Source organism: Zeus faber (assembly GCF_960531495.2).
Source record: "Zeus faber genome assembly, chromosome: 4".
NCBI lineage: Eukaryota > Metazoa > Chordata > Actinopteri > Zeiformes > Zeidae > Zeus > Zeus faber.
The window spans coordinates 19,706,819-19,778,078 of record NC_137191.1 but is presented as its reverse complement, the minus strand read 5'-3'; the positions used below and the strand labels follow the sequence as shown (position 1 = coordinate 19,778,078).

Below are 71,260 nucleotides of genomic sequence, written 5' to 3'. Positions count from 1 at the left end.
GCAACACAGTGATCGTTTTCTTGCCTTGGTCCGTGTCCTCAAATGACCTGGTCATAAAGGTATCACGCAGGTGTTAAAAGTTGAGATAATAATGTGGGAGGTTTTGGCACAAAGTCCCATGTGTTGAGTCTTGTGCGAGTGCGGTTAATCGTAATAGCAGTATAAAAAAAAAAAAAGAATCAAGAGGTCGCAGCTTTCCTGCTTTAACCACTTTATTAAGTGTTGGACCAGATATCTTCCGTCCCCTTTAATCTGCAGCGGTCCCAGTATCAGCTCCAAACACACAACCTCCCTCACGCTCTTGCACGCCACACTAGGCAGGCGCTGCTTTTTTTAGCCCTGAGTCACTCTCTTTGTTTGGTCTTTGCTGTTTTGGTTGGTCCACGCCAAGTACAGCACAGTACGCTTTCCATGGCCAAACTCCTTTAAAAGATAGCCAAGTTTGCTGTGAAGTGTCTTCCTCGATTCAGACCTGACTCGAAAGACGACGTGCTCGCAAAACAATGTCAAATTAAAAACCAAAGAAAACTCAAGGAAACTTCTCAGAGTTTGATCTTGAAAGAGGTTTGTTCACTTGGAGTTGTCTGGACTGGTTGTTTGGGGACAGTGGTAGCGCAGTGCTATGAGGTCGACTGTCCTGACATTACATGGTTATCTACTGGAACGCTGCTTTCCGGAGTGACTCTAACCCGTGTTACAGCATTCGCCAGAATGTCCCGTGTCGCTGGCGCTGAGAACCGGCTCGGTGTTTCTGTGAAACCACATGCTGCTGTGTGGTTGCTCTCCCTTGGCATTGCTGTCCTCCCGTTTACGACTCAAACCGGGACGGCCTCTCCATAGCACGGCATTCTTTTTGACTTGATGCCTTCAAATTACGCAAACCAACTGATGCTTCCCTGCATAACATACCTGCTTACAGAAAAAGGGTTTGTGATATTGCTGGGCAATCTGAAGCTAGCCACACAGGGAGGAGTATCGGGTGCGTTTGCTTGCCTCAATTGAGAACGGATTTACAGCTCTATTTTTATCCTCCAGAGATCGTACGTCACCCATACCAGCCAGGTGCTCTTGGTTTCGTTTCTGAGATCATGTTGAGTGGCGCTTGTCAAAGGTTGGTGTGGCCGGTGTTTCCGAGAAATAGTCACTCTTTCATAAACCTGAGAGCTTGGCGCAGGTATGAGGAGTTGCGTTAACAAATGTAGTTCTTGCAATATAATTACATAATGCTCCAGAGCACCGTGACTCAATTATTGCACTCAGCACTCAAAAAAAACCTCCAGGCTGCCAGAAATGAAAGTTCTGCTTTGACGTAACTGAAAGCCAACACTGCAAATATCGCACAGTCATGAGATGTAAATACAATTTCAATTCCGAGTGCACAGTGATGACAGGAAGTTATTTCCAGTTAGGGCAAGTGGAAAAAAAAAACAAGCTTTATATACTGTATATTGTAGATGTCACCGCGGACAGTACAGACCAACTAGGCCTCATTAAGATTCAGCAGCACTTGATGGACTTTCGGAGGCAGGCACTCGGTGTGCAGTGGACAAATGTTCTGCTTTCCAATGTAATTTATGATCCCAGCACCCTGTACTTCGCACCGTGATGAATGGCTTATTTGACTTTGACAAACTCTTTCCATTTGAGTGCGCCCAGAGACGAGCGTGAGTTACGGTAGAATTATGGCAGAACGATGGTGGGGAGGAAGAGCTGTCCATAGCCCTGTTACTTCACCTCCAGTCTTCAAATGTTTCTCTCCCTCTCTCTCTCTCTCTCTCTCTCTCTCCAGAGGCCACATCTGTTCTTTTTGTTATCCTTTTTTTTCACTTTTGATTTTGGCTCTCCCTCTGGCCCCCTAAAAGTATCTGAGTCAGCAGAAACCTGAGGAATCAAGGAGAAGGAAGAGAGCAGAGCAGTCCCCCTTCACAGAGGGAACCTTTTCACTCCACACTTGCTGTTATGCCAAAACTTTTCTTTTTTTTTCACCCACCCCTTCTTTCCCTCTTTGCTCTTGTTTAGATATGGGGCTTCTTCTGTTGATAATATTGTTCAGAGGTCCCGGCCCAGCCCAGAATGGACTCTCCAAGAGGGATTCATAGTTTATTGAAATTAGAAATGCTTTCCATTTGGACTGTCAACTGCAAAACCATCGTAGATGGAGTAACAGCTAAGGTCACTTTTATGAAACGAAACACTCTAAATAATTAATAGCAGCATAAAAATGTAATCAACGCATTTTTAATGTTGCATGTGGCTCTTAACCCAAGTCCGAGATTTATTGTAAAAGTGTATTGTCCTAACCTCATTTGCACCGTCTAGCACAAGTTATTCTCCAGTTCTTTTTGGCTTCTTAATAACCTGTAATTACCGGTCTAATACTGTATGTGGCATATCCAACTCATTTGGACAGCTTCAGGCAACGCTGGTTTTTCTAAATATACGGCTGCACGCAAGACACAGGCCCATGCTAAATTTAAATTAGGCTTGAGGGATTTCCAACTTTAGCAGCCAGAAAGTCTAAAGACAAACTGATGTTCGCTCGCTCTGTTGAAAACCAGAGGGTCTGTGTGGACAAACAGTAAAAAGGGTGCAGCTGGACCCCAAAAAACCAGGTCAGCAGCAGAGGTTAATTGTGGAATTTCTCTGCTCTTAGATCATGTTTACGTTAAGTGCTCTTCAGGTCAAAAAGGTCGAGGCTCGCTAAAAAGTCTTGCATGTGCCACGTATATACAGTGTCTAATGATGATTGCGTGCTCGTTTTTATCACAAGGATTGTGCACACTATGCACTATACACGTAGGCAAGTGCCTTTATGAGTGTTTATGCTCATGTATGTGGACATGCTAGAGTATGTAGTGTACACAGTAGTAAATAAGTACAATGCACTACACAGCAGACATACACAACAGTCTTTTCTCCAGGTGCTCCGGTTTCCTCCCACCATCAAAAGACACGTATGTTAGGGGGTTAATGCTCCTGTCGGTGCCCCTGACCAAGGCGCTGGCGAAAGACCTGGAGTCGGTCCCCGGGCACTGCACTGTGGCTGCCCACTGCTGCTGCCCACTGCTCCTACGGTGTGTAGGATGGGTCAAATTCAGAGGACAAATTTCGTTCTCGATGTACGCTGAGATATGACAACAAAGAATCAAATCTAATAACAATGACATTACAGGCACCATTTTAACCAGCAGAGAGCTTTTGGAAGCTTGCACAAGTCAAAATAGTCAATCAATGATAATGATGTAATGATAAATGATAAAAGTAGTTTGAACTCAAGTTGTCAAGCGAGAGAAAATTCCATAGAAACTCACGGTAAGGCGCTGTGTTGCATAGAGCTGTAAGGAGAACAAATAATTTTGCGTTGTCAGAAGAAGGGCCGAAACGCCGTGCAGGACGTGGCTAGTTGAGCAGCCGGAAATTCAGGTCAGCAGAGCACACACACATACACTGGAATGTCAAGTTAAGTAACAGGCTGTTCAGAGTTTGTGGGCGGACGGAGTCAGAAAGCTTAACAGACTTTGTTGCTGCGATGTAGCCACATCAACAGTCTCTGGTGTTTGTATCTTTGGAATTTAACCTTAAATAAATGAGCATAATAAAGCGCTTTTTAAAATAGGGTCGTATATCAAAATAAAAGCAATAACTTTAAGATATTGTATTTTAGAGCTGCAGGGCTTTACAGCAAACACAAATAGTAAGAACCCATAAAAACCCACAGGATGAAAGTGCAAGTGAAAAATAGAAATAGATAGAAGTGAACGAAGTTAATGAATGCTGCAGCCAGTGTTCTGAATAATTCATTTCTGCCTCTTCAGTCCTGTTTTAGTTACTGTTCACTATTTAAAAACATTTCAGCTACTGCCCTAGTGGCATGTCTGGAATATTGCATGTTAATCATTGACAAGGAGTCAGTATGAGACCAGTTGGCCTATTTCACCCTGTGCCCACTTCAGGGGGAATGTGTTTATTGAGTTTCTGAACTTGTCTCTACTAGTCTGGGCAACTTCTGCTGTTGCGTTTTCTCCTATTTATAAGATTTAACTAAATAACAATTTAAACGTGCATGTGGCGCACAGCATTTTAAGGATTACCATTTGGCACCGTTAAACTGAGATGCACACGGGAGTTTAAGGTCCACCAGGGAAACCTCTCTGTATTCCCTCCCCGTTTGCTCATACACTCTCTGCTTTTTTTTTTGCTTTTTTTGCATTCAACATCTGTTTTTCACTTTTCACAGATGCAGGCTGGCAGCGGAGAAGGAAAGGCTGTTGTAATGATCCATGCATATTTTTTACTCGGGAGATTGTTGTAGTTGTGTAAAAAAAAAAATTAATGATCTGATTACAGAGCATTCCCAAGCACACCCCATGGAAATTGTGGAAATACAAGTGAACAACAAACCACTTGAAATGGCAGTTTCCTGTTTCCTGCACAAAAGAACGCGAAGAGTAGTTTTGTTGTTGTTGTTGTTTTGCTGAAGCTAGCAAATTGCACAGTGGTGGGATGACTGTGTCCCTCCCTCTGTCTTCTCTGCTGTGTTATAATATCGAGCTTAGTTTCTCAGAGCAGCTCGCGTGTGAGCGCAGGAGTCATGTGAGAGTAGCTCCTTGTTACAGCCGTCGCCGCTACATATTTACAGGGGGACTTGTATCCGTCTGCCTCCTCTTACAGTTGTCACTCCACACAGGACCCTGCCCGTGGGTGTGGCATCCTCATCGACAAAAAAAACAAGATTTGTGCCGCAGTGTCAAGTGACAATTCATATTTAATTTTATTCTTTAAATTTTGTTTAACCATTGTTTTGAACAGGGTAGCCACATAGCCAAGAAAAGCATATAATCATATGGACATAAAAACAGGAAACACACCCACAACGTACTGAAAAACAATTCTAAACATGAGCATTCATATTGAAACAGGTCACGAGTTCTCTGTTTAAAATATGAGCTTGATATGAAACACTTCATTCCAGAGTCACACAGAGTCAGCCAAATTTGTTTCCACAGCCAGCACAAGATGAAAGCATAACAACAGCAAAGCAAACATCGCTTTGGCATATGCAGCACAACACAGAAGACATATTTGCATCGAAAACATAAAACCGGCGTTATTCGTAATTTGTTGGGGGGCATTGATGGACGAGGGCACAAAACCTTTGCAGAGCGTGGCTTTTTGTATTTCAAATTTTGTGTTTCAAAACCTAAAATACTCCAGTTTTAGTTTTCCCTGTAATTCATTCCAAGATGAGGGGCCATTATAACTGAAGGCTGCCCCTGATTTTAACTGTGGAACCTGGTAATGAATGAAGTGAATCATCTAATCATCTAATCATCGATCTATGCTCCGTCTCTTTTGCCCTAGGTGCATGGGCAGCTTTGCAATCCTAGTTTTGTGTGCTTTTCAGTGTGGAACGTCACATCTCCTTCTTCTTAAATGTAAACATGTGCGGGGCAGGGCTGGAGGCTGACTGATGAAGGAGATGCTGAAAGGCCTGGGTTGTGTGTTGCGTGTTGTGCGTGTCTTGCCGTTCTCTCCATCTGCCCGGGAACCTGCCGGCCAGATGTGGAGCCGTTCACTGACAAGCCCTGAATTCCACCAACTCTCCGTGGTGATGGCAGCTCGCATTTTCACCGCATGCGGACAAGTAGGATGGTGAACATGGGACCTGGCCACATGAAAGTGCTTAACACGCTTTAATGTGAAATACACTGTTGGGCTCTTTTTGCAAGTTTAGGATAAAATTGATATACTCAACAGACTGGCCAAACTATTAATGTTATCAACCATAAACCATGAAAGTTAGGAAATACTGTATTTTGTACTTTTTCCCAAATTTTATTACATTTTTGAATCAGAAGCTCATATACTCTTGATGATTTATTATTTTAGCCTTACAAAATACATAAGCTTTAGCAGGGCAGACTTATTTTTCAGAGACATACTTACAATAGAGAGACAATACTTGCCTTTAGCTATTTGTCAAGACTAATTAACAGTTTTACTGTTGCTGCTAAGCCTCGACCACCTAAGGCCTCGTGTGGTTGCTTTATTTCTTATCCAACCCAACCAGGATGGTTAGCTCCGTCAGTGGGAAGAGGCGTCACCGTCGCTGTTCTAATGACTTCTGACCGTAACTTAGCAGACTTGGCTCGGCGCCAGCCAAGCCGCTATGCATACGGAGGCCGAAGAATGCGCTCTACTCCAGCGAGCTCATTAACCCGTCCGGCGAGGGAGAGGTGAGGGCCCACTGTTTTCTCTGCTTGTCTTCTTGAGCCCCGGCACCCTTTGTGTACTCATGCGGCCCTGGCCCTAATGGGCTGGAAGGTGCCGCGTTCTGGGCAACGCTGTGGAGGCCTGTGATCATATGAGGGATCTGAAGAACCGCTCATGCTCCGTCTACCTCTTTACTTCTGTTGCAGCCTGCACGCACAAATGCTTTCCATCACGCATCACTCGCACATTAAACAAATGTTGTGTAGCCTACCCTGTGTCACAGAAGAGATATTTCAGGTGTGTATGCCTTACAAAGCATGTGAGAGAGCTAGCTCAACCTAATTTGTTTTGGTGCTGAGCCTCCGAACAGACGTGGTGCAGAAGGGGGGAAGGGAGAGGCGGGGATCAGAAACAAACCATCCCATGGTACTTGGCATGTGAGGGCGGTCAGGTGGTCATTTCCTTTTTTTTGACTTGACTGCACAATCTAAAGAGCGTTTTTTACTGCCTGGTTTTACACCAGCGTGAACCGGGCCTAACGGGTTGTTTCATGACATAGTCTAACAGCGTAGGCAGCTCAAAGGTGAATGCCGTAGTCTTAACTTTTAACACAACGGAGTAAGCAGATCTCAGGATGTATTCATGTATTTTCATGCAAAATTGTTTTTTTTTTTTTAAATACAATACAATCATATCAGTAAGATATGATATATTAACTTTTAATTTTTTCTAGAATCCCATCATAACACACTTTGCAAAACATCCCTTTTACTTGCATATGCATCTTGAGTAGACGAGACAAACGCAAGCCGAGTAGCAATTGGAGTACGATTATTAGATTGTTGGTCACGGGATCATTAAAGTTGGTCTTATTTATGAACCGACTGGAAACAGATGGTTTGATGTGGTTCTGAACCATATGAATCAATGCAATGTGACATGTCTAATTTTTTATAAGCGCATTTTCATGATGCTCGGTGCACTTTGCATGGCTGTGTCAGGCAATCTGATAAACATTGCGTGACCAGGGGCTGGTTCAGGAATAACAAACGTGAGGGAGGGAGAGAGCACTATACTCTTAAAGAGAAACACTGTGTGTGTGTGTGCTTGTGTGCCTGTGTGCCCGTGTGTGTGTGCGTGCGTGCGTGTGTGTGCGTGTGTGACGGAGAAGCACGTGCCTGTATTAGGTAGCTGTCACGGACACACTGCCAGGTTGCCAGAGCAAATCAATGAAGTATAAAAACAACCGGCAGCAGTGTATTGCATGATTTACACAAGTTTACAGAGTAAAACCTCCAGTATCCATTAAAATAAATAGGACAGTATCTCCTCATCCAACCTTCTACCCATAAGCATGCCCACTACTGTAAACAGAGCTCCGGCCATGACAACAACTATCTCCTTGATGTGGACGGAACTGAAATCAAAATCTAAATTAAAATCGAAATGCTAGGGCAGGGATTGGCAACCTTTACTATTGGAAGAGCCTTCATTTTTATTTTTTGGGATATTTGAGCACTTTCAAGGCAACATAGCCTATTCATATTCACCACCATTGATACATATAATTCCGGGAAAACATTACATTCCATTCTTAATTTCATTTCCCCAAATAATGCACAATGTCATGTTGCAAGGGTAATGTTGCTTTCTTCTTTGAGTTTCTGTTTCCACCAACAGAGTAATCTTTTATAAACTATTTTTTTTATATTTGGCATATAGACACATTATGTATGAAGAATGCTCAATTATTTTATGACAATTATTATTTTTTTATTGACGCCTAGGGTTGGGACAATGTGACACAGTGTTACATTTATTGAGTTGGATTTAGGATGCAAAATGATTCATTATTTTCACTTTACTGTACATGCATGTTATGGTTGGTCATGCAGGGGAGAGAGAGAGCGAGAGAGCGAGAGAGAGAGAGAGAGAGAGAGAGAGAGAGAGAGAGAGAGAGAGAGAGAGAGAGAGAGAGACGCCTATTGGCTCAAGTTACCCTCGGATGATGTGTGTAGAGTGCTGCCTCGTGCAGCTGAGCACACTACGCTCAAAGACTCTTTTTAAAACCGAAGTCCTCCACAACATCGGACCCCGCTCCCCACCAAAAAAAAACAGCTTTCCCCCCCTGCAGACCCCCAGCTCCTTCCTGTCCACTTCCCCTGGCCTGCGTCCAGCTGCTTCATGTGGCTGGGATCAACCCAGGTTGGAGGTGGGCCCCCACCCCTGTCCTCTGAAGACACTTGTTCTCCAGTGGAGTGAGGGTGTGTTGGTGTTGGCAGGGTGGAGTAGCATGGTGGGATGTGTGTGCGTGCGTGCATGCATGTGCGTGTGAGTGTGTGTGTGGGAGGGGGGTCCTGTGGAAGAAGGACTGCCCCCTGGGAGAAGTGGGAATGAAAGAAGCAGAGCACTTTCACACGCCCCTCTCTGGGAACGCCCGTGCACACCTGCAAGAGGTAGAAAACCTCAGAAGTTTTTTCGTTTGTTTTTGCACTGCTTTTTATAGACACTTGCATTTTTTTTAACCGAGCACCATGGATAAGTTGGTCTCTGAGAGAGAAGCAGGCTCCTCCGCTCTGGCCGCCTACAGGCTACGTCTGGACCAGCCAGACCTCGAAACGAAACACAGCAGCCTGGAAAAGGGTCTTTTCATTCTCTGAAAAAGAACTGACTACGCCCTTCCAAAAGAAAAAAAAAAAAAGGAGGCGGGTTGTGTTCTGTATGTGCGTGTGTGTAACCTAATTTGCCGTAACTCCTTAGTCGCCCCTTTAAGGCTTAATTTCTGTGTCTAGACCCATTCTACCATCAGAGATGAATAGTGGAGGCCCCGTATTGTTGAAATTTCTTCACTTGATCAGCTGGAGCTATCCAAAGTAATGGGAGTAAGAGGGGGGAGGTGAAGTTTGAGGGGGGGGGGGGGTAAAGTTCATGCGCCAGCTTGCCAAATGGAGTGTTGTCAACAAGTCTGACTAAAGCTAAGAGGGAAAGGAAAAGTCATGATCTAAATAAAGTCAAAATTGGTCAGAAATAAAAAGGAAGGCTGTGTAGCTCCGAATGCTTCAGGGTGTAAATAATAGCTCAATATTTACTTGTAAAACAGGTGTTGTTTGGGCTTTGGCATACCTGCCGAGCTCCACAGGGTGGTGGTTCACCTCTAAATTCAGACAAGCCTGAAAGAGTGTATTATGCATTTTAATGGCCGTCATTTATTACGACTCTCACTCGGTTTGAGGGCAGCGTGGAGTGTTGATGTCAGGCTAAAATTATACACAAGGCCTAAAACTAAACCAAACAGTGGAGTATTGAGTCAAGAATGCTGAGGTCAGTGTGCCAAAAGAGCACCATGTGTATGCTTTAGTGAAGGGGTGGACGGGTAGATCATTCAGGTCATGATATTAGAATATAGCATCATATTTTAATGCCTCCACGGTGGCGGCAGCTGTGGCCGGAGGCGTAATGTTTTTGGGCTGTCCGTCCGTCCGTCCCTCTGTCCCGTCCCTCCGTCTGTCCCATTCTGGCGATATCTCAGGAACGCCTAGGGGGAATTTCATCACGTCTGGCACAAACATCGAGTTGGACTCGAGGATAAACTGATTAGAATTTTGTGGCCAAAGGTCAAAGGTCAAGGCCACTGTGACCTCACGTCCATCCCTGTCCCCTGCTCGTGAGCGCTATATCCCGGGAACACTGGGAGGCAATTCCAAAAGGTGAAGGTTACTGTGAGCTCGCAAAATACGTAATTTTGGCTGGGATTGTCGTTGCACCATGTGATGAAGCTATGTATCAGTTCTCTGTACTAGTCTCTAAGTGGAGACGGCATGCTCCTCACTGGAGTCATGCATGTCAATATAGTGATAACTTCCATTTAGCCAAGAAAATACACTTAATACCTTTATTTAAATTCCTTCAAAGCCTTCACTACATTACTACCCAGTCTATGAGTCTGGACAGACATGGATGTAAACTGCAACTTGACTGGTTGACTGGTGTGCTTGCATGTGTAGTCTCCACATCTTAACAAGGCCCGAATGGTCCTCTGCAGCGACTCCATGCTTTGTTGGTGTCTGAGCTGCCATTTCCAAAGACTTTACACACGGAGCTTGTGAAGGAAAAGCGCTTGTTTGTGGACTTGTGTCTGATGTGGCTGCCTGGGCCCTTGTCTCCCCGTAATGAAACATGCCTCTCTCTGCATTATTATGTAATGGCTCTGCCATCGCCACCTCTCTGACCTCTCATAGCCGGAGCGGGTAGGGAGAGGGCTGCGCATGTCCAGCGAGAATGGGATGGCGCATTTCAATTAAGCGGCATGTAAATATTGGGTGTCCTTACATAACCCGCTTGTCTTCTGCCTTTTGTCATGCATGAGATATTTTGCATTGCAGATGGCCAAAGACGCGATCCCTCTCTTAGCGTTTTGAAAGTCGTTTCCAGGAGACGCTGCAGCCAGTGCATGTTAAATTAGGCAGCAAAGCACAAATGAAGGAAGAACTTTAGCAGGAAGAGCCCGCAGAAAACTGTTGTCAGTATACTCGATACAAAGTATTCTCAGAAATTGAAACAAAGTGTATTCTCAATGATATGGTGAGGGAATTAAGTGGAAAACGGAAGCTGAACATGGCACTCCGGCAAATCAGCTGCGACGCAAACCACCTTGCTGGCAGGTTGAGTTACACCACACACACCAACTTTTCACCACTGAGCTGGTGAATAGTTTGTTCTGGGGGTATTGCATTCACTGCCATGACTTTTTATCCGTTTGTTTCCTGTCCAAAATGCATATCTTTGCCCAACTGCTTCATCCTAAGCACGCAAAAACCAAAACCACTGCATCAGAACAGCACATAGATTCTATTTGATCCTTCCCACAGTGAACTCCCTCGCTACCCAAACCGCCGCAGCCTCTTCTTCCTTCTGTCTGTCAGTCTAGCGCGAGGCTGGCTAGATTTAGTGGTTGTGCAGTCTGCGAGCGTAGGTGCCTTCCCACCTCCCTGCTGGTGGAGGTTTGCTGACTCACCCCAGGCTTCTGTATGTTTGCAGACGTGCCAAACTGCGGCTCTACTTGGAGCAGCTGAAGAAGCTGGTGCCTTTGGGTCCGGACAGCACAAGACACACCACGCTGAGCCTGCTGAAGAGGGCCAAGATGCACATCAAGGTACCTCCAAGCCCACCACCATGCGCCCTGTCGGGTCCATCCTCTCCGCCCATCGTGAATTTTCACAACTGCCACCCCTCCGCCATCACCGTGGCGCACTCTCACACCAGCCCCATACATATGATATCACAGAACACTTACTTTCCCACAGTCCTCTTCCTCTCTGTGGTGTGTCACTATTTTTTCTTTCTTTCATTCTCTGAGATGGTAGAAGTGCAGCGTGAGGAGTTCTCCAGTTTGAAAAGATAATATAATAATACTCATAAATTCTCAAACAGATCACAAGTCAACAAAATAAAATGCGTATCACAGTGGATGGGAGTGGTGGGGTGCAGTACATTTGGCTGATTTTCAGATATGTGGTCGGAGATAATTGGATTTGGGATTTCCTTTAGGCAGCCTCCTTGTGTACGCTTCATTAACTGTTGCAGCTCATGTATGCTAAGTGACACGCAAGATATTATAGAGGGAGGCCATCTGCAGTGGGACGGTTCTCAAGGGCTTAGTAACTTAAAGCCGGAAAGAAAGGGCTTTGGAACCACAGCACTGGTACAACATTGTGCACCTTTACATGATTTAATGCACAATAGACGTTAAAGACGCCCGGAAAAAAACCAATTGTTTATCCAGTACAGTTTAGGACACGCTGCACTGCTGCTGCTGTGTGCAGACAGCGGAGACTGTGGTTGGTGAAAAATTCAGACTTAGCAAGATTTAACCCTTCATTTCCTGTTTACTGTGCATATACCTACTGCTCGGACGGTCTACACAATGACTCTTGTTATTTCCTCCTTCAACATGTCTCCAAGTCCATAGAAAAAAAAGAAGAAGAAAACAGAAAAATGCTTACCATGCATGCACCGCTCGTGCTTCTGTTTCTTTATTGATATCACAAACATTGCTAGCTGATAAAATTGAGGTCACCGCTCACTTTCCCAACTTGACGCACCACTATTATTAGATTTGTGTTTCGTTCTCCAATGGGATCAAAACACTGATAATTTTTTTGGGTTAAGAATGAATCTAACATGAATTATGTATAAATATAAGTATTGTATCCTCGACCTTTACAGCCTCTACATTAAATAAAGCTATAGTGTTGAATTTTATTAAACATTTTTATTGCTTTGTATTAATTAAAAACCTCATTCTCTGTTCTCGCATCAAACAACCGCTGTGCGGCAACAGAACAGCATTCTGGGATATATGTACCACCACATACTGCATTCCGAGAGCTGCTTAAAATTTTAATTGGGGTCCACCCACCTTCCCAAATGCCTATAAAGTATAACCCCCCGGGTCTTTGACGGATGCTTTGCTTTGTCACCGATTCTGAGTGTTGAAGTTGCGTCTGCGTGCATTTTCTCCAGAAACTGGAGGAACAGGACAGGAGGGCTCTGAATGTGAAGGAGCAGCTGCAGCGAGAGCACCGCTACCTCAAACGCCGCCTGGAGCAGCTCTCCGTGTCGGGCAGCGTGGAGCGCATCCGCACCGACAGCATGGGCTCCACCATCTCCACCGACTCCGAGCCATGTGAGGATAAACACAGCGTGCACCGCAGGGGTCACCGGAGCAGCACAACCCCGGTGGCCCTCCGGGTCCTCAAGCCTGTACTGTTATTCTAGTCAAAAATAGGACTCTCCTGTGCATATGTGCTTGGCAATCGTCCCAGTGAAACACATTTACGGCAGTGGCCGTCATATAACCGAAGTGATGACCTAAATGTGCTGTAGATCAATCTAGTGTATCGTCCACGGTTAAGCCGGGCCCTTGTGTTACTATTTTACCGTAGTAGAACTCTCGTTCCGATCTAATCACTACTGTCTGCAGCAGGCCTGTGCTGGCCTGGACGGGCCGTGATGCATACAGTATACTGGCCCAAACTGTGGTTCGAGTCCACTTAGATGTGTCTCCCGCCGCCATACCCACAAATCTGCGATTGACACCTTTAATGGCAGCTGGCGGTGGAATCTGCCGCCGCCGGCCGCCGACACGCTGTACGACACGCTGGCTGTGAGTAGAATCCGCACACTCCCGCTAAGCCCAGCTTTGTTTACAGGTCAGGCCCCGGTCCAGAGGTCAAGTGTTGAGAGATTCCGACTGAAATCACTAAACCCATTCACCGATAGCCCCACCGCGGCTACCGACTATATTAACCTGACTGTGGCATAGTCTTCTCTCTGTGTGTCGTAAAGAACAAAAGATCTAGCGAGGGCTAAACTAAGCTCATTACGACGACTCTAATTGCTGTGAATGAAGTGTCTAAGTGGTTTCATCGCACAAAGCCTCGGCCGTCTTATTGTTGGTTCAAACCTTATTACGCTGTCATTCCTTTACTCTCTGGTATTATCTACTTCATCAAGAAGAACATTAATATTATGAATGAATAAATGAGATACATTGAATTGTGAGATCCACCCCTGGTCTCTGGTCACAGTGTTCCGAGGCTGTGACCGCCCAACGCGTTGAGGTTTTAAGGCGTGTCTGTGAAATACCCAATGCACACAATTATGTTCACTATCCCTGCGCATGGTAAACACACACACACACACACACACACACACACACACACACACAGACAAACAATCGTTTATCACAGAACCCGGATCAGCCGAGGAAACACAAAGCGTACCCCTGTTTGTACAGAGGTAATCGCAGCCCAAATTCTTTTTAAATCCGCAGGCACGGCGAGCGCCGCAGGCTTTAAACGCTCGTTCCGCCCCCCACATCCACCCACTGACGGTAAATTTGTGTTGTGTCCCGTGTGCAGACGTTGACATCGAGGGCATGGAGTTCACCCCCATCGAGGCCGACAGCGTGGACAGCATCAGCGATGGCGAGGAGGAAGAGGAGGATCACTACAGCCTCCAGGGCAGCTCCAGCGACGCCAGCTACACAGTGACACATTCCCACAGACTGCAGCCGCACCACTGCTAGGGCGCTGGTGGGCCGCACCTCCCCCCTTCCGACCCTGCGTCCCCTCCAGCCCACCCCCCACCCCCCTCCCCGAACAACAATTTTCAACCATTCTTTCACCGACATTGGCTGCTGTTGGGGCCGCCAAAAAGAGCAGAGCGCTCTCTTGGCCTCCGCTAACAGGAAGCAGAAAGGTCAGAATTCCACTCGAGCCCTCCTGAAACCCCTCCAACTCCGCCCCTCTCCCTTCTAGACCACTGACCCTACCTCACCCCCTCAGTATCCTGCCCAAGCCCCAAACCTGCCCCCCCCCCCCCCACCTCGTCATCCCCGCTGTCCGTAAACCACCACCCCCACCCCACCCCACCCCTCAACTTAGTGTTTTTCCACAGGCTCACGGAGAGATGAGTAGACGTTGTGGTTGAAACGGGGAATTCTGTGCTTCGGTTCACAGCTTTGACTTGTTAATTGCGACCGTTTTTGTACGTGAGAAAGAAGCAAGAGAAAGGGAGGGCGCGAGAGAGAGAGAGAGAGAGAGAGAGAGAGAGAGAGAGAGAGAGAGCGCGAGAGGGAGAGAGAGAGACCCAGCTGTAGCAAACACAAGCCTCCTCTTGTCACCCTGTGGTGATTTACGCACGATTGGTTTTCCATCGTCAGTGTTTGAGAGCCAGGCACCTCTTGCATAGTACAAATAGAAAAAGTATTAAAAAAAAATTAAAAATACATTAAAAAAAAATGATAAAAAAAAGATAAAAATAGGAATAAGACAGAAAATACAAATTAAAATCTATAAAGCATTTCAAGAAATATATCAAATATACATATATAAACAACGGTTCAGATCAGTTACCCCCAGGATTGACCCTTTGTTTTACATTTCAGTAGCACATTGATGTAGCAGCGAACTTGGAGAGCCAACTTTCTCGCGTCAATCCTGCGGGACTCACGTTTGACAGCGTTCCCTCAAGTTCTCATCTCGCCACTTTGCTGGATAAACATGGAATTCCTTCTTCGCCGTCACGCCGCGTCCACGTCTCATCCATCTGAGTCTGTTGTCGCCGTTAACAAGTCAAAGTTGTCGAAGTCGGACACAGAAGAAAGGCCAGCTCTAATGATTCGCTGCGTGTGGAGGGGATTCTTTTTTTTGTTTGTGGGGTTTTTTTTTTTTTTTTTTAGTTGAACGAGTCCAGGCCTAATAACCGTGCTTTCTTCCTCTTATCTGTTACTCCTGGAGCTTCTAGGCTTTGCTGAAATCCAAATCATATAGATTCATATTGATGGAAACTGCAAAATAATCCGTACGCCACGCAACGCGCAGTAGTCACTGTGGACGGAGGAGGCGTCCCGACCGCTCTCTGACATCCTTTAATAATCCTTGGGCCTCCATCTCCGGCGGTCTTCAGAGCTTGGCGACCCGACACTCTACAGTATCTAAACGGACCCCGTGGACCCATCGCGCCCCCAAAAAATAAAAAATAAAATAAAAAAAGACTTTTGAAAAAAACGAAAACAAACGCGTACAAAAAAATAAAGCTACTCATCACTCGAAAGTGATCCTAGCCAGTGTAGTCTACGTTTCCTTTTGTATTAAAATTTTGTATTATATTTTCCTAAACGTTCTCTTGTAATGAAAAGACAAAAAAGAAGAGTATATCTATAAATATATATATATATATATATATGTGTGTGTGTGTGTGACAGACAGGAGGCCAGGCTGGTGGGAGGGAGAGTGGAGGAGGCGGGGGGGGGGGGGGGCAACACCCTGACTCACCCCTCTCTCTCCCTCTATTTTCCGTGGGCGACTCCCCTGCTGTCACTCTGTGCCTCGGTGCCTGTTCTCCATCCCTCCAACCCTCCACCCCCCCGTCCCTCCATCCCTCTCTCCTACTCAGGTCGTCACCCTGCTACACACACACACACACACTCGGCCCGCAGAAACCCCCAAACACCCGCGTTGATCCTCCCTCCCTTGGGTGCTTTGTTTTCAACGCCCCCCCCCCCTCCGCCCAAATGGGTGGAAATGGATTCCATGGGCAAAGGGGGGAGGGGGGGGGGTGCACGCGCAGAACTCTTGAAAAGCCCCCCCCCCCTACTGAGAAGCTGTTGGAGGATCCAACTCCAGACAGCACCACCCCCGCCCCCACCTGCCGACCCGCTCTGCCGTGCGCCTTCCTCGCCGTGCGCGTCACGGAAAAATAAAATAAAAAAAGACGGGAAAAAAATACAACACTGGTAACAACAACAACAACAACAACAACAACAACAACAACGGGGGAAAACAAAACAAAAAAAACTCCCACGGCAGCTTTCAGTCACCTTGAACAGCAAACAATGGGGTTAAAAAAAAAACACACGAAAAAACGCTCTCGAAGCTCGTTTTTTTATTTTTATTTTATTTTTTATTTCTTGCTGTAAACGGTGACTTCTGTTATCGTACGTCGAAAAATGGGCTTGTTTTTTTTTTTTTTTTTTTTTTTTTTAAACGACGACGACGACAACAACAGCAACATGAAAAACGACGGAGTCACTTGGAGAGGAGCGGCTATAAAAAGGATAATCCAACCGATGGCAGCTGAAGACGTTCTCCCTCCCGGCTCCTCGCGACCCTTCCTGCTTCTCCCCGGCGGATCAGGATAACGTCCCCAAACGCAGCAATACAACCATATTGTGCTTTTGTTTGTCTGTTTTTATTTTATTTTTTAATAACAGGATAGTAGGTAGAAGACAAACGTGTTTGTTTGTTTTTTTTGGGGTTTTTTTTGCTTCTGTGTCCGTGGCGCACTGAGGTGACCGCGTTTTTCTTTTCCGACGTTTCTTTCGTTTTTTTCTTTTTAATTTTATTTTTTTTTTCCATGCTCAGCGCTCTCTCCACACTCCAGGAGAGCAAACATACAAGAAAGTTCTTGACCTTTTCTTTTCATAAAGAGTTTACATTACGTCAATGAATTGTACGTGACTGTTAGTAGCGGAAAATGTCCCTTTTTCTTTCTTTCTTTCTTTCTTTTTTTTGTGACCTTGTCAGTCACGAGAGAAATCAGACTAAACAAATGTACAAGGAAGAAAAAATACAAATAAATCTCTTGCACAGAACCTCCCGCTAGAGAACGAAAGCAGCGAAGGCGAGATGGAAGCGGGTTGAGGAGTTGGCCACATCTTGAGATTTTCCACGTTTCAAACGACATTGTCTAAAAAAATGCACATAGCGCACGTTTGGGGTTGAGGGGGTGTGGAAGCAATTGGGTGGATGTGGGTGGATGTCGGTGGCTGGATGGTGGTTATGGAATTGATTTTAATGACGTGCCTTGTATTAAAAAGAAAAACACCTTTATTTCCTTAAAATTGAGATTGTACTATGCGATCTGGCTGGAGAAGGGATTGCCTGAATTTGGGGGGGGGTGACCGGCATCAGGAAAATCCATTCGTTGTTGGTGTGCAAAGTAACCCGTAGGAATCGAATCACGGTTTTATAAGGACAACGGGTCAGCGGACGATGAATTTAAACGTTCCGGTCGTGTCCCTCTCTCGACGTCTCCGTTGCGCAGAGATTTACTTCAGTGTTTTTTTTTTTGTTTTTTTCCCCCCGGAGCACAAAAGCACAGTGTGACGCTAAGGGAAGTCAGCAGGCGAGCGCGGCCCTAAGAGAGATTGGATTCGGGGTGAAACGAGGTCAAGGCTCAGACGGCGCAGGGAGGAGGTGCCAAGTAACTCGTCACTTTGTTTTTCCCGATCCCTTCCACACAGAATAGAGGAAGGACTCCTATGTAATTCCAGGTGAATATCTTATGAAAATGTAGAATTTAGGTCAGCCCCCCACCCCGCACCCAGGCCACCCTGTTTTTTTTTGTTTTTGTTCTTTTCCTCCATCCTCTTAGTTGTATGTACAATATGAGCAATTGTTGTTAAAGATTTAAAAACAAACAAAAAAAAAAAAAAAACGCAGCCATCCCCTTAACGTTGACATTTCTCCAGAACATCTGGTGCAGGATTGGCAGGAGCGGACTCGCACATTGCACACGCCAACAACGTTTTAGGAACGTAGGTTAAAGACAAAAAAAAGGTGCGGGTTGAGATTTGAGTGTGAGGTTGGTGATGGGTGGTGATCGGCAGCAGTAATAAAACCTATTGAACCCTGTAGTGCGGAGAGTTCTGTGCCAGAGACCTGTGAATAAGTTCCTTTCAGCAGATGTGTAATACGCATTCAGAAGATGTCATATTATACATGTTATTTTTTTTTTGTGGGTGTATGTGAACACATGTGTACCTGGTGCTGGCTATGTTTTAGCAAACACTTGAAGGTATTGTGTCTTTTCTCATTGTAATATAATTATAAACAGTTTTATATATAAAAAAAACAACTTGTGCAGATGCATTTTTTTCTCTTCTGTGAAATGTTTGTCGAAGGGGTTAATAAAGCACATCACTGAAAGTCTGTTTGGTGGGGACACAACAGTTAAAAAGAAAGAAAAAAAAAAAGTTGACAAAACTGGTACTTCTGGTTTATGATTTGGTCCCCGTACAATAAGGACACCTGCAGTCTGGGATATATACAATTATTTTAATGCGTACAATATCTTTATTCTAAATGTCACAGTTCAATAAATAGAATTATAACGCACTCTTAAAAAAAAAAAAAAGTATCGAAAAAGGGATTTCACATAAGAGTTTGAGGAATAAAATTAAATTAAAATTCATACAAAGTTATTTTCTCCAAAAGGAAATACAACCACAGAAATGCCTTCATTAGAAACCAATACACGAGGACCGCTTCTTGTTTTGGTAAAAAAAAAAAGACCAGATTCACAAAATAGTGAAATGATCTCCTAACATCACAATATACAGTTAGACACTTCATTCTTTCAAGTTTTTTTTCCTCTTGCAGTGACCTAAATTGATTTCTCCCCATCTGTTGATGTGATCTCTGCTTGGGCCCTGCTGTTATTGACTAACTTCAAATAATACGGTTTCATCAGGATAACCTAGCGAATTGACATGCATTCAGATCCAGGTTACTTACATCATTTACATGCACGACTTTTAGTCATGCATCTAAGGCTTCAAATATTTAATTTGAAACCCTATACAAAGCATTGTGTGTGTGATGTTGCTGGTAACTATCTTTTGATAGTTTAAACCAAGGCAGTCGGTGGACAGCGGTTTGGTTCCTGAGTCCGAAGATTAAATGCACATATCAACAAGACAAAAAGTGATAAGTTAAGACTCCAGTTCAACCCCGGAGAAGCTGACCTAACGGTTGTTAGTGGGCGAGAACAGAGTAGCACGGATGAAACAAGATTTGGGAATAAAAAAAAAAATCAAGTCAAATAACAGAGGTAGGTTAAAAAGCGGCACAGCTTCAGAACAGTCACATGGTGGCGATTGTGCGTGGCGGCCCCGTCAGACGAACTGCGGGGGCTTGGTTGGGGTCGCGGCGGCGGAGGCCAGCGTCTTGGACTTGGTCCCTGTGGCGGCAAATGCCACATCTTTCACAGAGTCCTTCGGCGCCCGCTGGGGCGGCTCTCCTGCGAGCGGGAGGAGGAAGGAAACGTGAGCGTCACATCGTCTCACAACGAGCTGCAGACATATGAAGGTAGACCTTCATGACGCATCAGAATTAGGGCTTTATGAAATATACAGTATGTTGAGTTATGTACATCGCAAATGACCTCATGGAATGTAAATGCAAGTTGAGGCATAAATGTCATCACAACAATGTGGGACATAAACTTTTGGGGTAGTCAATTTATAAACGTTACTTCCATTTTCTATTTTTTTTTTTTATCTCATTTGCTGAAATAAATAAGGATAAGTGACCTGCAATGCTCTGAATGACACTAATGTGAGTGAAACTGAGTGTCTGCTGTGGCATGAAAACAGCGTGACACTGGGACAGGTTTTTCAGGACGTCAAGTCCTGTGCGACGCTCCGGCCGGGAAACCTTCTTATGAACTCAAGATGAGGTCAAATTCCACTTTTATATCAGTCTTTATACATCTCCACGGTCGAGGGGGAAGTTCGATACAATGTCTTCTCTGATTCTCTGGCGCTCTGTGATAACTGGTACAACGAGTGTGACTTGGCCGTTCTACTTCTAGTCAGGGTATAAGCGGGAGCGAACAAAGTGCAAAGTAGCCTTGGCCACGCAGCAACCCTGTGCTGTGGAGATGCAGCCCCTGTTGTCAGCGTTCAGGTCTATTGTATTATGTATTATATATTTGTATTATATATTTATTGTTGTACTGCCTTAAAAGAAACAATGTATATTGTTGTGAATTTATGGAGATCAATATGGAAGAATTCATGTTTACAATTTCTTGAAAAAAATAAAAATAAAAAGGCAAGCCCTCTCGTGAGAAGGTGGAATTAAATTGAATCGATGCTTTTCCCTGTCTTGGTTTATCAAAGGTTCATTAAATGCATTTCCATCCGTGTCTGATCATAACACGTTCCACGCTCTGACTCTCCCACGTTGGACGCTACGCATCTAGACGACAACAGGTTTTCTACAAAGGTTCTAGTGACGCTACGGGCTACAGCACGGGGTTGGCATCCCTAATAGGGAGGATCCTGGGCGGCGCCCCGAAGTGGCAGATGGATGCGCTGCTGCTCAAATACTCACCACCACTGTTGGCCCTGACACCAACTCCTGCAATTCATGAAGAGACGGGTGCTTGGGACACAATGACAACAATGTCCTTTCAGAAAACAAGGCCAGAACTAACTGCGGCGTCACCACAACATCGTTCTGGTTTGTGGTGCCGCGAGTCCGGCGCCAGGAGCTTGAGTTATGGACCAGCTCTAAACGCTCCCTCCGTGTTACAAGGCAAAACAATCTTTACTTTTTAACATACGAGTCACAAGACAATTTTAAAAAACTTGGAAGGGACCTTTAGGTAAATCTCTAACAATGCGTTTTGCAAACTTGATGACATCTAGTGGATGGAAAAATATAAATCAATATGTTGTGAATAATGTGAACAAGAGGTTGAAGAGTAATATACACACACACACACACACACACACACACACACACACACACAGTGGGGCAAAAAAGTATTTAGTCAGCCACCAATTGTGCAAGTTCTCCCACTTGTTCTCCCTCTCTCATCCCAAAGATGAGAGAGGCCTGTAATTTTCATCATAGGTTCACTTCGACTATGAGAGACAGAATGGGGGGAAAGAATCCAGGAAAATTAAATTGTAGGATTTTTAATGAATGAATTGGGAAATTCCTCGGTAAAATAAGTATTTGGTCACCTACAAACAAGCAAGATTTCTGGCTTTCACAGACCTGTAACTTCTTCTTTAAGAGGCTCCTCTGTCCTCCACTCCTTACCTGTATTAATGGCACCTGTTTGAACTCGTTATCAGTATAAAAGACACCTGTCCACAACCTCAAACAGTCACACTCCAAACTCCACTATGGCCAAGACCAAAGAGCTGTCAAAGGACACCAGAAACAAAATTATAGACCTGCACCAGGCTGGGAAGACTGAATCTGCAATAGGTAAGCAGCTTGTTGTGAAGAAATCAACTGTGGGAGGAATTATTAGAAAATGGAAGACATACAAGACCACTGATAATCTCCCTCGATCTGGGGCCCCACGCAAGATCTCACCCCGTGGGGTCAAAACGATCACAAGAACGGTGAGCAAACATCCCAGAACCACACGGGGGGACCTAGTGAATGACCTGCAGAGAGCTGGGACCAAAGTGACAAAGGCTACCATCAGTAACACACTACGCCGCCAGGGACTCAAATCCTGCAGTGCCAGACGTGTCCCCCTGCTTAAGCCAGTACATGTCCAGGCCCGTCTGAAGTTTGCTAGAGAGCATTTGGATGATCCAGAAGAGGATTGGGAGAATGTCATATGGTCAGATGAAACCAAAATAGAACTTTTTGGTAAAAACTCAACTTGTCGTGTTTGGAGGAGAAAGAAAGCTGAGTTGCATCCAAAGAACACCATACCTACTGTGAAGCATGGGGGTGGAAACATCATGCTTTGGGGCTGTTTTTCTGCAAACGGGCCAGGACGACTGATCCGTGTAAAGGAAAGAATGAATGGGGCCATGTATCCTGAGATTTTGAGTGAAAACCTCCTTCCATCAGCAAGGGCCTTGAAGATGAAACGTGGCTGGGTGTTTCAGCATGACAATGATCGCAAACACACCGCCCAGGCAACAAAGGAGTGGCTTCGTAAGAAGCATTTCAAGGTCCTGGAGTGGCCTAGCCAGTCTCCAGATCTCAACCCCAGAGAAAATCTTTGGAGGGAGTTGAAAGTCTGTGTTGCCCAGCGACAGCCCCAAACAACACTGCTCTAGAGGAGATCTGCACGGAGGAATGGGCCAAAATACCAGCAACAGTGTGTGAAAACCTTGTGAAGACTTACAGAAAACGTTTGACCTCTGTCATTGCAAACAAAGGGTTTATAACAAAGTATTGAGATGAACTTTTGTTATTGACCAAATACTTATTTTCCACCATAATTTGCAAATAAATTCTTTAAAAATCAGACAATGTGATTTTCTGGATTTTTTTTTCTCATTTGGTCTCTCATAGTTGAGGTATACCTATGATGAAAATAACAGGCCTCTCTCATTTTTTAAGTGGGAGAACTTGCACAAATGGTGGCTGACTAAATACTTTTTTGCCCCACTGTATATATGCTCTTCAACCTCTTGTTCACTGTTGCGACAACTAAATTACAATCTATAATTACTAACTATATCTATTATCCCTCAGGGAATAATAATAGTACAATCTTATTTTCATTTGAGTCGTCAGTGAATGCCAATGAGCCCATTCTGTAGAACAACAGGGCGGTGATAAAGCTCACAACAGAGGGCGATACGCAGCTTTAGATACTTCAATATAAAGTATTTTATCCAACATCAAGGCAGAAGAGACACACTACAACATCTGACTTGCCAAGCTTGAGAAAACATTTGGAATACCACAGCAGTGTAACAGGGAGCCTCCGTGGTGTTTGGGTTACTGCAGCTAAACGACTCCATCGGTTATTCACACCGCATCGGTCTCGTTATGAGTGTAGGCAACGAACGACGTAACAAACTAAAGTATGCGAGCTACTACGGCTAACTATATATATACACAAATGTATCTCATTAGGATATATCCCTTGAAATGCATCATCTCGTAAAGTTACCAAACATGTTTACTGACTAGAGATGCACCAATTTTCTTGGCCGCTTCGATTGCTGATTATTTAAAAGTCTGACCTGCCGATTGTGATATGGGGTGATTCAGAATTTCATTTAAATTGTATGTTCATAATTAAACATTAACTATTCAATTTCTATATTTATCTGCTGTACGGCAATGACAAATAGATGATGTGATCTGATCACGCTCACGTGATAGGACAGCTGCACATACTGACTACTGCTGCAATTTTCACTTACACTTTCACCGTTTACTATTGTCCATTATTCACTATGGAACAATAATAGAACAGAGATAATTCACTGTGTCCCTGAGTTCCAATAAAATAAATTCTAACATGGAACTGTCACTGAGTTCCAATAAAATAGAATATGGGACTGTCACCGAGTTTCAGTATAATGAAACCTAAACTCTCACTGAGTTTTAGTAGGACACAAGATCTATTTATAACTAACATGGAGTTCAAACTTCAAATCAAAGTTTCTTTCACTTTCAAGTGCAAATGTACCTTTCTATTATATCTATATGGTACTTGTCATTCCAAATTACATCTATAATAAATGGCCGATTCTTCTCAGTCTTTCACTGGAAGTCCTCCTTCACTCACCGTGCATCAAACCAACCCAATCAAATGGAACGACTTGTTTTACTCAGTGACTCGTCAAGAACTGAGTCTCAAAAAAAGAGAGAAACTTTTCATCACGATCAGAGCTCGTGCACTAGAAACAACCAGGGCAGACGGTGTAGTAACAGTGATAGATACTCAGTCTGCACAATTTAGAATATTGTCAGGCGATGGATACAAAACTGATATCTTCTCCATTTACCTTGAAGTACCTCCAAACAGCCGACATTTTCTTTCCTTTCCCCCTCTTTTTTGAGCGTCAACTAGGATACATTATGTTGGTCTCGGGTTTGAGTATCGGAGCATTTTCACGTGTATGGGTACATGAGCACAGTACTGGGTTGTAAATTCTACCAGCACAGAATTGGATATTTGATACTGATCTGCCAGGTCACCGGTCATGGTAGAGCAAGCAGAAAACCGGCCGATTCCAGTCACCGGCCGATTGGTGCATCTCACGTTTTATATGCTAACATTACGGTCACAGTTTTTTGCTTGATTATTACTTCCACACTTCCCATTTTACCTCAGCAATGCAGAGTTATGCGTTATATAAGTACCGCTGCGCTGTGTATCGGTGGATGTTGAGGGAGTGAGAGGAGGAGGAGAGGGATTACAGAGCCACAAACACAATATATATATTTTATTTTTTTGGTGTAGTTTCAGCTGCCATTTTGTACCTGCGTATTTTGACCAAGAATTGCATGGTTGCAAAGCGTAGGCCAAGTTATACGACAATGGTGTACAATCGAATCGCACTCAGGAACTGTAGGGCCACCAACAGGTGCAGGGTACATACTGTGTAGGTTTGACAGCGCGTGCTCCAACCCTTTGATGGCCTTCAACTGGTTGCTCTTGAAGCGGGCCAATCCAAACTCCTGACAGGAACAGGCGTTAAATAGTTCATGATTTCACCATAATATCTAATTATTGTACGTTTGCATGATGGATGTCATACTTTGCGTAAGTACCTGAATGGGTCTTGAGAAGCCGTAGACACTGGAAGAGATCCACGCCTCTCGATTCAGCCGCGTGGACAGTGGTTGCTCTGTTGATTCTTTAAACTCGCAGCGCTCCTCAACAGACTGGAATCATGCGGAGGACGAAATACTAATTTAACTCTTTGGTAATGAAGTGGACAACTGTTTTATCAAATAATATGACCTTAACCAAAAACTCAAATTTTAAATAAAATATATATGCTAGTACTTCTTTCTTTATATTTTGGCTTTTGTAAGGCGAGAGTCAAGAGAAAACTCTTAAGGCCCGGCGTTCTTTGCGGTGTTAGGAGGCTCTTTGTATTTTTGTTGTGTTTTCAATAAGGGATGCAAAGCTACAGTGGGCTCACGGTATGTATCACGGTTTTGGGGCTTCGGTAACAAGAGTACAGTTGCAGTATCTTTATATATAAGATTTTTAAAGTTAAAAAGGTGTAAAAAATGTTTTTTTAGTAGTCTGCCACAAATAACTAGTGTAGCACTCTGTGTGTATGTCTCTGGGGGGTGGGGAGGGTTCAAGTTAATTGGTGGGTTGTAATAATTTGCATAAGTTCATCTAATTGGAGCGGAGGTGTCCAGGATAGTGGATAATTCAAATCATAATTTTTCATTCATTCACATCTATATCGATCTCTGTCTACATATACACGCTGCATACATATAAAACATTTATAAAAAATAAACAAGACCAGTTCTATAGTTAGTTATTTTTGTATAAAACAGATGGAAGAGTAGTTTTCCACACATAATTATAATAATAATAATAATAATAGTAAAATAATTTATTGAAATAAAACCTCAAACTCAGACCAGTGCGTGTGCGCCTTCGCTTTGAGAACTTAACATGACAGTGGGTGCGCTCCTTTTCAGCCAGGGCACCTCCCGGCAAGGGAGGAGCAGAGGATATATCTTACATAGAGGGGGAAACATTTGCCGGTGGCAGGAGACGGTAACTTAAACAAACACAACATAAAACTGTAAAACTTGACAAATAAAGGAAGGGCTCATCACCGAGCGAGGCTCCGTTCCCTTCATTCCTACAAAATAATCTTTCAAGAGAAGTCTGTCATAAAGAGGGACACGGGGGGGTTATTTTCCCGGGGGGTTATTTTCCAACTGGACACCTTGATTGATCGCACTCTTTACTAAAACATTTCTGTGCAGTTTTATCTCGTTTCTATTGAAAAGGCTTACGTAGCCGCACAAAGTTGAAAAAATAAAAAATAAACCTCGTGCAAAAATAGAGAAATGTTATGCAGCTGACGTGGCCGGTGGAGCTCCTAAATTGGATTTAATAGGAAGCAGCACTCGAAGCACACCGCGCTGCGGCCATCTTCTACCGTGATATCATAATACCACAGTTCACGTCTGTGTATTGAAGCGTAGGGGGCGTACCGAAGGGTCGGATAACATACCCTGTACCATTGCATCCCTATTTGCAAAACAACACCCAAACACATAAACAAACAAACAACTTAGCCAAACCTTGCGTCTCACCATGAGCATTGTGTGGTTGAGGTTACAAGTGTAGGTCATCAAGCTCTTGGCGACCGGGTCCACAATAGAGTCCTCAATGATATAGACACAACGGGACATGTTGGAAGGAAAGATCCTCTCGGCCCAGCGAGGAAGCCGATTGGTCTTGGTGAGGAGTCGTCTTGTGAAGAGTCGACGGTCTGCGGTCACCTCTCTGTGTACAACATCCTCTGTGAGCACATGAGTGCTTATGACAAAGCAAACACACGGAGACGTCAGCCAGGGAGTCAATGTCCTACAACTTTGTTTCAATTCTGTGTGACAATGATAACTTAATTTGATTATTACATGGCTCTGTGGAATACTCGATTCTGATTGGTCAATAGCGGCAATCGACAGTCAGTTATTTCTGAATAATGACTGCTGCCTGGATTCACACCCCTCGCATCACGCCATCTACATGCTAATGTTAACACTAGCTAGTGAAGACATCTTGTGGCATTACACAGAAACTACAATGGAAGACTTACAGAGAGGAATGCCAAGATGTCCAATTTCACATTTCCCCAACAGGCAATAGGTTGAAAGGGCAATGTTTTTTTTCAATGGGGCGAATAGTTTGCTACGTTGTTGTGGACTTACACTACTCACAAAAAGTTAGGGATATTCGGCTTTCGGGTGATATTTCATGATGAAGATAAAATGGACTGTAACCTTTACAGGTGAACCTTATTTGACCTTCTCTAAACTTTTGAATGCACATGTCACAGTACACACAGTACTTTCTGCACAACTTGCTGTTCTCTAACAAGGAGCTGAACGGCAAAATTCACAACAGGTATTTGATCCATGAATCGACCAATACATTTCCTGGTTTAATTAGAATTGGTATCAAACAGCCCTCTTCATCATGCTGTTCACATTTTGACATCATGAGACCAAGACGACACCTAACAACTGATCAACAGTACCTCGCCATTGCGAGGCTTCAAACAGGATGTTCTAAGAGGGAAGTGGCCACTGAGCTTAGAGTGTCACAGAGTGTCATCAGCAGGTTGCAACAGAGATAGAGAGAGACTGGAAGAGTCACAGAAAGGCATAGAAGTGGACGTCCTTTGGCCACATCCCACACTGATGAGCGCTTCATTGTGAACAGTGCTCTGCGGATCCGGATGATGGATGCCACTCAACTCCAGGCACATTTAAGGGAGGTGAGAGGCACCCATGTGTCACGTCAGACCATTCAAAAGCGTTTCCATCAGCGTGGTCTGCGTGCTAGACAACCTGCAAGGGTACCTGACCACACCACCAGGCACAGGCATCATCCTCTTGCATGGGCCAGGGAGCATTTACGCTGGACGAGGGACCAGTGGCCTCAGAAATGATGGCTGAGCAGAAATGATGGCCACCAACGATGTTGGAGACGTCAAGGATAGCGCAATGCATCAGCCACTGTTGTCACCAGACAAGCCTTTGGTGGTGGTGGTGTTACAGTGTGGGCAGGTGTGTCTAGTCAATACAGACCTGCCCTACACTTTGTGAATGGTACAGTGACAAGCCCATACTAGCTGAATAACATCATTAATCCAGTCATTGTGCCCCTGCATGAACAACACAGGCCTCATTTCATCTTCATGGACGACAATGCTCCAGCTCATCGAGGTCACATCATTAGGGAACGGCTCACCTCAAATGGAGTGGCCCGCACTTTCTCCAGACTTAAATCCCAGAGAAAACCTATGGGATCAGCTGAGACGCCGTGTAGAGGCTCGTAACGCTGTACCCCAGAACCTCAATGACCTGAGGGCTGCCCTTCAAGAAGAGTGGGGGGCCAGGCCTCAGCAGACAATAAGTCGACTTGTGAACAGCATGAGACGTGGTTGTCAAGCTGTACTTGATGCTCAAGGGCACATGACAAGTTATTGAGACATTGACATTTTTTGTTGTTGTATACCCACCACTGTTGTTGGCTTTTGTTTCAATAAATTGTTTGAGATAAGGAAATCACCATTGCATGCTTCTACTTAAATGCCCTACTTTCATGATATAATATCACTGTAGCGTGAACTTTTTACATTTTCCATAAATGTCACCCGAAAGCCAAATATCCCTAACTTTTTGTGAGTAGTGTATATTCTCAGCCAAACGTCTTAAACTTGGCATACCGGTTATAGAATAGTTTCAATTCGATATAGTTTCAAATCGATATTCCATCTCAATGTATTCTTGTATTTAGTAAAAAGCCATGTAATGTCGCAAAATAACCCCCTTCAGAGTGATAACAATACCTAATGAGCCTGTTGGGGGCTTGGTTGAAATAACTGGCTGGTTATACATTATCCCTTCCATAATGGTCACGCTTAGCGGTTCTCTTAAGAACTGTTGGAGAAGCTGTGTCAATGTGCGACGACATGAACTGACTGTACCTGAAAGGATTCGGGTACCTCTGCCAGAAGGCAGAGACAACATGCTCCCAAGTACTCCTGATGTCCGCACTGTTTGAAAAATACTTGACCATTCTTCACCGGCGTACGGAGTATTCTGAATCCTGGGACGTGACCTCCCTTTCTGCGCTCAAACAATAAAATGGGAAATTTGGAACTGGCTCCATCCAAATTCCTGACACGGTGCCGTAAACTGTAAAAGAGCAGACAGGCGGGAAAAAGGCAAGCATTAAGTGAAGAATCGATCAATAAATAAATCACAGTTAGGCATGAAGACAATGTGCAGACAAAGTGGTATTTGGGGAAGCAGGGGTTAAAATCAGGAAGTGGGGCGTGACACTGCTGCAAACCAATAACAATGGATAATACAAACACAACAATCAACAAAATGAATAGCTGACAACTAGCTGGCTGCATAATGGCTTTATAAACCCCATGTCACATCACACCCAGTGCAGCCTTTCCAACTGAGGGACAATGGTTGTGCTGGCACTCCCTGGGCCGTGTAGTAAGTATAAAAGCTTCCATTGCATAATGGGGGATAATAAAGAGAACACAGACGTCATTCGCCAACGATACTACGTTAGCACTGCGCCTGCACCACGGGGGTTGCCAAACGACGCTAACGTTAGCGCCGTGCTAGCTCCAGTTCATTCCAAATTGTGAGCTCACCTCCCTTCGCATCCCACACTAGCGTGGCAGTTCATACGATTCTTAAATGTACTTTTTTTTTTTTTTTCTTTCAACGACGCAGCAGACGGAACCTAACGACGGGCGATAATTCCAACGACATCGCCTACGTGGACGCGGACGTCGGCGAACGTCCGACGAGGGAGAGGGTTACGTTACTGCGCGACATGTGACGGGCAACCAACCGGAAGTGGCTTATACCCGACTGGATCCGATGCTGCGTTCGTCTGGGCCCGGGCCGCGGAGAGATCAGACGCCCTACTCGCGAGAGCGCAAGGGAGCGGCCATTTAAATGGGGATTCCACGTCGGGGGTTTGTCCGCTCGGAAAACAGATCGAACGCAAGCAGACGCAGCGGCGGTGTTATTTCTTTTTTTTTTTTTTTTTTTTTTGAGAAACACGTCTAGCGTCGGTGTCAACGACACTCTCGCTTTTACGTGACGTTGAAAACACGGCTTGTAGCTCTGGGTACTTCACAACCGTTACCGTGCCAACACACGTTTCCCCCGAACGGAGGCAGTGCGCCGCATGAGGCCGCAGCTGGTATCCCTCCAATCGAAATGACCGATTTCCGAGTTTCACCGGAATGCAGCACGAAGATCGCCCTCGCCCCGTCTTGGTCGTGGGTCCGTGTGTTGTATAAAATGTGAGATTGCATATAAATTAAAGTAAACCAAAAGTAAATTAAAGTGTGTGTGTATATATATATATATATATATATATATATATATATATATATATATATATATATATATATATATATATATATATACACACACACACATTAGATTGGATATATTTTAAATTTAGATTTCCTTATTAAATCCTTCATATTATTAAAAAAAAAGGCTTTTTATTATTCTATTTACAATATGGATAATAAACGATATGTTTATATTGTGCAGCACTCTCGTTGTGTTATAGAGCTCGTGTGATATTTTCGCTGTTTTATAATCCATTATGTATAATATTCAAGATCAATGATAAAACATGGGGCGGCGGGTATTCTTTCCATGGATTTGGATTTGTCAACACGTATTTGTTATTCCAAGGAGAGTGAGGTTTAAATATGTGTTGACGAACTGAATTTGAGTCGGAAACGTTTAGTATAACAACATTGTGGTTTATTTCACCATCGAGTGGCGGCTTGTGCTAATGGTCCTGAATCCATACTTAAAAACAGTAAATAATTACATTGACAGATGTTCCTCATACTGTTCAATATGATATACTATCATCTTTGAACTTTTTTTTAATACAACCCAACAGCAGATCTACGCTGAGATTGGGGTTCACCCACGAAGTACATTACTTCACTGAGCTGGATTTCAACCATTCTGCCATGTTTTATTTGCTTCCATCCAGGTACTAAAATCAATATATTGTCAATATTACTAACAACCTTTGAGTTCTGGTAATGCAGCTTTCATTTCCACGTTTCATGACACCAGTACTATCCTGACCGAATGAAAGTTTTATTCTCTGAAGGTAATTCACCAATATAAAGCAGTTATTCGTGCTCATTTTGAGTACCCTAGTTTGCATTCTGGCAACCTCTTGTGAAGTTATTGTAGCTGCAGCTCCATACGCCACACACCCACAGTCAATGGTAGACCTGATTAAACATTTGCATTTCTCCTGGGGGATTGATGAAGTATTTTTTTTTTAATCTTAGGTTATCTTGTCCTATGTTTAATGTAATATATAATAAACCTAAAAAAGTAAAAGGGAGCGAAAAGGTAAATCATTATAATCTGACTGAGAGCAGTTTTTTTGGGACTTAATTACATTGTATGAATTGGGTTAACCCTGCGGGCTGGACCCATAATAATAATAATAATAATAATAATAATAATAATAATAATAATAATAATAATAATAACTGCAATTTCTATGCCACTCCAATCCGGTAGGGGGCATTGCACCAAACAGCTGTTTTTACCAGCCGCCATTAAATCGGAAGGAGCAAAAGCAGCGTTCGTGCGCCTGCGCAGTGAGCGCCGTGTCCTCCATGGTGTCATTGCGGGGTTTGAGGTGAACGCAACAGGATTAAAAGCACTTTCAGTCCCCAGCGATGTCTGGTTACACGCCAGATGAGAGTCTCCGTTTGGAGCAGATCACTAAGCTCCGGCGGCAGTGGCTGAAAGACCAGGAGCTGAGCCCCAGGGAGCCCGTGGTCCGAGCTGAGGCTCCGGGGGCCGTGGCCAGGTTCTGGACCAGCTTCCTGGAACCCAAGAGCCTGTGGAGACTCTACGTGAGTTGTTGATACATATCCACACGATTAAAACACACGTCCACACGACTAAAACATTACTTACAGTGGTTTAATACACGTCCACACGACTAAAACATTACTAACAGTGGTTTAATACACGTCCAAACGACTGGAACACAGATTGGTTTAAACAGTGGTTTAATATATATCCACATGACAAACACAGGTTGATGTAAACAGTGGTTTAATACATATCCACATGACTAAAACATTACTAACTCTGGTTTCATACATATCCACAAGACTAGAACACAGGTTGATGTATACAGTGGTTTAATACATATCCACATGACAAACACAGGTTGATGTAAACAGTGGTTTAATACATATCCACACGACTAAAACACAGGTTGATGTAAACAGCGGTGTAATACATATCCACACGACTAAAACACAGGTTGATGTAAACAGTGGTGTAATACATATCCACACGACTTAAACACAGGTTGATGTAAACAGTGGTTCAATACATATCCACACAACTAAAACATTACTAACAGTGGTTCAATACATATCCACACGACTGGAACACAGGTTGATGTAAACAGTGGTTTAATATATATCCACATGACAAACACAGGTTGATGTAAACAGTGGTTTAATACATATCCACACGACTAAAACATTACTAACTCTGGTTTCATACATATCCACAAGACTGGAACACAGGTTGATGTAAACAGTGGTTTAATACATATCCACATGACAAACACAGGTTGATGTAAACAGTGGTTTAATACATATCCACACGACTAAAACACAGGTTGATGTAAACAGTGGTTTAATACATATCCACACGACTAAAACACAGGTTGATGTAAACAGTGGTTTAATACATACGTACACAACTTAAACAGAGGTTGATGTAAACAGTGGTGTAATACATATCCACACAACTTAAACAGAGGTTGATGTAAACAGTGGTGTAATACATATCCACACAACTAAAACACAGGTTGATGTAAACAGTGGTTTAATACATACGTACACAACTTAAACAGAGGTTGATGTAAACAGTGGTGTAATACATATCCACACAACTTAAACAGAGGTTGATGTAAACAGTGGTGTAATACATATCCACACAACTAAAACACAGGTTGATGTAAACAGTGGTTTAATACATACGTACACAACTTAAACAGAGGTTGATGTAAACAGTGGTGTAATACATATCCACACGACTTAAACAGAGGTTGATGTAAACAGTGGTGTAATACATATCCACATGACTAAAACACAGGTTGATGTAAACAGTGGTTCAATACATATCCACACAACTAAAACATTACTAACGGTGGTTTAATACATATCCACACGACTGGAACACAGGTTGATGTAAACAGTGGTTTCATACATATCCACATGACAAACATAGGTTGATGTAAACAGTGGTTCAATACATATCCACACAACTAAAACATTACTAACAGTGGTTTAATACATATTCACACGACTGGAACACAGGTTGATGTAAACAGTGGTTTAATACATATCCACACGACTAAAACACAGGTTGATGTAAACAGTGGTTTAATACATATCCACACAACTCAAACATTTCTAACAGTGGTTTAATACATATTCGCACGACTGGAACACAGGTTGATGTAAACAGTGGTTTAATACATATCCACACGACTAAAACACAGGTTGATGTAAACAGTGGTTTAATACATATCCACACGACTAAAACATTACTAACAGTGGTTCAATACATATCCACACGACTGGAACACAGGTTGATGTAAACAGTGCTTTAAGATATATCCACATGACTAAAACACAGGTTGATGTAAACAGTGGTTTAATACATATCCACACGACTAAAACATTACTAACAGTGGTTCAATACATATCCACACGACTGGAACACAGGTTGATGTAAACAGTGGTTCAATACATATCCACACGACTGGAACACAGGTTGATGTAAACAGTGGTTTCATACATATCCACATGACTAAAACACAGGTTGCTGAACAGTGGTTTTAATGCATATTTAATGCATATCAGGACTGTCACAAAAATGATGATGATATTACGATTATTTGAGGATGTCAGTCTTTTTTGTAAAATCGTCAGATTCTGATATGTTTAGATCCAAATTTTGTGGGGATCCCGTGCCAATGTTAGAAATGTCACAAGAAATAGAATGTAAATTGGCCTCCACCCGTAAGGTTGAGGAAGATGCACTGTCTCTCCTGCAATAGACAGGTTTTAACACATTTTCTTTTATGCCACCATTGTAGTATCATAAAATGTAAACATTTAAATTGGCTGTGTATTTTCTGTTGATCTGTTTCTACAAGAAGTGAAAGTCAGGGTGCATCAGGGATGTTTACTATCAGTCAACATTCTGATGTTATAAAACCCTCAACCTACCACTGAAACAGATACTTGGAAGGACATTTTTGCCCACTCTGGACAGCTGGAAATTATAGATTTCAATCTACATTTAGTTTGCTGCTTTTAACTTTTTTCCGTTGTCGTTTCCAGACATTCAAGGCATATTCAGCTGGAGTGTTTGCATTCACCCGAGTGTTGATACCAGCCTGGATCGTTCACTACTACGTGAAATACCACGTTGCTGTAAGTTCATCTACATAATTTATTAATTTAAGGGGCTATTTTGAACCGTCTTTCTTTTTTCAGTTGCGTGAGTCTTTTTCGAGAGCAAGTATCTTGCTAATTTGACCAAGAAGACCGGTCGTGATCACAACGGACACATGCCTGACATTGATAACCTGGTTCATGTAGGACAATCGGCAGATTTTGTCAGTCTACATCCATAAACAAGTCAATACTATTAAATCTTGATCTTCTGACTTCCTGTGAGTGGAACTAACTCTAGGTATGTGGCTATCTGATACAAAAGCTGCCATCAGGGTGCATTTTCCAGCTTGGTACATTAACAGGTGCTGCTTTACACTACCTCACATCTACGAGGTGGACTGTCAGTGAGGAGGCAAAGTGACACTAGAGCGTAAATCCTGCAGGTGATCCGCTTATTACATTTCACTGCATATATGTATGAAAGTATGTATATGTATGTGACAAATAAAAATCTTGAATCTTGAATCTGTGTGAAATGGTGATGGAGGACATTTTTTGGCCGATAAGAGAGAAAAAAGATGATGGGCGAATCCATACACTACAAAAACTTAGCAAAGAGAGAAAATATGAAAAATGTAGGTACTCTGCTACACCAAACTTGACTAACTATTGTATTTCATTATATAATATTTGAAAAATACATTTTAGTGCAGTTATGTGAACACCAGAATGCCTCTACCCAATCATTTAAATAACTGGAGGGTATTGTTCTTGGAGAATAGTCCAACATCCTTCTGGACACAGTTCAGGACTGGTCTAAAGCATGGAAGTGTGTGAAACCTTTTCTCTTGTAAATGTCATTTGAAGTACTTCAGTAGATCTTTGACGATCAAAACTAACATTATATATATATATATATATATATATATATATATATATATATATATATATATAAATAAATTGTTGTATTCCATGTACACATCTTCAGTGTTCGTTTTAAAGGATACAGCAGCCATAACCTGTTACTTTGCAATGTTAACATGTTTCAAATAATGGGTGTACCAACTTCTTAAATTTGTGTCTCTAACAGAATAGACCATATGGCATCGTTGGAGTAAAACAAAAACTGTTTCCAGTAAGTCATTTTATTGTGGATTTGTTATTATTATCATTATTTTATTGTCATTATTACTTTTTTTTTTTTTAATTACTATTTCTCTGTTCATTATTACTAGCCTAGTCACAAAACTGCGAATTTGACAGCTGGACAGCAAACAGTCTGTAGACCAAAAATGAATATGTCTAATGGAGGTTGGCCAAGTAGATCAGAAATATGAATTTACTTTCTGCACAAGTTTGGGATAGTTTCTTGGTATAATATCATAAATATTGCATAATCTGTTAGTTTGCAGTCTGTTTTCTGTAAAAAAAAAAAAAAAAGAATTCTGGAAAACATTCCCCTAAAATGAACAGTCTTCATCTCATCACCAAATCAGCATTCATGGATTTGAATTCTTAAGTTCAATTTATACACAACTATTAACCCATTCTTAAAAGGAAATCCTTATGAGCTGAGGCCTATCCTAGTCTCAAAGTTACCTTGGTCAGAAAGCAAGTAACCGATTTTTCATGCTCTTCTTGCGCGTAGGGCGACACTATTTTAGAGACGGGTGAAGTTGTTCCTGATCTTCCTGAGACCCATGGTCACCACTGAGGACAAGGCCGAAATACTTCTGTGAACTCATTGTTGTAAAAATTATGGATATGTTATTAAAACCCTTGGAAATTAGCATACTGAGTCTATTTCATGTTGTGCATTTCTGAAGAGAAATGCTGTTTTACTGTTTTCACAAGTTTTGGGAATGGTACCCTTGAGACATCCGGTTGATATCCAGTTGATATGAATAAATTATATAAAACAGAATAACGCGCTGTGAACTGTTAATGATGAAGAGTCCACGTCACAGCAGAGGATACCATTGAGGAAATGTGCATATTCCTTTTTTATTTATAAGTTTGAAAATGTGTTAAATTAGCACCAAACATGAAATTAATTGATATTTGTATCTCTATATATACTGTATATATTTTTTATTCATTTATGAACCTCTGATCTTTTCAATTACTTTGCTTTTGTTCCCTAATTGAGTTGATCTGTATTTATTTCTAGCTTGACTTTCGGGGGCTTTTATTTTGATAGTACAAAACAGGAAGCTGTTGTCGCACAGGGTTTAAAAAGCAACATGGATCCTTCTTTCCGCTTGTCGATTTATAATCCTCTCTGAAATCTGTTCCCAAAATCTATTCCCCTGCTATTAATCGTCTATTTTTTTTTTTTAATCTGTTTATTAAATATATAGGCCAATGCACGTTTATTTGTGTTTGTGCAGCACATTTCCCACAGTGCATTATGTAAGCCATAAAATACAACCAAAGAGAATAAAATAATATAAAGAAACGAATACAGACATGAGAGATACAGATATAAGAATAGAGTTAAAAAAAAAAAAAAGTCTGCTCAAATCTCTATTGTTCCGCCAATAACTCCAACCTGAGTGTCGGTGTCGAGGTGTGCGGGTTTCACAGCACAGCGAACAGATTAGTAACGTCACAGTGACGTGATAATCCCAAAACGGTACTAGTCCCGCCCCCAATACGTTGCGTCATGCGCGGAGGTTGGTCGTCGATGAAAGGAGGGATGATTCCAGAGGTAACTTTACATGATAATAATCCGAATGAATTTCAATTGCAAGTGGTCAAGCATTAAGTTCTACGAAAGACTGGGACTGGACTCGCTCATTTCAGTACATTATTGCTTATTATTATTATTGTTATCTAACGTTTCCTGCCAACAGGGAATGGCATGTGAAGCTGTCTAACACTATATATTATACACGTTAAGCAGTTTTTCAAGATATGTGGCTATATGTTACTCTCCAGGACTGTGAAATTGATTCATGCTACTCTATTAAGTGACAATTAAGTGTTTTGTTTTTTGTTGTTGAAATGCCTCATAGGGCATTATGCAGTATACAATGTGTGCTGTTTCTGTTTGGTAAACATCAGTGGGAATGATGTTTTTGCCTTCCTGGCCATTAACGATTCCATACAAAAGGAGAAATATCAGACAGGTTTACAATCGTAAACCAAACTTGATATTTTGTGGCCAAAGAAATCAGGGCAAAACAAATTGCAGCTGCTTAGAGCAGCTGTTTGCTCAACATTCTGAAGCTTATTGACATACTAAAAATGTACCCATCATGGCTTGAAACATTTATCCTGCATCTTTATTTTATTTTTTTTATTTTTTATTTTCTTCCAAGATCATGTCTGCATCCCAAGTTTGAGCCTCGTCAGGCTCGAGCTTGAGACGGAGCAAAACGGGATGTGGGAAGAGGTGTCTCCAGACTCCAAGTGCCCCACCTGTTTGGCTGTGTTCAACAACATGTCTTACCCGGACCTCTGTTCTGCACAAGTTCTGTTTCTGTTGCATTCGGGTGTGGTCCGAGAACAAAAGCAAGAGCGTCATCTCTGCAAACGACCATTCAACTCAATCTACCAGAGTATCAAAAGATCCGTACCGAGAGCAGCGGGACCGCTCCGACCGCTTCCGACGAGGAGAGTCCGCCGGTGATGGCGGAGTGGTACGCGGGGAGCTGCTCTTACGGGCGGCAAACGTTCCATTCAATGCGGGAGCCGTAGCGTGCCCTTCCTCCTTCCTGATTTCGTCAGCTTTGCCGAGTCTCCCTTCAACATGGACGCCCGGCGACCGACAGGCAAGACCACGACTACCCTGTTCCTCTACCAAGTGAAGACGGCGGTAGATCAGTGGTAGATATCTCAGAGGACGGGCAAGTCTCTGTGGAGTCGGACGCCCAAGGAGGCCCCCAAGCAGGCTCCCTGTCCCGTGGTTCTTGGAGCAGGTCAGCGTGGGGTTGTGAAACGTCGGGGCCATCATATTCCACAGCATCAGAAGGAAGCGAGCGGCTCCTGTCAGAGAGCAGCGTGGGAGGGGAACAGTTTAACAGCACGACTCAGCGCAAAGTCTCGGGTGTGGAAATCATCTGTGATGGAATCCCTTCCAAAAAAAAAAAAAAAAAGCCAAATAGGGAGAAAAGCAAACCCAAAAATTAGAGCAAAAGGCACAGAGATAAGATTGAGATATAACAGGTTCCACTGGCTGCTCATTGTTTTTGGTGTTTGAAAATCTGAAAGACTCCTTTTGTCATGAGCTGTATGTTAAAAATCGAACGTGACCAATCTGCGCATGTTTGTGTTTCTTATTTATATTCCCTTTCTGGTGATATGATTTTGAAAACTTCTTTCTTTGGCCAATCTTCCAATATGGTTGTTCGTCAGCGGTAACAATTTCATTCTGCTTGACACTCACGAGGAGATCGAAAAGAAACACTTCCTGGTGATGGATGGATTGGTAGATACAAAGAATCTTTTTCTTCTTACCGTAGGCTACTACATCATTTTCATTTACCAGATAAAATGTCTGTTAAAATATATATATATATATATATATATATATTCTTTTTACCAAGTTGCAGTCAGTGGGTGTCGAGACAAGTGCAAGACAATCTACCCCCAATTTGTTGACTCTGGACTACACAACACGCATGTGTATGTATGTATGTATGTATGTGTGTATGTATGTGTGTATGTGTGTGTGGCTTACTCGTGTTATTTCACTCAGTGTCTAATATACAAATAAATGACTGGCCATTCAAGTTTGGTCAGTCACAGCCGGTGAGTGGAAACAGTAACGTTAATAGAGTCGGGATGGGCTGAGCTGGACTGCGATGAGGGACTTCTGAGTCCGCGTAGCGATGGAGCGAGGGCGGCCTGCGGGGGTGGAAGGAGTATGGAACCCGACCGGTGCTCGTAGGCATGGAGGTGGGATTCGGGTGAAGGTGAAGGTGTCCTAAATGTGATGGCGGCAGGGGTGGGAGGCCGGCCAAGTGATCAGAGGGGAGGAGTGACGTGGGGAGTGTTTCGGTTGGTTGGCGAGGTCTGGTGGCCCGGGCGCCGGGGCCACGAAGTCGCAGCGCGTCGCACTGGCCACCAGGGGGCGGGAGGGCGACGAACGATTTAACAGCGCGACAACTACAGCGAAATGTGAAGAAGAAGAAGAAGAAGAAGCAGAAGAAGAAGAAGAAGGCACAGTCACACAACTTGTTTTTGTTTTTTATTTTGACTAAATTACATTTTAAAACTGTCGGCGGCGGGAGAGGAAAGCGTTGCGTTGCAGGTAGATTTTTTTTTTTTTTAAAGGCACAGGATTGTTTAATCGGGTCAGTTCGCACTCCAGACCAGCGGGCGGAGGTAATGCACCCCCAAAGTTGCTTGCCAACCGAGATAAAACTCGAGACGAACAAGAAGAAGCGGAAGCCGACCACACCGTTGGAACCGCTTCACCAGAGAAACACTCCTCCCCATGGCGACCCCTAAGACTGTCAACCGGGGGGATGAAAACCCAGCAAATTGAAAATGACTACGAGACTGCGGCGAGAGGGTGATGATTTCTAACCGCGGGACCGATAGAAGATTCCGGAGGTAACTTGGTCAGTAACTTTGAGCGAACTCCCACCTCCCACCACGTTAGCATGTGGCTAACGTTCGCATCGGAAGCCGACGATCATATCTCGGCTGACGTTACGTGTTACTTTGTTATTGTTAGTGCTCTGCGATCTCCCATCACTTCGTAAGTGCAAAAACAAGATCCATTCGTACATGAATACGGTGTAAGCATATCAGCTAACGTCAACAGAAGCTACAGACCTTGTTGTCTACTTGCAGAGACATAACCTTAAATGACAATAATTCAAGAAAAAAAAAGTGGTCTATTTAGTTAAACGAAAGGCTGGAAATGCCTAGGTTTTGGTGAGTGAAGCGCCGAGAGAACAGTATATTAAGCTGGCTAAACTGTACTGCCGACGTAGAATGGCAACCGCAGCAGCAGCAGCAGCAGCAACATCATCAAACCACAATTCAGATGACGCACCTACATGTTACTCTCCATGACTGTAAAATGTATTCATGCAATTCAATGAAGCCACAAAGGAATTATAGAAACTTCGATTTCTATTTGGTAAAGATAAATAATTGTGTTTTTAACTCATTACCGACCATAATATTTTCCATAATAAAGTAAGGAATGGCAGACATGTTTCCAATCGTAACCCAAACTTGATATTTTGTGGCCAAAGAAGACGTCTTGCAGGAAAATCCTCAGAGAAGAAATGTTGTCAATGTGTTGGAAATATAAGTGAATGTGCTTTTTTCCAAATATGAATATCAAAACACCTGATTAATTTAATTTACTTAAAAATTACTTAAATAAAGTGTAATGCATGAAATATATAAAGATGCCAAAGCTTCCAGGTCATCTAATTCACATACTACAAAATTACCGACTATGACTTATTCTGCATCTTTTTTTTTTCCAAGATCATGTCTACATCCAAGATTGAGCCTCGCCACCGCCGGGAGCATGACAGGGGTAAAACGTCCAGAGGGATGTCGAAAGAGGTGTCTCCAGACTCCAAGTGCCCCATCTGTTTGGATGTATTTAACAACATGTCTTACCTGGACCTCTGTTTGCACAAGTTCTGTTTCTGTTGCATTCAGGAGTGGTCCAAGAACAAAGCAGAGTGTCCTCTCTGCAAACAACCATTTAATTCTATTTACCACAGTATTAAATCAGATCAAGACTTCAAGAAGTATGATCTGCGGCCTACAGACAATGGCTCATTTGGATGTTTTGGTGGAGCGCGTTTCAGGTATCGAACTACGCTGTCCGGGGTGCGGCGGCAGGCAGAGAGAACATCCCGACCACCGGTGTTTGACATGTATGAAAACATTGAAGATCCATACCGAGAGCAGCGGGACCGTTATTTCCGACGCATGATGGTGAGGTTGGCAGCCATGAGGAGATCAGCCAATGAAGGCAGAGTGGTACGCAGTGTCAGGGAGCAAGAAATCATCCAGTTCAGGCAGGAGCTGTACCGGCGAGGGGCGCGGGTCTGCAGTGTGCGGGACAGTGGCCGTTCTCGAGACACCACAGCTGAATTCTACACAAGAAACCCTGCCTGCCTGCATAGATTGGTTCCTTGGCTAAAGAGAGAGCTCCTGGTCCTTTACGGGGCCCAGGGCTCCTTGGTCAACATAGTACAACACATCATCATGTCATGCATTACGCGCTACAATATGGAGGATGGAGCTATTCGGGAAGAGATCAGGCCCTTCCTCCAGGCACGCACAGAGCATTTCCTTCATGAGTTCATCAGCTTTGCCAAGTCTCCCTTCAACATGGAAGCCTACGACCAACACGCAATCTACGACTACCCTGCGCCTTTGCCCAATGAAGACAGCAGCTCAAACTCATCAGTGATAGCCATCTCAGAGGACGAGCCAATGTCCGTGGAGTTGGACGCCCAAGGAGACTCCTTGTCCAGTAGTGCTTTGAGCCAGTCGGCTTGGGATGATGAGACTCCGGGACCTTCGTATTCCACGACAACAGAACAAAGCAGGGTGCAGCTGCCGTCTGGCCCGGACTCAGACAGCAGTGTGGAAGAGGAGACACGGGAGCACAAGGCTTCTGTACGGCAAAGGAGTCCTAACCAAGTAGACAGATTTCAATGTAAAGTTAAAATGATTGAGTCTTTTTCCTCTGATGATGACGACTGTGTCATCATAGGGTTTGTCAAGCCAACGGGAGAGAGAACGCCAGAGCTGGTGAAGCTCTCTTCTGACTCTGAGCAGTCTGCCTGTGAAGAGACTGCAAGGCCTCCGCACATACGCTTCACCGGTCTCAGCCCGAGCCCACCAGCTTTAGAGAGCAAGGATCTATATGCCGCTGAACCCTCAGAGTGGAAAGAAATGGAACATAATCAAATTCGGTCAAAAGAAAGATGCAGTCCTTCAACCTTTATGCGACATGAGTCGCGCAGTAAGTCAGAGAGCAAAAAGAGATATCATGGAAGGCGTTGTTCTGTAGAAAGATCCAGAGAGAGGCATAGGTCTAGGAGCCGAGAGCGGCGGAAAAAGAGGAGGTCAAGGAGTGCAGATCACAGGCGTTCTGCAAGGAGTGTCGTTTTCTCCCCCAGTAGTGTCAGCATTCCCCCCAAGGGTGGGAGACATTCTCGATCCAGCAGCAAAGACCGAACCCATTCAAAATGGATCATGAAGGATAAAAGGAGTGATGTGCATTTCAGCCCTTCTAGCAAACACCGACAATCACACAACTACCAATGGCAGTCCTGTAGCAGCTACAGCCATGAGAGAGATGACAGCTGGGTGCACTACACAGAGAGAAGGTCCCACAGCAGAGAGCCACATCACAAGGACAGGAGGCGTTCCCGATCAAGGAGTTACTCCAATAGCAGCTCGCCTTCCTCGAGGAGGAGTCATCGTCATGACAAGCCTGGTGGTAAGAGGAAGTACAAAACGAGACACTTGGAGGAACCTGCCAAAAACACACCAGCCACATCACAACTGGAGCCTGACTCTTCCACCTCATATACAAAAAGCAAAAAAACAAGTAAAGAGAAGCACAAGAAGTCAGCATACAGGAGTAGAAGTCTCAGTGTAGAAATCATTTGTGATGGAAGCCCTTATAAAAAGCACCATAAGAAGAAAAAGAAACACAAAAAGAAAAGCAAGGCACAAAGATAGGGAGCATGTGGGGAGGGCCTCACCTACGGTCAGTTCCATCAATAGTGACAATTCTACCCATGACGTCATTCCACCCATGACGGCGTTGTCCAAGCGAGCGAGGACAAATGCGTGCACAGTACCACAGGTTTCCCTACAGACTGAAGTATGTTGGAGCAGTGTAATTCACCAAGTCTCCCGTAGGGGGAGACAGCAACGTGTCAAAGACTGGCTCGGCAGATGATGTCACACACAAAATTAAACGTGACTGCAGTTGAATAGTATGGTGAACCCACATGCCTTTATTTGACAGCATAATTATTTATATGGCCACTGATATAGACCCATTTATGACAATGGAGTTGCTTAACAAACGGAATTTGAATTATGGCTGAAAAATGTTTTTTTTTTTTTTTTTTTTGGACCATCTTGATCTGGCCGAACGGCCTTATCATTAATTCAAACCGGTCCTTGTAACTTGCCAAGTGCCAAGGTGAGATGGATAGTGTTAAAGCCAATCTCCTAAAATCCTATGGTTTTGTTTGTTTCTTCATTGCGCTCTCAGGGATAATATTAACTACTTTGATTTTCTTTCCCATCATAGATCATCTGTGCTCTTGATACATATAAGAGTTTCTACTGGCTGCCCCTTGTGTGGGGTATTTTAAAATTGGAAAATTATTATAAAAAAAACTATATTAAAAACATGAAAAAAAAAACACTTTTATAATGAGTTGTATTTTAATAATAAATTGTTACCAGACTGCGCACGTTTCTTCTTATGTGCCCTTCCTGTTGATATTACTTAGCAATTTCCCCTCGCGATGAATAAAGTTTCTGGCCGAAATTTAAATCTCAATCTTTGTCAATGGCAACCATTTCAGCAAATACACGATTCCATTAACGACGGGTTAATGGAGATCGAGATGACAAAAAAAAAAAGGTTTTCCTGTCCCGGGGTGCGCCCATGGCCGCCCGGTGCTGCGGGTTTATTTTGAAGGATCTCGTCAGGAAGCGAGAACCCAGCGAGTCGGCGCCGACGAACGGAGTCGACGGGCACACACACCCCCCCCCCCCTCCCCCTCCAGGAAAGGAAGGGGCCACTTCTCTCGGAACTCGCTTTCGCTTTCGTTTTTGTCGCCCGGGAAGGAGTTAAAATGGCTTCCAACGTGCACATCAAGGTAATTACGCTCGCGCCGAGCTCCCGTTTCGTCGCCGTTTCGCGTCCGAGTGCAGGCGCCGTTATCTGTGCAGCGGGGTGGGGGAGGGGACCGCGCCGCGGCCGGTTACGGCTTCGCACCGACCGCTTATTGCGTGCGCGGCAGGGCTCCCTCAGAGCTAGTGTGTGTGTTTCCGCGTTCCTTTAGCAGCGAGGTAGCGCCATCTTGCCTCTGCGAGCTACAGCCCCACGGTTTACACGGTTTCAAAGAGGTTGATTTGTCACATGCACACACTTTCGTGCACATATGCAAGTGAAATGCCTTTGCAACGCGCCCGGAGATTGTGATTACGCACGATAAGTTCTAAACCGAACGCAATAGCCGACCTAATGACTACCTAGCTAACTAACTGAAACCGGCTGTTTCTGAAACGTAATGCAGTTAGTGAATAGAATTATGTAAAATAAATATTAAATAAGGCTCAAAGAGATAATACAAAGTGGGGGGTACGAAATAGAAGGGAATATAGTTATGTATATGGTATAGGCCTTTTTGTTGTATACACACATGTGCAGTAAAGTGCATGTGAATAAAGTGTGTATGGAGATGTACAGTACACAACAGTAAAACACAGCAATGCAGCGCAGTAAACCACAACAGTGATAGAGTATGCAGTACCACATGCTACATACAGTACAGTATGCAGTACCACATGCTACATACAGTACAGTATGCAGTACTATATGCTACATACAGTACAGTAGGCAGTACCACATGCTACATACAGTACAGTATGCAGTACTATATGCTACATACAGTACAGTAGGCAGTACCACATGCTACATACAGTACAGTATGCAGTACTATATGCTACATACAGTACAGTAGGCAGTACCACATGCTACATACAGTACAGTATGCAGTACTATATGCTACATACAGTACAGTAGGCAGTGGGGCCTATGTGTGTCTCAGCGAGGGCCCCCTGCTGAGGTCAGCGTTGAGCGAATGGGACACGTGCGCTTCTGTCCGGGGCCCACATGTTCAACCTGGTAGCCGCTTAGGGGCCCGACAAATTCAACAAGGGATTAAAATTTTTTGTGAGCGTAGCTGCACTTGTCAAACAAAAAAAACAAGGAAGAAAATAAATGCCAAACCATTTTCACATTTTTCAAATGATCTTTAATCCAATTTACGAAAAAATAAAATAAAATAACAAATCTTCACCTGAATAACCGCTCATACATTTCTGGATAATGTTCGCTCGGGTTTTCCGGTGAAATGGCTGTGTAAACCGGACAGGTTGAAACGAATGTAATTACAGTCACATTTCTAATCTCCAACTGGATACATTGGGTAAGTCTGCATTAACGAGGGCCGCGGGACGCCGGTTGAATGGGTCTGCTGTACAGTCTCATTCACCAACTCTTTTTACACCCAAATCTGAGTCATAATCCACCAACCGACAGAGACAAATGTCCCGAACAGGAAGGTGCATTTGGCCAGATGGAACACCTTCCGATTGTGATCATATCAAAAACGAGGAGGCGTCAGACTGTAACACATGAACCCTGTTCTGTCGCCAGATCGGAATCATCGGAGGTTCGGGTCTTGAAGATCCAGACATCTTGGAAGGGAGGAGCGAGCGATATGTGGACACCCCTTTTGGAAAGGTTCGTTTTTAAACGCTGTGCTTTTGTCCTCCTAAACGGAGCTCTGTGAGAACCGCGGGACAAAATGACAACGTGGACTCGTATACAGGAGGCAGACCATGTCGGTAAAGATGTACACTGACGCGCAGCCGCTTTTTATGTTGTTCTCACACAGCCATCAGACGCTCTGATAGTCGGGAAGATAAAAAATGTTGAATGCGTCCTCCTTGCAAGGTAAGCGATCACTTGATCGAGATCAGATGAGTATGTCGCCTGCCGACGCCATGACAATGGAGTTGCAAAACAAGCCATGATCAAAACCACAAATGGCCAGAGAGCTGTGTGCAGTATTGAAGAAGACGTTGTTGTCACACGCCAAACATAGGCACGGGAGACATCACAGCATCATGCCCTCCAATGTCAACTACCAGGCCAACATCTGGGCCCTGAAGGAGATGGGATGTACGCACCTCCTGGTCACCACCGCATGTGGCTCCCTCCGAGAGGAAATCCAGCCGGGAGATATTGTCATCATCGACCAGTTCATTGACAGGTGGGTGCAAAAACTAAAATAAAAATAGGCGGTTGGTGAGGCTGAGGGCAACGCTTAACTCCTGAATGTGATATATTTCCATTGGGATTTATTTAAAAAAAAATTATATTACAACCTGAACCAGTTATATAGCAGGGAAGAATACATTCTCAGGTTTGAAGAGAAAGATGAAGGTACTTTATTATCTTTAATCCCCAATGGGAAATTCCAGCGTCGCAGCAGCAATGACATACATAACAAAACACATCATTTACAAAAGCACGTTGTTTTTGTGTATGTGTGTGTGTGTGTGTGTGTGTGTGTGTGTGTGTGTGTGTGTGTGTGTGTGTGTGTGTGTGTGTGTGTGTGTGTGTCTCCTCCTTTCGACTGCTCCCGTTAGGGGTTGCCCCAGCGGATCATCTGCCTCCAATAGCTTCTGTTCTGCGCATCTTCCTCCCTTACAGCATCCGCCTGCATGTCCTCCGTCACCACATCCATAATCCTTCTCTTTGGCCTTCCTCTTGCCTGGCAGCTCCATCCTCAGCATCCTTCTTCCAATGTAACTCTCACGATATATACTGTGTGAGTGTGTGTGTGTGTGTGTGTGTGTGTGTGTGTGTGTGTGTGCGTGTATATATTAAATATATATATATACACACACACACACACACACATACACACACATACATATGCGTATATACAAATAAAAACGACATGAATAAAAAATATAAATAATAAAGAAATAAATAGAATAAAATAGAATTTAACTTAGTGAAAGGTAAAGCTTTAAAGGCAACGTGTTATGCAAAACTCAGTTTTTCGGTGCTTGGCCACATACATTAGTGTCTCTAACGGGCCTACTAACACACAAACTGTGCGAGGAGACAACCCACTCAGTTTTTCTTGTTTCCTGTTTTCTCAGTTTTTCAGAGCGTTCTAATTCAGAAGACATGTCCTGAAACGAGGCGTTCAGCTTTGCTTTGCCCTGATCGACGTCACCGAGGGCTTCTTTCTAATTAGAACCTCCCTCCATCTGACTAACTCAACAAACAACTCTTTTAAAAGAAAGAGGAGTTGATTCACCAGTTGTCCGTGAAGAAACTGCAGACGAAGAAATGTATTTTTTTATATTTAAAAAGTAATTCTGCTGTTTTTTTTTTTTTGTTTGTTTGTTTGTTTTTTAAGTATGCAAAAAAAGACCGCGGCGCGAGATCCACTGTGCGTTTCTCCAAACAAAACCAATGAAAATTGTGTGTTTTTATTGTTAGATGTTTTCATTTTATTTTCCGACATTTACATGAAACAAATCCCCGCGTCCTGGAGTCCCGGCGATGCGGCGTCTCCCACAAGCTCGGAGCAGGGCAGCGAAAGCTGGGGCAAACTTTTAAATGAGGCCTTTTAGATCTAATATCAGTGAAATTTGTTCAGAAACAGGTTTTGGTGGACTGATAAGGTGAAGTCAGTGAAAGTTACGGAGTAAATACTACACCTGGAAGTCATGCTCAAACGCCATTGGCTCCAATAACCTGGAACTTGTGCTCAAACCCTATTGACTCACACAACCCAGAGCCTCGGGAGGGTGGCTCCTCCCACAAAAAACAGCCCGTTTTTGGAACAGGATGTTGAAGAGGTATGTTAGAATGGCAAGAATGCATAATCGGAGTGATATTATCAGCAAAAATCTTCAAAAACATGTTTTGGGGTCCCCAGAGAAATGTGTAAAAGGGAGCATAAAAGCTCCCCAGTTTCTTATTTTTGAATTTTTAACCTCTCTTGTAATTTGAGTTATGTCCAAGTCCAACTTTATTTTTAATCCATAAGAAGATGTTCTAAGAAGAGGAGAAATCCTTCTTTAATAATTGTGGTTTAACGACGCTGATTCAGCGTTTGCAGCATTAAACCAGCCCAGCAAGTTTGCTTTTTCATGAGGTTGAACTCGACATGATTCTGGGCGTTGGCCTTCTAATTAAGCGTGGAACCCTTAAGCTGCTTCTCAGAATTCTGATATGTAAAAAGTGTACACTTTAATTTATCCCCTGGGGAGACTATAAGGGTTCAGCCAAGAAGGCCATCAGCTTACAGTAACTGAATTTGACCGTTGAATATTTGAAATAACTGTGACACCTTCCCACATGTCTCACTAACAGGATTTGTAACAGTATGTTGTTATGAGAGCCCGCCAGCTTAGTCATGGACAGGAAATTGTGTTCACATTTCAAGTACTACATCACAACTGTCCTGAACATATTTAGATCAGGACACGTTTGTTGTTTTGGTTTTTTTTAAATCAAAGGTAATATCAACACAATATTATTTTAGTTTTGGTCTAAGTTTCTTCGTTTTTTTGCACATGTTCTCAGATGCAGTCTTGAGCGTTTTCCTGCTGATGTTCTCCCCAGGGCACCTAGATGTGTGACGGACAGCCTGTCAAAGGAAATCTTACTACCATACCAAGATGTTTTGTGCACAATCGAGGCTCCTTCCTGCCCTCCTTCCTTCCCACGTCGTGTATCAATTACCTTGGGTTGTGAGAATTTTCAGACCCTGTTTGAGGTTGCGTTGCTACATAGCATCTCTAAGTATTTTAGTTATTTATTTTTTATTTTATTTTTTTATTATTTATTTTGCTGTAACATATACTAGCTGCTGCAACAAGGACATTCCTTAAGTGTTTTTTGTTTGTTTTTGTTTTTATTTTATCACATGGGCAACCGCTTTTTTCCCTTCACCTCTTTCTCCATGTACTCACAAGAGCGCCTTTTGCTTATCAACATAGATTTTCCCATTATGGTAGAAATTCTAAATTTACCATCATTTTGTTATGCAATCAACTCATTTGTTTGTCCCCAACTGTCACGGAAAAACTCAGAATCCGTATGCAGTGGAAAAATGCATTGAATCAGCTCCCCACATTCACGTGTGGATTCCTAGTAATCTCCAGACAACGACACCGGTTATTCTGCGGTGTGGTCTCAATGCATTGTTTTGAAGCGGAGTCCCTGAATCATTCCTTGCGAGTCTCGAGACCGGAGAATGCGCTCGCGCTGCATTCGTGCGGAAAAAGGCCGATGCAGGTCTGACTAATCTTTGCCTGAGCCTCGGTCGGCGTATCCGAGATGTAAACGCAGCGTGAATCTACAACTATGTTGTGCATTCGTCTGACGCATTACAATCATTTCACTGAATAAGACACGTTGTATTGTTTTCATCGGGAATGGAGTGACCTGTTTGTGTGTGATGAAACGGCACAGCTGGTTGCTCGAAGAGAAGTACGAAAACAATTGAGTTCAGGAAAGTTCACTTTCCTCTGACTAACCAGTGCCGCCGAAGCCACTTAATATCAAAACTCCCGTTGTCGAATACAAAGGCGCGATGCGTCTGTCAGGAAGACGGAAGCTGCTTGTGTTGGGACTTGTCTGATAACATGTGATGTTTTATTTATTTATCTTTATCACAGTAGGTATGTCACCCCCTCTATTGTTTTTTGTTTCCGTCGAGGACTCTGAAACAAACACGGAGCCTGAGCACATCATCGAGTTTTGATGTTGGCTGATGTCAATTTGGAAGGCTATAAACAACTTAAGTTCTTATTCAGGGACCAGGCATTCATCAAACTCTCCCAGTGTTGTTCTGCAGCATCATTTTGGATCCTCTCGCTCCCAGCATCCCCTCGCAGTCTCTGTTCACGGCAAACCCGACACACCGCGCTGGTCCTCCGTATCTACAACCATCGTCAGATCCGAACTTGAGCTCGTTCATTCTGCTCGATCGGTCATGGTGATAGTGACGGTGGTTCAGGATGTTGAGAAGGGTGACGTCGTAATTGGAGGCTGGTTTGATCCCTGGCTCACCCTGGCACGTACGCACGCATGTGCACACACACACACACACACACACACACACACACACACACACAAAGCAGCCTTTCTGTGGCCAGCAGACTTACCCATAGGAATAAGTCTTCATCTCTGTCACACATGCATTAACGATTGGAAATAAATCTAGTCCTACTGTTGCTTGCTTTATTTGAGAACGTTTTAATGAATTTAAGCAGTCTAATAAAAATATACGACAATATGCAGCCAACACCAAATGTGAGTTATAGACTGAGATTAATTCATAACAAAACAGCTTCTCCAAGATAAACTTTTTCCCTGACAAGCCAAACCGTTTAGGGCAAGTGCAGCCCAGTTATGAAGATCATTTATTTAAATTCCAAAACAAAGTTTGCTGGTGCACGAGAGGAGCATCAAGCCGTCACTTGGTACCGCCTCCTGGTAGCTGATGTGTCTTTGTGCAAGACATTGGATCCAAAAACTGCCATTGTTCAGCAGGTCCATGTCTTGCATAGTTGCGGTCGCCATCTTGTGAATGTGAGTGAGTGGCTGAGTCATCATTATCAAGCATTTTGTGTCCCACTCCCAAGGCCACAGAGAAATGCAATGCTACCTGTTCTACCCTCTCTTGTACGGATGGAGAAAGAACACAGACTCAATTTAATCACATATATTTGCACCACCTCTTAAATGTACTCCCCACCTTATTTATCACATTGCACTAAAGTGTCTTCTTAATGATGACATGTAAGATTATGACGTGTCAAATGTGGCTTCTTGGAGTGGTTCATTGGGTATTAAGAGAACTTGGTCTTACCATTTATTTTCATTCACCCAATTACACACACTAAACTGCCCTGTTTAGTGTATAGTACTATAATTCAATCTTATTTTAAATTGTCTTAGCAAGCTTTTGTCTGGGTGAGCACAGTCAGCTGTTATTGAGGCCATTGTAACTGCACTTACTCAGCAACCCTGGTATGTGGGAGGCTATTGATGGCACATAAATGGAGAGCAGTATGTTGCTGTTGTTTGCTCCTTCTTTTTCAGCAGTGCATACAATGTGTTTTCACTATAAAAGTTTGGGAACCTTGCACTAAATGTTAAATGTATTTTAAAAGCTAGAGCTATAGCTTTGATTCGAATAGGTTCTCACCATATTCACTTCTCAAATGGGCAAGCAACGGGTTTTGTTGAGTTTAAAAAAAAAAAAAAAAAAAAAAAAAAAGCTATTCCCTGACTCCAGTGATCTTCCTTTGACTAGGACCACCAAGAGAGCTCAGACTATGTATGATGGGCAGCCCACCAGTCCAGCTGGTGTGTCTCACATCCCCATGGCGGAGCCCTTCTGCAACAAGACCAGAGAGGTGAGTGCAGGAGTCTCCTTCGTGTCACTACTTCCCGGAGATATCCTTGCAAGTCCAGTAACACATTTTGTAAGTGCTGTACATCCAGAGTGTAATCTATGAATCGATCAACATATTTCACTACAGTGTCAAAGTAGTGACACGTGTAAAGAGTAATTCGTGTGCCCGCTTTACAAAGGCCACCATCATGGCATTCCCCTTATGTCAATGAAAGGGCAGTTTAACTCCTTAAATCGGTTAACTCATTGTTTACAAATTTGGCTGGACAGTGAGTGATGTAGTGCGCTGTGTTTGCATATTTCACCCGCTGCAGTATATCATCCACTTTTTGAGCATACCCTGGTTTCGAACACACTAAGCACATTCTTCCTCGTTGTAGGTGCTGGTGGAGGTTGCAAGAAGCCTCGGGATCAAGTGCCACGACCGAGGAACTATGATCACTATTGAGGGTCCTCGCTTTTCATCGCGAGCAGAGAGCCTGATGTTCCGCCAGTGGGGTGCTGACGTCATCAATATGACCACGGTGCCAGAGCTAGTGCTGGCCAAGGAGGCAGGTCTGTGCTATGCCAGCATTGCCATGGCTACCGACTATGACTGCTGGAAGGAACATGAGGAGGCGGTAAGTGACGGCTTGATGCTCTTGCCCTAAACGGTTTGGAGTTTTTTTTATGGATTCATCCATATCTGGGCCATTAACTCACATTTGGTGTTGGCTGCATATTGTCGTATATTTATATTAGACTGCTTAAATTCATTAAAACTGTCTCAAATAAAGCAAGCAACAGATTTTCTTTACAGAATTTATGTGTGACAGATTAAGACTTATTCACAAGGGTAAATCTTCTGGCCACAGAAAGGCGTGCGTGCGTGTGTGTATTTGTATTTATGTGTGTGTGTGTGTGTGTGTGTGTGTGTGTGTGTAAACAATGAAGATGTTAAAAACAACATTTCATAAAGTTCCTCTCATTCTTTATTGTCATTATGAGATTCTTGGTGAAGCAAGAACAAGCTTCTTTTTTGATAATGATGGTTTTATTTATTTGTAACGTGTTGGAATGGCTTCTGGAGTGTTTCAACAAAGGCATAATCATTAGTATGCCTTTAGTATGCAACCTTATCCTTAAGGTTGATTCTCTTCTTACTTTGTCCCTTACTTCCTCGGACTCGTATTAACCCGAACTTGTCCTCATCTGCCCTTTGTTTGCGCGCGCACACACACACACACACACACACACACACACACACACACTTATCTCAAGCGGCTACGCTTCAATGCCTTTTTTTCCTTCTCAGAAACTTGCCTATGGTGTTGATGTGCTGAGTGGTGTCTGGGGGAATATTTGGGCTTCTTTGTCACTCGCCCGCCCTCGGTAACAACTCTTAGTGCCTGCAGCTGACCTCTTCCCCCTCCTGTTGCAAAACGCTCACCACATCCTTCCGCCCCCGCCTCCCCCCCCCCCCCCCCCCCCGCCCGGTTCCCTCTCTCCTCCTGCCTAATATTACGTCCTGCCCTCCGCCCGTCTCCTTCCCCCTCAGCCGCTCAGCTTGCCAGGTTCCGGTGGAAGCTCAGCCAGAGGAGGTTGAGTCACACTGAGTCATCAGCCTCACTGTCCTCCATCCTGGCCCTGGGAACACCAAAATAACCCGTAAATGACCCAATCATCCAGTCCAGGACAATAAACCAAACTCTAAAGGATATCACAAAATTAACTACATATGCTGTGTTGCGGTTTTTCATTTCAACATTTTCATTTTATTGTTTTTTTTTTTGTTTTTGTTTTTTTTTTACTCAACAATAAATCTAGGATAATGCATAATTACAGCATTTCTGCTTTTTTGGGTTGAGTCTAATGTAACAGGTATGGACAATGTAAGTAAACCGCATTTTGAGCGAGGAGACGGATGAAAACCATTACTCTTATAATGATTGTGTGTTTACTTGATGACCAGAAAATCCAGCCGCAGCAGTGGAGCAGGAAGTGATCGCTCCTCCTACAGTGTGGTGTTTGCACACTGAAGCACTATTTGTTTTGTTTTTACTGCAGTACGTTGGATTTGAAGGGAAGCGACGACCATATTGATGACTGTGTACTCATGCAGAATTCATACAGGCTGATAATGAATTTGAGGGTATTTACATCCATGTCAGATGCACTATGTAGCTTTTGCAACCTTTTTTAATTTATATTCCCCCACTTTTAGGGAACTAATAGCTCATTGACGAATTAATATAATCCTAAAGCCGTCAACACAACACTTGGTACTTGATGACTGCCTGCAGTCTGTGACCGCCGGACCTTACCAGGCACTGAGAAATGTTCCTCACCCAAAGCGGAAGTAAAATTTACATCTCTGTTAATTATTTGTAACACAAACCTTTTTTCCCTGACCCTCTCAGGTTTGTCTGGACAATGTAATGAAGACAATGAAGGAGAACGCAAACAAAGCCAGTAGCATCCTGCTCACAGTGATACCCCAGATCTGCCAGATGGACTGGTCTCTGACTATAGCGGCCTTGAAAGTAAGTTGCAAAATCCACTTCGTTTATTTCCCCTTGTTGCTTTTGGTGGTGCTATTTAAAGGTCGCCGGTGTTACTGTGCTGTCTGCGATCTCATTTCTAGCGCCCCTGAAACTGCGAGAGAGTAATAAAGTGAGAGGGAACCTAACCTCTTAAGATAACACTGACTATTAAGACACGGGTGCTGATGCCAAACAAAATTAAAGCTCCTGGCATTAATAGTTATTGATGTTTTGGTACTGAATCAGATGTGTGTGATGAGACAACCCGAGGCAAAAAAGAAATTGCATGGGGGTTTGAGGTGGTACGTTGAAATCCTACATTTTAGTTCATTTGATTCTGATGATCTGAGATCTTCTTGCAGTGTTTGCCAGGCTGCATGAGTAATCAGATCAGTTATACGTATTTTAACTCTCTTGATTATAAAGGAGTTGGACATTTCACCCTAAGTAGTTTGCAATCATTTTTTGTGTTAATAAAATAAGCACATAAAATATGGGGTATATGAGAATGTGGCTTGAGAATATAAAAGTGGACACTGTTGTTGTCATGTCTCCTGATTTTATTTGATTGGTTTTGTTCTTTCCGAAGAACAAAATGTACCTGTTAGCTGACTCTTTTAGGGAAAGGTATTCAGCCTGATTATTTTATAGTCTAATACAGTGGTGCTCTGTTGGTGGGTCCCGATCCAAAACGTGTGTGGAGTGCCGGCTCTCTCTTGTACCCAACTCCTCCAACCCTGCCGTTATTTCCTTTGTATGTCTGTCTGTCTCTCCGTGTGTGTGTGTGTGTGTGTGTGTTTGGGGGGGGGGTTGGTATAAAGGGAATGTATAAAGTTGCTGTGCTTTTATTTCGAAACACCTTTTTAGAACCACTGGTCTCCCATGTGTTTTGTGTTAATACTGCATGTCAACATTGATGTCTTTCTTTTTTTCTCTCTCAGTCAGCAGCTCAGTGCTCGATCATTTTACGGAAATACTGAGAATTCTACAAACTCTGGAGAGTATGACAGGGTCCGCTACTAAATCATCCGTCACCATCACCACCAACTCGCTGACTCCTCCATTTTTACCAGAGGATTTTCCATCAGTGAATCACAATAAAGTGCCTGAAAAATGTAACGCATGTCTTTCGATCGTTCATCCGGATTATTTGTTTTCAATATGCCTTGAAACAACGACAAAACACACATTTCACTCAGAATCAGTATTCTGTAACTAATGTTCTCAATATATTTTGTGTTCTGTAAGTCAGTCTGCCAACTGTCTTGCAACAGAACAATAAATTGAAATGGTCAATATTTTCAACACAACACCAGTTTGTTTTAGTGAACGTCTGCTACCTGATATCTTAAATACAAATTGACATGATTCACAGTTGTTGTTTTTGTTTGGTTTTTTTTTCTTCACAAAATCCTTTTCTATGGCCACGGGGTTACTTTTTTTCTGTCTGGGGTATCTAGTCAAAAGTTTGGTAATAATGTTAAACAGCGCTGGCCTGTCAATATAGGCCCACAAGTATTTTAGTTGGAAATAAAAAATATTTTTTTGGGCAGAAACTGTTCAGATTTCCTAATGAAGAATTATTTTTTATACTATGAAGGACATTTTAGGACCAGACCAAAGGCATTATAACTAACCACTCTTAAACTCAGCAGACACATCTGGGTTGCTTGACTAAACAGTTTAAAGGCATTTAATTCAAAATGTCTTGAACCCATTGGGGGGGGGGGGGGACAAAAAACTTTTGTTTGGTACAAGTTGCAATTGTTTTAGGATTAAACCAACGTTATACCGCAACTACTATCCACTAATACTATAACAATCCAGTCTTAAACTTGGCATGAGAAGATTTAGCGTGCTAGTCAGATAACACATTTGGCCTTCATTAAATATGGCTTCATTTATTAAATGCGATGTATTCTATATGACCATCAAATGCTCTTGTAAACCACATTGTAAAGTGTAAGAAATCTTGAAAACCCAAGTAAATGGTTTAATCTCTTTGGAAAATGCTGTACCGTTCGTCCCTTTAGTTCTGATATTGCAGTAAAATCATTTATGTGAATGTTTTCGATTAAAGTTGTAATCCTGAATTGTCTCGAAAGTATTTTGAGAGGAAAACTGTGTGTGACTACGCCACCATTTTGTTAATGCACTGCAGGGGCCATATTTGTAGTTTGCCCACAACTTCACATTATTTGCCGATTTAAAAATATTTGAGCATGTACAACATTGAGCTATATTTCGTTAATGCATGCAGTTGGAAAATAAACAATATTGGGGCATACACCATTGAATTGGCTTTGGATGCAGATAATTGGAGATCTGTGTATTTAACAGTTTCTTACATCCTATTGGATTGCGAGTTATTTGTCATTCTGTTTGTATATACTTTTTGTCATGTGATTATTTTCAATGCAATAATTAAAACAAGTGCATCCCAAGTTGTGCTTCACATCATTTGATATGGATTCAAAACTCAATTTCTCGAGAAAAAATGCATTACAATTTAGGTGCATTTGAATTTTTAATATTTAATATTCAGCAATTGGCTTCAATAAATAAAAACATTGTATTTATTCAAACCAATTGCTGAATTTTAAATTGTAAAACAGGTAAATAAAATATGGCACGTGTGGCATAACATTCTCCATTTATAACGCAACGGGTGTGTAGTTTGCACCAGTGCGGTTATTGTTCTGCCGCCGATTGATAAGGGAGGTCGAGCATTTCAGGGGCGTTTCCCCTCTTGTCTCGTGTGTTCACGAGGCTCATTTAGGAAGAAAGGTTTGTTGTATGTCAATAAAGTCAGTAAGATGTGTTGTTGTTTTTTTTTGAGGCCCATAAACCCGATTTAACCATCGCGTCAACCCCGCTAAATCTGCTCCCTATTTGTTCTTTCCTCTTTCGATTAAATAGGCCTTGCAAAATGTAGCTGTAACATTTGTTTTATTATTCTTTGGCATTGTAAATACATCTTTCGTTTTATAAACATCTGTGGGAATAACAGCGCGAACAGCCCGCAGTCTGCGTTATTCCCGTTTTACCCGAATCCCCCCAGGGGACAGTAAATAGTCCTAATGTCAAATAAACGCTGGAAAGCAATAAAATCAATAACTGTTGTTTTATTAAAGTGCATCATATGCTTTCGTCAATTTTGCAAAGGTCTCATTTGTGCACGTGAAAGCCCCGCGGCTGGATATTACGAGATGTTCCGTAGAGATGCGTGAAAATGTTCCCCACGTGGGATGACCAATAACAAAAGTTAATTCTATAAAACGCAACATTAAATATGTTGTCTTGATAGTCCAAATGGGATTGTTACACTTGTCTAGAATAACCGTTAAAAGTAAAAAATAATAATAATAATAATCCGATTCAACAATAAATTAAATAACCTTTAACGACAAAAACAGTCGGCGCATATAATGGAGCGAGCGGTAACACCCGCGGGGGCGCGATCCCCACGCACGCAAGCCCCCTCCACGAGTCCGAAAATCCGTGAAGGCGGCGGCTCAGGGGCCCAGGGCCTGCAGGAACTCCACCACGCCACCGTGACCGCTCGCCCGGGCCAGATCCACGGGCCTGCGGCGTCGGCGGTCCAGGGCCCGGTGGTCCGCGCCGAACCGCACCAGGGCTCTCACGGTGTCCAGGAAGCCGAGGCGCGCCGCGTCGTGCAGCGGGGTCAGCCCCGTGAGGGCGTCCGCCGCGTTGGGATCCGCGCCCCGTTCGAGGAGCGCGAGGGCCACGGACACGCTCCCCATCATCATCACCTTTCGTGGGGAAGGGAGTGAGAAAGATCACGAGAGGTTATTAGCAATATGTTGGAATGAGAAATGCAACGAATGAAAAAACAAAACAAAACAAAAAAACGACATGACAATATATTATATTCTCCTTCAAGAATATGGAACAAAATATGATGAAGTGTCCGCCTATTCTTTTCCAAATTACCTTTATAATTACCTTCATAAAGAATACAATTATGATGGAAGAGGGAGAAGAAATAGATAATGGCATATGCTGAAAAATACAAGCTCCCCATATATGTTGCAATACATCAATTACAACACATAATGAATTATATGCCTATTATTATTTAGGGAAGAAGAGAAATAAGAAATACGTATTTTCATATACTGGAAAAATACAATGTGGAAAAAAAATACATGTCGAAATATTAGTTTATATAGAATATACAGTCATTTTCCTCCAAGAATATGTTACAACATATGAAGATTATAATAACTTCAAATCTGTTATGATCCAAATCATCAGTATACTATAGGAACTCAAGTTTAGGACTAGTAAAAAAAAGATATTGTCATATATAGAAAAATGTAATAATAATATATATATTATTTACATAAAGAAATCCCCATAATTTTTGCAATTCGTGCCCATATGATAATATATCGTAATTTTCCATCAAGAATATATACACAAAATATTATAACCTCATACCTATTATTATCCAAAGCATCAAATATATTGTATATGGAAAATTATGATTCAATATATGAAGAAAAACATTTTAATGGCATATATGGACTCTATCTGGCCCTATATATTTTGCAATACATGACAATATATTGTCATTTTCCTTCAACAATATGTTACAAAATATAATAACTTAATGCCAATTACTGTCTTAAGTTGCTTCAATGTATTCTAGATAGCTTTTTTTTTGCAAAACATGGTTATACGTTTTAGAATATATATATATATATATAAACTGTTATATTCTGTAATGCGCTGGACTGTATTATGAACTCTACCTTTTGATATCGCAAATAATGAAAAAGCTTAAATGTCAATATATCATGTCTCCATAAATGTCAATTATATTCCCGTCGCATGGACAGATGTTCACTAGATTACAGACATTAAAAACACCTTTTCAAAGGTTTGTTGAACTTGACCGACCGCATCTCGTCCGAGTCTCAACGTGCGGGGACCAGGGGTCCCCAGGGGCCCTTTCAAGAGGCTCCAGGGGGTCCCCAGGAGAGGAAAAAACAACGATTTAATGAATAAATAATTAAACTGCACCACTATTTCATTTACAAGACTTTTAGCACCATTATGGGATGTGCAATAATGAGTGTTTGGATCCTAGTTCCACTACTATGTCCATCACTATGGAATGGGCAGGTTTGTAGGTTTGGATTAAATAATATCAAGATGATATATTGGGCCCAAAGTGTGTCAAGTTGAGGCTCCTTGATACAAAAAAGCCTGAGAATCGTTGCAATAAACCTGTTAAAATAAGCGGATGTTTTGATGGCGGAAAGTCTACATCTGTGTCTATCTAATAAGCAATCAATATCCACGGATGGATTCCATCTTTATATCATTAATAAAAAAAATACTTTCTGTGCAAAGTGTTTAAAAGTGTGTGGAAATGTTTGCATCGGGTGTTTTTTATTGCAATGACATTGCATATATGTATATATGTGTGTATATATATATATATATATATATATATATATATATACATACACACACACACACACAGACACTATTATTTCTATATAGTATATATAATTACTATTCCCTCGGTACATTAACACGATTGATAACTCCACGCTTAGTGGTCGCTAGGTGTGTACAACACCAAAACCGTGACGACAGGAGATGTTGTTTTTTCTCCAATCGATATAGATTCTGTGACATTAATCAAACGTGGACGCACGACGCGTGTTTTGTGTGGAAGTGGGAGCCGCGTCGGGCGCCACTGACCTGCAGCGGCGTTTGTCCGAAGCGGTTGACGCCGTTGACGTCGGCCCCGCTGCGGAGCAGAAGTTCCACACGCTGCGTGTCTCCAGTCGCTGCGGCTGATGTCAGCTCGTCTTCCAGGGTCATTATTGTCATGAACGGAGCAGCGGATCCCGCCTCACCGCTTGTGCACACAATGTTATTTGACGCAGAAAAATGCACGAAAAATAATAGTCCTCGTGGTTTTTTTTGTTGTTGCTGTTGTTGTCGTTGTTGTTAATGTTGTTGTTGTTGGGGTTTTTTTTTTGTTGTTTTTTTGTTTTTTTTGGTGCGTGTTTCCCCGAATCTAAAGACCAGCTCTCCGATTGTCGCTGGAATAAAGTGCAAGGAGCGCACCGCCGGGTGACAGCCGGACGGACGGTGTGTGTCCGGGCTTGCCTGTGTTTTGAATGGGTGACGTCAGGGTATGGTGCTGCAGTGCCGCGCACGCGCGTAGCCCGCCGCCCGCCCGCCCGCTCGCTCGCTCGCTCGTCGTCGTCGTCGTCGTCGTCGTCGTCGTCGTTCCGGGAACTGGCGCTCGGCGCATGCGAGCGGCGGGCGGCGGTGGACGCCGAAGGGGTCCACGACGCTGCGTGGAAGCCTCACGAGAATCATTCCGTTCTGCCAGCGGCAATTTCAACGCGACGCGTGGACCCCAACGGCAGAGGGACGGTGCCCAGCCCGAGCAGTGACCGACGCAGCACCACTTTGCGTTATTTCTTTTGGTGGAATGCGAGGGGTGAATCATTGGCGTTCAAAATGAATTCCGCCCCCCCCCCCTCCCCCCCTCCCCCTTTGGCCGTGACTTCGTTCGGTTGCCGTGCTGACGGTGCGGCCGTCGGTTCGCGCGCTGTCCGAGTTGACGCCGTGCTTACGGGTCCACGCGAACGATTCGTTCGCCACGAGCGGTTCGTTCGCGCGTCGTCGCCAAACCGGCGGAGTCCCGCAGGAAGTCAACTGCGCGAAATTGGGTTTCGTGGAATCGGCCTTTAAATACTGACATCTAAAGTGTACGGAAATCTGTATTATGGTGTATTTTTTTTTTTTTTTTTTTTTTTCAAGTTCTGAGAACAGAACAAGAGTTCTAGTTATTCTGAGAATTTTGGCTTTTTTCACAGAAGTCAAATTCAGCTTTTTCAATTGGTTCTCTCGATACATGTTTTCACTCGGCCCCAGTCGCCTCGTGGTGTGTTCCCCGTCGCTTGGTGGGAGTTACAGGATCCATCGGTCTTAGATGAGGCCTGGTAGCCTCAAGCAGCAGGTGCCTTCAGTGACACGAAGCCTGAGCGACGTGGCTGCGTCTTTTCAGAGGAAATAGTCGGTGTAAAGCCGCTCTGTCAGAATAGAAAGACTAGAATAGGCCCGAGTGTGTGCAAGCAGCCGGGCACAAAATGACTCATGGGCGTGAGTACCGCGTCGACATTTCTACCCCGGTAAAAGCCTGTAAGTACTTGCTGTTAAGTGTACCCTGAGTATTAAGGATGGAACAGAGCTTCTAATACTGCATAAAGTGTGACTGCGTGTTTTATTCTGCAGATCACTGATCATGCATATTTCGGTGACAGTTTACAAAAATCCTCGATGAGCAATTCTTCATCAGCAGTTTGATAGATCCAGGCACGGATTTATTAATAATAATAATAATAATAATAATAATAATAATAATAATATTAATAATAATAAAAGGAAAGCGACTGTGTCAAGATTCAAGATTTTTTTTATTTGTCACATACATATACATACTTTCATACATATATGCAGTGAAATGTAATGTGGAGCAAAAGGCTTAAGTCTCCCAAACTATATTATATAGATACAGGGAAAAAAAGCACTGGACTATATTGCATTAACTGATTGGGAACTGTTGAAACATTTAACCCCCGTCGCTCGCCCTCTGGGTTAAACAACCATCGGAAAAAAGGGTGTAAAACAGAGTTTTTTCTTTTTGAAAGGCTGCACTCCATTTGCCAGTTTACTGTGAGCCTCTTCTCTGTTTGGAGGAATGTGCTAAGAGAAAATAAAAAGGGCACCATTGTTCCTGTTCTTACAGAAAGTAGCAGGCGTGACTTGGATTTTTGATGAGATAATAATAATAATGTAGACAGAGGAGTTAATTTATTTTGGTAAACCATCCACCCAAAAAGGGACAGGTCTCCCATTTTGTTTTACACCTTCACTATTGGATTCTTAATACTATTTATCATTGGGTTCATTCACACGTTATATAACAATGGAATTACATTTATTTTTATTTTTTTCCTGGGCGAAAAAAAACATGTTTCCCATGGATCATGTGTGACTTTATCAGTTTCATAAAAATGTCAAACCAAAATACCCATCTTTTAGTGTGTAAAATAAAAAAAAGATATATGAATACATTCAGTATCAAAGCCGACTGGCCACTTTTTGGGACTTCCCTGTGTGAGGTGAGTAGATAGATGTGACCAGCGCTCGTGGATTGCCAGCGTGCTCGTCTACCGAAGATGACTAGAAATGTGCGTGGGCGCGGTGTGGAGGTTTGGAAGTCCCCTCGGCTTTTAGAAGAAAAAAAGGGTTGATGCCGTTGCTGTTGATTTCTGTTCACGAAATGCTGCTCTGTGAGGAGGATGAAAGCGTACTTTCTAGTCGGAACAAACATGTCTGAGTCGGCGTTTTGTGTTGTGTTCACTGCGGAGACTGGGTCCTTTACGGCGGTGCGTTTGGAATGTTCTGGTTGGAAAATATATTCTTGTTTGCGTTTCCGACTTTTTCAATCTAAAGTACGGTCCCGAGATCTCCGGCAAGGAGACACTTTTGTCAATTTCTGAATGATCGTGTGTGTATCACAAAACCTCACTTCCTCAACCTCAAATTCAAATGTATTCCGTGTTTACACGGCACGTCATCAATCCGGAAGTCAGCCATTTCGGAGATACTCAAGGTAAACAACGCAACCATGCTTGCAACTGTTCCTGATTATTGTTGCTCAAAATGGTCAATTATTGCCGTGTTTTTGGCTGTACTTATTGGGCGAACAGGGAAAATCATTTGGAGTACTTCAGATTGCCAAAAGTTATTACAAATCAGGGAGTGCAAAAAATTGTCTGAGGAAAGGAGGCGTTTGTGGTCGGCCAAACTGTTCCAGGATTTCCAGAGAAAGAATCTTGACGACATTCAAGTTTGTTGTGCGCATCTCTTGTCAGGAAGGTGAAATATTAAAAACAGCAACTTTTAACTGATTCATAGTGTAATAGCATGCAAGAACATTGACATTAAGCTGCTGTTTCTTGCATTCTTGGCTGAATATTGGTTTCTGATCTCATTTCATAGCCTACTACAGTAACACAAGGCTTCTATAGTTTCTGTAATGTTTTTAGCCCGGGCCTTATGAAAGTCGGAGCAAACTTTTAAATGACACCTTGTAGATCAAATACGAACGAAGATTCAGCAACAGGATTGCCTATTTCTCACCTCACATTTGTTCAGACACAGATTTTAGTGGCTTACGCTGCGGAGTAAATACAACATGGAAATCATGTTGAAACCAAAATGGCTGACGTCACTCCAGAGTTCCAGTGTGACTACAACCAGAAAAAAAGCCCTTGAAGGTATTTAGTTCTCGGGGGACCTCCCCAGTTTCTAGTTTCCCTCATGGAGTCCCCAGAACTGTTTCAGTGCAAAAACGGTTATTGGTAGCGTGTGCCAGAAATATTTTATTTGGGAGGGGGACATTGACTTTTGCCCATCAGTTGTTGATTTTAACTGACGTGTCTTGTTTTAAGTTATGTAGATAAACAAAAGCATTGTAAAGTCATTGTTAATAGTATTGTTATGTGGTACAATGCACACAGTATACTATTCTCATCAGACCAACACAGATTTCTAAAAAGATAATATCAGAACATTTGAATAACAGAACAGTTTGTATGCAATGTGATGAGTTTGGCAACTTTACTCGTCGGAATAGCATTCTAAGATGTGCAAAAAAAAAATCTGAAATAAAATTATAACAAAAGCAGTTATCAATTAAAATTATTCAACGAACACAAATTACATTTTCAAAAGGTACAAGTTTGGAAATAAATTAGATAGAATATTTTAATAAAACTTTCAGCCTCATTCAAACGTTTTCAAGTTTCTGGACTGTGATTGACTACATCAAGCCAATTAGCCAACCACAGTCCAGAAACTTGTCCCTAAGCACGTCAGGCACTTTGTTTGTTTAAGCTCTACATCACAGATACAAATGAAGACAAGTCAATAAATATGTATGAAGCTTCACAACGCTATACTGAAAATAGCATAACTGAGGTTTTTTTACTCAATGCGTTTGTTAGAAACTGGGGGACCCTCCAGCACTTGGGACAAAAGCATTTTCCTTTTGGCGAAACCGCAACATCAACTCATGAATAGTGAACGGAATACAACATTTTGCATTGTCACACAAAATCATCTGTCCAAACTCAACCCGGTGACAGTAAAACAGGAGGTAACCGGGAAAAAAATCACCAGAGAACCTGTCCCAGAACACCTTCAGCAGAATACTCAATAAGAGCTCAATAAGAAGAACTCGGCAGTGAAAGAAGCACGAAGGGTACAGCGAGAGGAGATCGCGATGGCTTTGCTTTACATAAACACGAAAAAAATACAAAAAAAAATTGACAGTACCCATGATTCCTCAAATAGTGACCGGGGCTTTTATTTACCTCAACTGCAGAGGGTTTGATTTTAAGCAGGCTTTTAAATCTAAAAACCAAACCAAAACAAAACTCTGTCTTTGAATTTTAAATCAAATTTCCGTCTGGGTGCCATAAATACATTTAAGATAAACGTGCATTCTTTTTTTCGCTCTGAGACACGGGCACGGCGGGGCCGCACAGCGGACCAGAGATCGCTCTCTCTCCGTGACGCAATCCTTTGTCCTGATCTAGACGGACGTCACTTAGTTGGGTTTAAAATGTTTGTATCATACCAGTAGAAACGAATGAAAAGGAATATACGTAGATCTAAAATAAAAACACAGGAAAACCGACACGGGGACCTGCACGGCTCGGCATGTGGCCGAATGCCGAAGGGGGAAAAAAAAACCCCAAAGAAAACTGACTCAGATTCAGCCTTGTTTACCGGTTTCTATTTGAGGATTCAGGGTATATATAAAACATGCTCCGAATGTTGCTCCGGAAAAAAACAAAGCTTGTTGACCCGGAAAAAGGAGGAGGTAGAATGACCCATAAGGGAGGTTGATGTCCGTCCCGTGCCACGACGCAACGGCATTTGGACCAATCGCGACGAGGGGAGCTCTCAGAGCAAGAGAAAGACGGAAGACCAAGTTCTTGCGCTCCCTTGGGCTTGCGCCGAGAACACGCGGCAAGAACCCAGATCGCCGCGTCAATTCATTCTTATCTTGTCCTGAACACGTCTTTTTGGGTGTACCTCCACCTTAACACCAGGTTTTTCCTCAGCCGCTGGCACTCGCGGCATTATCAGAACCATCTGAATCCCCAGGGACAGATACGCCAAGTCGTGGGGACACATTTTCCATGGTAGATGATGAAAGTCTAGTGTGGAAGTTGCCAACTAGCTCTGTCATGGCCGTGTGCTTGCTTTTCTAACATATCATGCCCCAGAACTCCTCATCAAAGAAAATGTGCCCAACATGCAGATCTTTCTCTGTCCAAACAACAATAGAGGCAGATTCCAGTTTGCACACTCCAAGCTGAGTTTGCACTTGGTAGAAATACTGGTGGTCTCTATTTAGTGTCATCATCCTTTACCAAGTAAAACACTATCGAACTTGTCCCTTTTTGACACAAAGCTGTCAATGAATTTCAATTACACTGACACCACAACAATCACAAGAAACGAGGCCACCCGGGGAAGCACCCGAGGAATGGCGCACTGGGATTTATAAAGAAACCTGTGTCGTGCACGTTAACATTTTCATTTGATTTCTTATGTTCATCTGTAAACATATCACGTGCAAATTTCTCATGTGTACATCCCCGGGTACTGGCTTTTGATCTACATTCGTATTATTCGAGATCGCATACATTTTCGATCGACCTCTGGCCTGGTTGATTTGGATCAGTGTAGACCATGTAGTTTACATCTTAGACGCTATGATTAAACCGTGGTTTCAAAAACGAAACCACGGTTTAGAAGAAGCTCGATTCCTTGTAGCCACCTCAACTGCCTTTGCTTGCTCCTCTTGACACTGACATTTCAACATCATTGAACCTAGGCAATACATCACTATACAGTACTCCATGTGAACGGCTTACTGGTTTCAATCAACACCAGAGGGAAGTTTTCACCGATGGGTACCAAACGATCTGAATAAGGCTCAGTCAGGGACAAAACAGCAGCAGACTATGAGCCAGTTGTGCTCAGAGCGTTGAACAAGGATTCTACTTCATCACTGGTTGGATGTTGTGTTTTTCTTACTTTAAGAGTCGAACAATAACTAGCACTTCCTTTCTCAAGTTCAAGTGACCGTACATGACCAGCACAGTCACTCTTCGCAGCTATTTTACTTGATATGCCTTTGCTGCAGTGCGGTCAACTATTCGGACATTCCTTGTGCTCTACCTTTGACGTGGCAGTAGGTAACATCCCCTACGCGTTTTCCCGCCTCACCGTCTTCGAGTTCCTCAACTTCTGCAACATGCGTGCACGTCTCTCCCAAGCCAGCCATGCACGTACAGTGGTCTCCAAGAGTCCTACCCAACTTTTCAACAATTGTCCAGGGTTCCAGGAGGTTTTTCTTGTATTTGTTGGGAATGGAGTACCCGGCAAAAAGACAAGACAACCAAATATAAGCTTGTAAGGATAACAAACTTGACAAACTACTTTCTCATCAAGTTACTTCTTTAATACATTTGAAGAGGGAGGTTTTAATTATTACTAGACTATTTGACTCATCCTTCATAGACTATTAGATATTTAAGTTTCCAAACTGTAAAGATCAGTTGATCTAGTAAGGATTTTGCATCACCGACCACAATACACACGTATGGATGAGCCGATTCTGTGCCGCTCTCAGCTCGAAAACTTTGCACCTTACAGGTATTTAGCTGTGTATGGGCTTGGCGAAAAAAAAAAGAGGTACAGTAGTTCACTATGTCGGGATGGGAGGTGGAAGGCAGAATTGCCGGGTCGTCATTCCAGGACCAAGGAGCCGGCAGGTACGGATCTTCGCCACCTATTAACCTCAGTTTCTCAAAACAAACTGCTGACTTAGTCCTTCTCTGTAAGTTTCCGCCGCTTCCACCCGTTTTCTTGAACTTTCCCGTGGTTTAGACAGCCTAAATCGGCTGTAATTGAGCGTTCAGCGTGCAATCCATTCTGTTGTTTACATCCAGCATCTCCGTAATGGCCGCACATCCGGAGGTGTAAACACTCTATTGCGCATTTAGTTATTTTTAACTCTTAAAAATAACTAAATGCGCAAAAAAAAAAATTTTTTTTTTTGGTAAAAAAAAATTGGTAAAAAAAACACAAATAGATGTTTTTTTTACCAATATTTATTTCGTGCAAATGTTTGAAAAGATTATTTGATTTCGAGAAGTCTGAGCCGAATCGCGGAGCTCAAATGAAACACGTCCAGTCTCTACGGAGTCAGGTTTTTTATCAAGTTTTTATTATTTTCATTCTTGAAATGCCGCTCAGACACTAGTGGTGTTTTTTTTACAGTTAGGGGTGCGGTGCGCTTCACTTGCCCGCCGGCTGTGCCGCAGCAGGGAGGGAGGGGGCGGACGGACGGGGAAAACGGGTGGAAAACATTCATTCTCCGGAGGCAGAGAGCGTAGGACAGGTTGAAAGCGATCACGGGGATTTAATAACATTGGGTTAAGGTTATTGCATCTGGGGACGAGGGCTCTGTCCCCTCTCAGTCACAGGAGGGAAGAGTCCGCGGGGGCGGGGGGAGACGGGGAGCGAAGCACTGGTCTAAAAACCTGTTTCTGTTGTCGAGCCTCACGTGATGTGAGACACCTGATATTAGAGCGTGAGCGTTACGTAATGTGTATATATAAATAATCTATGTGGGAACAGACTGCATACGGAACTTTCCCATACTGCCTTTTCAGGACATTTATTATCCAGCAATGTTATGGATTCCATGCGAGGAAAGGGGCTTCTAATGAGAAAAGCACATAAAAAAAACCACTAAAATAATATAATAGTTAAAAACAACTAAGTGGGCCATATGGTAATTATTGTGTACTTTAATATATAAATGAATTATTTCACATTCTCTGTGAATATGTGTATCAATTCATTTCGCATATGTTTAATGGTGGTTTCATGAGAATTTACCTGTTGTCCAAAAAAATCCTGTTGACCAAAAAAACAACAAACGCGTATAACTGTGCTTGACGTTTCCACTTGAGTAAAAGCAGATAAGTACGAGCTCTTAAATGCACTTTGAAAAGTGTTAAAAGTAAAAGTACTTGTCATATTCAGTCTATAATACGGCATAAAGTACCCTTTTCCTGCTGATGAGTGCTCAGCATGTCCTGATCTTGCTTTTGACAGCTTTACATATCAATCCTGATTTAATGAATGTACATGGATACACTGTAAATCCATATTTTCAAAACGTATGTATATCTCTACAAATCGGATTTAAAAAGTAACACGACTGTGTTAGAAAAGTAGTAGAGTAAAAGGTTGAAATGTGATTAAATCTTTGAAATGTGGAGTAAACGCTACAGACCGCACAACATAACGCGGACTACGTACAACTTTTATCCACATAAACAACGGTAAATATCAGTTCCATTTGTGTCGCTTACTTCACAAACCCACTCTCAGTACGTGACAGATATGCAGCCGCGGCGCAACCGGTTCTAACCTGACCCCGCACGCGGCTAACCGGCCCTAGGCCCACGCAGCGCTACCTGGGTTGTCCAAAGTGCCTGACTAAAAACACTATCTCACCCAATATAACGCAATAACAGGGAATTTACAACAGTACTTGTAATTTGTTACGTTCCACCACTGCTTATTATTATGGCCTGTGAGTGGTTCTCACATTTCAGCGCGGAACCTGAGCTTGTTCAGATGAACGCAGACCTGCAAGAAATTATGAAATAGTACGGCCTTTTGACCTTGCGACACAAGAGATCATTTCCATCATTTATTTGTTTTAAAGGTGCAGTGAGTAGAATTTTATGGCATCTGGCGGTGAGGTTGCAGATCGCAACCAACCGAATGCCGATTATAGTGCTTTAGAATAATATAAATGCCTTTTAATTATTGAACCGTCGAGTGGGAGGGAGGGAGCACTTCAGTTAACTTATAACTAACTCATTATGTGCTGGAATGTCACAAACAGCACGATTAAAAACATGCATTTGTCATTTTTCATCCTTTTGCAGATTCACCTTTAAACTTTGGTATAGACTAAATTGTAATTATTAAAAATATGACATACTTCATATGTTTAGTATACTGCAGGGATAGTCTGTGGCTCTTTGCAACTTCAAGTTCAAGTTCAAGTTCAAGTTCAAGTTCAAGTTCAAGTTCAAGTTCAAGAGATTATTTGTCACATACATATACATACGGTCATACATATATGCAGTGAGATGTATATTTCCTTTTTATTATTCAATTTGTGACAAGGTGTCGCCACTCCAGAACAAAGACAAAGTGTATATTAAAAGCTTGCTCTGGTGTTAACCCAATTAACCCGGGTTATTGTAGTTTGAATACTCCTATTACTACATAACATCATATAACACAGTCAATTAATTCTATTATATAATTATAGAACCCAGAATCGCGATTGTGGTGCCTCCCCTTGCGGCTGCCTGCGCGAGCACCTTGTGCCGATTACGCACATTTTGGTATTTTTTAGTATTTTTGGAGCTTATAGAGCTTACCGGGTGTCATGAACTTACCCCTATTAATGCATCAAAACAGACATCTCATATATAGGCCACAAAACAAGCGCCTTAATCTGTTACGTGAAACATTTATTGCTTTATTTATTGCAAAATCTTTCAAAAGTCGCTTTAATGCATCTTAAATGGAGAAAGAAATCTAGCTTTAGGTGTTAATGATGTCAGGTTTGCACATTACACACATCTTTGCCCCGCCGCCACAAAGTTGCTCCTGAACCACATTTGGACCACGTTCAACACGTTCAATTGACATAATTTCATTACTTTCAACATGACTCAAAATGATAACTCTTTATATTCCACCAGGCCCATGTCATCCCTTGTAAAGTGTTCCATTATCACCAGGACAATAAACATTGTGGGACTGGTGAGCCACAGGAGCTTAACAGCTTGCAAATATTGACTCAGTTACCATAACCATCGGCGGATCCTGACACAATGGGCCCCGCAAAGAGTATCAATGGCAACATTAAACTTCTCCTCTTGAAAGTTTTGTCTTCCGCCAAGCTCAACATCCAGCCCTCCGCTCTCATCAGCAAATGTTTTGCGTTTCTTTCTCCGATGGTTGTCATGTCTGTAAATAGGTCTAAGCCCAGGTAAGCTGAAAGCTTCCATCGCAAAGCTGTCAAAAAAGGTCTCACTGCGCAGCCACAAAACCACCCGCCAACGACACTTCCTTTTCTTTAGTTGAACGTGGAATCGGTTATATTTTCATATTACTGGCATTGTGGCACTGTCATATGACTGACAATGGCGGTTTGCCATATCTAATCCCGCTCTTGCACGTGAGTAGATAGGGAGTTATGAATGCTAGTGATGGGCTCAAATCCTAAAAATCGTACCTATCTATTTACTTATCTTCGTAACGTTCGTAAGCAAAGTTTGTGTGACTGCAAAGACATATGAATGCCCGGCCCAAAATCAACTGCGGTGCGGGGCTCATGTTATATGACTCAGGGAACCTTGAGTCATATAACATGATATAACATGACTTTACATTCGAGGCCTTAGACAATAATGCAGCGCTTTTCCACTAAAGTCCTACAGATAAACTCTCACTTTTGACAGTGCTGTGGTGACACCTTCAAAGCAATTATTACAGTGGGAATTATGGGGCTTTGTTGTTGATATGAATGACAGAGCCCCGCGACCGTGGGGCAATAAATGTAAAGGTAGTGACAGTGTCATCATGCACTGCTCTGGCTTAGGGGCCCCCTGAGCTCTTGGTCCCCATGCGCCTGTGCCCGTTCAGCCCGTTGGGACATCCATCCATGGACATCACTGCATAAACATGTTTTGTGAGACTGGAGGAGGATTAAATATTTCAACTGCATTAATAAATTATAATTGTATTTCTGTTGTTAATAT

General features: G+C 42.9%; 6 protein-coding genes across 9 annotated transcripts in view; 4 read left to right on the top strand and 2 right to left on the bottom strand.

The window, feature by feature from the left end:
* Window positions 1–14,367, top strand: part of mxd4 (MAX dimerization protein 4) — a 19,954-nt gene extending 5,587 nt beyond the window's left edge. The window contains exons 4-6 of one of the 2 annotated variants that reach the window (XM_079998979.1): window positions 11,251–11,365; window positions 12,736–12,898; window positions 14,136–14,367. In XM_079998979.1, coding sequence (XP_079855105.1) covers window positions 11,251–11,365; window positions 12,736–12,898; window positions 14,136–14,302 — 445 coding nt within the window. In that variant the 3' untranslated portion in view covers window positions 14,303–14,367. Of the gene's footprint in view, window positions 1–11,232; window positions 11,366–12,735; window positions 12,899–14,135 lie in introns of both variants that reach the window. The other variant, XM_079998978.1, reaches the window with a different exon arrangement.
* Window positions 14,368–18,849: 4,482 nt separating this feature from the next.
* prelid1b (PRELI domain containing 1b) lies at window positions 18,850–29,816 on the bottom strand. 2 transcript variants are annotated; one of them, XM_079998524.1, is made up of 6 exons: window positions 29,678–29,816; window positions 28,988–29,198; window positions 26,583–26,808; window positions 25,059–25,172; window positions 24,887–24,965; window positions 18,850–19,800 (listed from the first exon to the last, which is right to left on the bottom strand). In XM_079998524.1, the coding sequence occupies exons 2-6, from the start codon at window positions 29,077–29,079 to the stop codon at window positions 19,676–19,678; spliced, it is 636 nt and encodes a 211-aa protein (XP_079854650.1). In that variant the 5' UTR covers window positions 29,080–29,198; window positions 29,678–29,816; the 3' UTR covers window positions 18,850–19,675. The 2 variants fall into 2 exon arrangements, with proteins under 2 accessions (XP_079854650.1, XP_079854649.1); XM_079998523.1 differs by lacking the exon at window positions 18,850–19,800 and having other exon boundaries at window positions 24,747–24,965.
* A 1,855-nt stretch (window positions 29,817–31,671) lies between these two features.
* On the top strand, window positions 31,672–36,315 carry ndufb6 (NADH:ubiquinone oxidoreductase subunit B). Its single transcript, XM_079998531.1, has 4 exons — window positions 31,672–31,948; window positions 34,469–34,561; window positions 35,616–35,660; window positions 36,174–36,315. The coding sequence occupies exons 1-4, from the start codon at window positions 31,769–31,771 to the stop codon at window positions 36,237–36,239; spliced, it is 384 nt and encodes a 127-aa protein (XP_079854657.1). The 5' UTR covers window positions 31,672–31,768; the 3' UTR covers window positions 36,240–36,315.
* A 3,671-nt stretch (window positions 36,316–39,986) lies between these two features.
* On the top strand, window positions 39,987–43,943 carry toporsa (topoisomerase I binding, arginine/serine-rich a). 2 transcript variants are annotated; one of them, XM_079999390.1, is made up of 2 exons: window positions 39,987–40,095; window positions 40,982–43,943. In XM_079999390.1, the coding sequence occupies exon 2, from the start codon at window positions 40,985–40,987 to the stop codon at window positions 43,205–43,207; it is 2,223 nt and encodes a 740-aa protein (XP_079855516.1). In that variant the 5' UTR covers window positions 39,987–40,095; window positions 40,982–40,984; the 3' UTR covers window positions 43,208–43,943. The 2 variants fall into 2 exon arrangements, with proteins under 2 accessions (XP_079855516.1, XP_079855517.1); XM_079999391.1 differs by having other exon boundaries at window positions 40,053–40,087.
* Window positions 43,944–44,266: 323 nt separating this feature from the next.
* mtap (methylthioadenosine phosphorylase) lies at window positions 44,267–56,698 on the top strand. Its single transcript, XM_079999392.1, has 8 exons — window positions 44,267–44,367; window positions 45,933–46,019; window positions 46,174–46,232; window positions 46,384–46,551; window positions 51,631–51,733; window positions 52,113–52,352; window positions 54,132–54,254; window positions 55,196–56,698. The coding sequence occupies exons 1-8, from the start codon at window positions 44,344–44,346 to the stop codon at window positions 55,232–55,234; spliced, it is 843 nt and encodes a 280-aa protein (XP_079855518.1). The 5' UTR covers window positions 44,267–44,343; the 3' UTR covers window positions 55,235–56,698.
* A 1,071-nt stretch (window positions 56,699–57,769) lies between these two features.
* Window positions 57,770–60,116, bottom strand: cdkn2a/b (cyclin-dependent kinase inhibitor 2A/B (p15, inhibits CDK4); the record flags this gene model as incomplete). Its single annotated transcript, XM_079999467.1, has 2 exons — window positions 57,770–58,027; window positions 59,994–60,116. 2 exons carry the CDS (start codon window positions 60,114–60,116, stop codon window positions 57,770–57,772), a joined length of 381 nt encoding a protein of 126 aa, XP_079855593.1.
* Between the last annotated feature and the right edge of the window lie 11,144 nt (window positions 60,117–71,260).

Excerpts from the sequence above, each read along its gene's own strand:
- prelid1b (XM_079998523.1), bottom strand. The coding sequence starts at position 29,079 with ATGGTCAAGTATTTTTCAAACAGTGCGGACATCAGGAGTACTTGGGAG. Across the intron at positions 25,173-26,582 it reads TCAACCACACAATGCTCATG|TCTGTTGAGGAGCGCTGCGA; the intron begins GTGAGACGCAAG and ends GCATGATTCCAG. Across the intron at positions 24,966-25,058 it reads GCTTCTCAAGACCCATTCAG|GAGTTTGGATTGGCCCGCTT; the intron begins GTACTTACGCAA and ends TGTTCCTGTCAG.
- ndufb6 (XM_079998531.1), top strand. The coding sequence starts at position 31,769 with ATGTCTGGTTACACGCCAGATGAGAGTCTCCGTTTGGAGCAGATCACT. Across the intron at positions 31,949-34,468 it reads AGAGCCTGTGGAGACTCTAC|ACATTCAAGGCATATTCAGC; the intron begins GTGAGTTGTTGA and ends TGTCGTTTCCAG. Across the intron at positions 35,661-36,173 it reads TAAAACAAAAACTGTTTCCA|GGCGACACTATTTTAGAGAC; the intron begins GTAAGTCATTTT and ends TCTTGCGCGTAG.
- toporsa (XM_079999390.1), top strand. The coding sequence starts at position 40,985 with ATGTCTACATCCAAGATTGAGCCTCGCCACCGCCGGGAGCATGACAGG.
- mtap (XM_079999392.1), top strand. The coding sequence starts at position 44,344 with ATGGCTTCCAACGTGCACATCAAG. Across the intron at positions 46,020-46,173 it reads TGGACACCCCTTTTGGAAAG|CCATCAGACGCTCTGATAGT; the intron begins GTTCGTTTTTAA and ends GTTCTCACACAG. Across the intron at positions 52,353-54,131 it reads GGAAGGAACATGAGGAGGCG|GTTTGTCTGGACAATGTAAT; the intron begins GTAAGTGACGGC and ends TGACCCTCTCAG.